The sequence below is a fragment of the Panthera onca genome, chromosome B1 (genome assembly GCF_046562875.1).
Source record: "Panthera onca isolate mPanOnc1 chromosome B1, mPanOnc1 haplotype 2, whole genome shotgun sequence".
Taxonomy (NCBI): Eukaryota; Metazoa; Chordata; class Mammalia; order Carnivora; family Felidae; genus Panthera; species Panthera onca.
The window spans coordinates 178,934,023-179,005,375 of NC_138342.1; the positions used below are offsets into that span (position 1 = coordinate 178,934,023).

General features: G+C 46.5%; 1 protein-coding gene across 4 annotated transcripts; it reads left to right on the plus strand.

Moving 5' to 3' along the window:
• The first annotated feature begins 2,389 nt into the window (after positions 1-2,389).
• On the plus strand, positions 2,390-54,505 carry PRAG1 (PEAK1 related, kinase-activating pseudokinase 1). Of its 4 annotated transcripts, XM_060653115.3 has the most exons (7): positions 2,390-2,636; positions 7,482-7,966; positions 9,958-10,110; positions 10,222-11,777; positions 32,791-32,948; positions 44,577-45,328; positions 52,720-54,505. In XM_060653115.3, exons 2-7 carry the CDS (start codon positions 7,637-7,639, stop codon positions 53,860-53,862), a joined length of 4,092 nt encoding a protein of 1,363 aa, XP_060509098.2. In that variant the 5' UTR covers positions 2,390-2,636; positions 7,482-7,636; the 3' UTR covers positions 53,863-54,505. The 4 variants fall into 4 exon arrangements, with proteins under 4 accessions (XP_060509098.2, XP_060509097.2, XP_060509099.2 ...); XM_060653114.3 differs by having other exon boundaries at positions 9,958-11,777; XM_060653116.3 differs by lacking the exon at positions 9,958-10,110 and having other exon boundaries at positions 2,391-2,636.
• The last annotated feature ends 16,848 nt before the right edge of the window (positions 54,506-71,353 follow it).

Sequence of the window (71,353 nt, forward strand, 5' to 3'; positions counted from 1 at the left end):
GTCATGAAATGGACTGATAAGTAGCCAGAAGCAGAATGCTGTGTATACACAAATGGCCCTGCATTGCAGGATGCAGTTTGGAAGTTCGAGCAAGAATTGTTTATTAAAATGCATGAGCTTACCGCAGCTTTACCGAGGAGATAACATACTTAACAGTCACTGGTAGAGCACTGCATCAGAGAATAGGAATTTTATGTGGATCTAAGTGAGTCTTTTGAAGTATTTTTTGATTCTTTTCATTAGGCAGGATGAAGCCATCTTTAAGGCCGTGTCGCTGGCATTAAAAGATGCACATTATATGTCAGCAACTACAGTGTAATGCATTCATTTTGTGTGAGCACAGCGAAAACACTTTGGAACACAGTTTATTTTGCAGAAAGACTGAATTAACCCTTCAACTGCTGTCCCATGCCACAGAACCGCCAATCCCGTCTCACGTCGTTGCGTTTGCTTATCATTATGTTCTTCCGCCTGTTTATGTACTAAGGATAAATTAAGTAAACAGAAGAAAATAAAGTGGGAAAGCAAGTGGCTTCTATGTGCACTCAAGCCTGTGAGGTGGGTGTCCCCACCCAGGCCTTACAGAGGAAGAAGGGAAATATCTAGCCTGAATCATGGGATCCAGAAGCTTCTCAAACCCCAGGGGTGTGCCATCTCCCTCTGTAACTGAATTGCTTGGACGGCCTTGTGCTATTTTTGTATTTCTCCAGTGTAGACCACTTTGTACCTGTCTGCTTATCAACACCCCGCCCACGTCTTGGTCAAGAGAGGCCTGGACCCTTCCGTTTTGTTGACTGCTGCTGGAGGCTAACCAGAGTTTTCCTTCCCTGTCTGTTCCAGTGGTTTCCCCTCACTTTGGGAAGAAAGAAAAATAGGGCTGGACTACCTGTACTTGGGGACAAGGAGGTAGCATGGCAGCATGGATTCGTCCATCAGCGGGGCCAGACAGCCTTTGCTTCGGCTCCCAGCATTACCACTTTTCAGCAAATGGGCCCCAGGCAAGTTATGTGGTACTTCGTGGGTCGGTTTTCTTCTCTATGAAATAGCAGTGATGTCCCCGTCCTGGGGTGGCATGGCGCAGGGTAGGTACTTAACCAGTGTTGGTTCCGTCCCACTACACCTTCCCCCAAATGCTATTCACACTCAGGAGAAATCCAGACATTTGAGCACGAGGAAGCGTTCCCTATATCCCTCTACCTTTCTCCTTTCCTCACCCCCGAGCCAAGCCTCACAAACGTGTCTTCTCCCTCTCTCCTTTCTGCCAACCTCCTCACCCTCTCAGGGCTAGATCTCAAGAAAGCCCAGGAATCTCCAGGGGAACCAGTCTTCCTCCTCTCAGCCGGTGGAGGCTCACAGGCTCATCCCTGTGGGCTGAGGGCAGAGGACCCAACTGGAGTTACAATACATTATTACCTCTCTGGAGAGCAGGAGGGGCAGAGAGAGGAGCCCACAGGTGTTTTTCCCGGGTCTTCTCCCTATTCCATTTCACCACATTGCCCCCACCCAGGCATTCTCAAGGTGGTGACCCGGGCGCTAACGTCTTGAGGAACCACCCAGGTCAAGGTGCAGAGCCTGTCAGAGGCAGGTGGGGGAAGGGACTGACTAGGTGTGGGCTGTGTGGTACTCTTTGTTAAAAGATATTTATTTAGCCGGAGGACTATCTCGAACTCGGTCTATCTCAGTGAGTGAGTCACTTACTGGAAACTGTAAACACAGGTGTAATATTGGCCTGCGTAAGACCTGGATGTCCGAGGGAGGTGGAAGACCAGCTCTGTCCAGTCCAACCGTTCATTCTATATCCAGAACACCGAAGTTCCTAGAGGTTAAGCCATTGGCCTGAGTGAGGCTCAGTCCAGGGACTGAGGGGATCTGGAATCCGAGGTCGGGATTCCCTGCCCGGCTCCCTCGCGCCCCACCCTCCTCCCGCCCGCTACAGCGATGGACAATCCCGGTGCCCACGCAGCTTTCGGGACCGGTGTGGGATCCCGACCTCATTATTCCCCTCCTGACCCCTGGCTTTCTCGTCTCCCCCACGCCGGCTCTCGTGCCTTCCCCGCCCCCCGACTCTCGCAGAGCCGGCTGGATGAAGGGATGCCGGACACCTATGATACCTCTACAGACATTGTAGTAAGAGCCAGGCTGCCGGCACCGAGAGTCGCCGTGGCAGAGGCGCGCACCGCGGTCTCCGGGGAGGGGGCAAGCCGGGGCCCCGCTCGCGGGTCGGACGGCGCCCAGTCCCGGGCCAGGGGCGGGGCCTCGCGGCCGGGAGCGGGCGGGCGGGTGGGCGCGGGTGGGAGGGGCGGGACGGGGAGAGTTTGGACGACTCGGGGCTGAGAGCCTCAGCCCGCCGGCGGGGAGCCGGAGGCGCTCGGGCCCGGGTAGGGGGTGGGGGCGCGGGGAGGCGGCGGGGACTGCGGAGGTGCGGCGGGAGCCTGGGCGGGCGGCGTAACCGGAGGCGGAGGGGGCGGAGCCGCGCTCGCAGCTGCCACCCGGCCTCCGGGCCCAGGCAGAGGACACCCGCCCGCGGCCGGGCACGCACTGCGCGCGCTCACTCTCCAAACAATGCTCCGAGGCGCCCGGCCGGGCGGCTGGCTTCTCGGCGACCGACGGCGAGACCGGGGGAGCGCGGCCCCGAGGTGAGCCCGCGGCGCTTTCTCCAAATCCGGCCCCTTTTTGTCTGGCAAACGTGGCCGTAGAGGGGAGCTCCGGGGGAGCGCTGCGGTCGCCGAGAGGGCGATCCCCTGTCGGCGTCCCCCGGGGTGACAGGCGGCCGCTCGGGGAGGGTGGAGCGTCCGGACCGCGTGCGCCCGGGCTTGTGCTCCAGGTGCAGGCACGGAGCCCGGAGCACACGGGAGCCGGAGGGCTGTTTTCGATTCATTCGAGCATCGCGCTTTTTAAAACGGGGAAACTTTCCTTCGAGTTCGGGGAGGGGACACCGACTGTTGTGCTGGTCTTGCTGGTCTTGCTGTTCTGTCTGGGGCAGGGGACCCGAGCGCTTTGCGAGTTGCTAGTGGGGACACTTCATTTCCGCGGCAGCCGTATTGTCAAAGGAGCAGAGGGAGAGGCCGTTCAGGGATCCCGGGGGTGATGGTTTGGGGCCGCAGGGTAGCGGCCGCTGGCGCTGCCCCGGGTTAGATGCCAGCCTCCGAGTCTCCGGAGGGAAGGAGATGATGCCTCTCTCCCGAGCCTTCTGAAAGAGGGCGTACCGTGGGCACGTTCTTAACCTTTGCGTGTGCTGCTCGTGTTCCCAGCCGGACACACACACACACACACACACACGCACACGCAAGCACACCAGGAGAAAATAGAACCTCTCCACCTCTCCGCTTTCAGGTCCTGTAAATGGGAATGGAGGCAGGGCCCGCTGTGTTTATTTTTCTCAGGTAAAGCTCAGCCAGCAAGGACATGGCTTTGCAGAACTGGATAAGAAAGCCCAAAGGTCTCGGGGCCAGGAATTTTGCAATGCCATCAGTGCAGAGTCAGGTTCCACGGACCTTACTGATCACTGGCCTGATCCGTGGTAGCAACCTTTTCCCGTTTTGAGAGGGACATTTGACAGGAAGCCCTGGGGAATTGTGCGGTGACTTTGCCATCGCGTTGTCCTGTGGAATTCGGCCATCCTCCGTACTGGTTTCGACTGTGGTAGGTCTAACCCATGAAAATCACATTCCTACTGCTGAGATGAGATTGCGTACATAGCATTGGAGACGGAAAAAATAAAATGAAAAGTTGGGCGAATATCACGACTTACCTTCTGAGGGGTGGGGGAAGGAGGTGTGTTAAGATTGTCACTTTGTTCTTTCTGCCTGGGCAACCCTTGCCAGTGGAGTATTGAAAACCAGACACTTTCCGTACCTACTTTTCTTTTCCAGTGTTGCATTAATTTAACGGTATGTATACATTTATCAGGTGAGTGTTTTTTGGAATTCTGTCACTTCGGGGTGAGGCATGAACAGCCTTTGATGCAAGCGTGAAGGGGTATTTGGAGCCAAAAGGTTTAATTTTACAGATCTGGCCGTCATTCTTCAGATTCTTTTGGAAATGGGATGGGAGTGTGTCTGACAACTTCAGTCTTGCAAATTGCAGCCACAAATCTAGTGCAGAAGTTTGCAGAGGCTAAGATGTTTTATCACGACTTGGATCAGAAAGAATGCTGGGATCTTTTTCTAATCTTGCCCTGCTACCTCCCACTGAACTGGGGGAATTTGCATAATTCTGGGGGCCGCCTCCCTTCGGAGGTAAGGAACGTGGGCAGGAAGGTACCATTCCCAGGCTGTGGAGAGTTGGCACTGGGAGGCGAAGCGACATTCCTGGTTTGTGAGCGCCACTTGAGTTTTTCACCATCTTTCACAGAAAACAAATAGGGGATAATTCCAGGCATGGAGCTCCCCAGACAGAACTGGGAAAGCATCTTTTCTGGCTTGACAGGATGGTAAATTCTGTTTGCTGTGACTGAGAAACCAGTTTTAACAGGATGCAGTGAGTCAGTGATGGTGGAAGGCTAGCACTTCATTCTGTTTTCTTCTTCAAAGACTGCCCCTAAAAACCTTTGCATCTCTGAGCAGTCGTGTCGGTGAGAGTTGTGCCCACATCAGAGAATTTCAGAGCTGGGCCTGGGAGCGAAGAGAGGGTGCATAGGCTGTGGCCAGGGTTCTGAGGGAAGCTTCCCACTCATCAGTAATCCGGAGCCTACCCGAAGTCCCAGGGCGGTGGTGGGCCATCGGCGACAAGGAGTGGGGACCTCTGGCACCAAGCAGACATGACAAGTTTGTGCTCCCAGTTGCCTGTTGGGGAGGAAATGAAATGTGACCTCCCCGGACTGCCTCTTTGTGAATCTGTGGTAGCCCCGAGGAAGTGGTTGGACACCCACCTCCACAGTTAGCTCAGCCTTATAAGGAGCTGCAGGAACGCAGAAGGGACCACAGAGAACTGGTCTTTAAGCTTTCTTCCCTACTGTCATCAGGGTGGGGGGGGGGGGGGCGGGGCTCGGGAGCCTCTGACTGCAGTAAACGGGAGACTGTTTTTCTCTGTGGCCAGGAAGCCTGTCGGCTCCCTAAGAAAGGACCAGCTCCTCACCTTGGGGCAGGGATCTGGAGACTTGCTCTCCAAACACCACTGTGCTTCCTCCCCTTTTTCCTCCTTGCAAGATTTAGCAGCTGAGCCTAAAGCTCTCGGTGGCTCAAAATTATGGGAGGGAGAAAAATCCTTGCTATCCTCCTCTGCTTGTTGAAGCTTAGTGACCTCTTCTGGGGAACTTGGTGAGGAATGAACCTGCTACTGGGGTGTATTTAGGGGAGGAGAAGAACCTAACCACAATCATCTTAAAGAGAGGGATGCATAGGACCCACCAACAGTTGCTGAAAGACAAATACTTGTGTATTTCAGAGTGTTCATTTAGCTTAGTGAGGCAGTGGCTTTGCGGGGAACTTTGGAGGGAAAGGAGGTGAATTTAGTGCCAGTGCTTGCTGAATAAGCCACCCCTGTCTGTGAGTGCGTGTGGGACAACAGAAAGAGAGCACTTTCCAAAACGATTCAGGAGTGGGCTCCTGGCTCAGTCTACCTGGTTAGTCCTGTTGGTAGTTTAAGTTTGTTTGTTTGTTTGTTTGTTTATTTATTTATTTATTTATTTATTTTTGAGAGAGAGAGAGAGAGAGAGAGAGAGGGAGCATGCGAGAGAGCGCACAAGCAGGGAAGAGGCAGAGGGAGAGGGAGACAGAATCTGAAGCCAGCTCTAGGCTCTGAGCCATCAGCCCAGAGCCTGACGCAGGGCTCAGACTCACAAAGCATGAGATCATGACCTGAGGCGAAATCAAGAGTCGGATGCTTAATCAACTGAGCCACCCAGGTGCCCCTAAAGCTTTTTTTATTAAAAAGAATTTTTTTGTTGTTTTTAATGTTTATTTATTTTTGAGTAAGAGAGACAGAGGGTGAGCAGGGGAGGGGCAGAGAGAGAGGGAGACACAGAATCCGAAGCAGGCTCCAGGCTCTGAACTGTCAGCACAGAGCCCGACGCAGGGCTTGAACCCACAAACCACGGGATCATGACCTGAGCCGAAGTCAGACACCTAACTGACTGAGCCACTCAGGCACCCCTGTCCTGGTAGTTTAGAAGGTATCAGCCTCAAAGCAAGTTCTCACTGGAGGACAGTGGAGAGCAAACCCTAGGGCAAAACTCCCTATTGGATGAGAATCTGTTCACCTTCGATTTATGAGGATTATTTTCTCATGAACACCCTCCTTATGAGGAGCTCAGTTCATTTAAGTGAGCAGAGAAGAGCAATGAGCAGCAAACAGATAATGGCCAGCAACTCTGTCTGATGAAGGACATGATGAGGTGAGGGGTTGCCCACACAGTTGGCCTCGCTTTCTGAAACCACCAAACCCCCTATGTCTATGGATGAGTCTTAGTTTATGCCATTGCCATTGTTTTTTCCATCTGTGAGGTTTTTTTTACTTATTTACTTAAGTAATCTCTACACCCAATGTGGGGCTTGAACTCACAACCCTGAGATCAGGAGTCGAATGCTCTTCCGGCTGAGCCAGCCAGGCTCCCCTCTATCCGTAAATGGGGATAACAGCTACCTGCGGGGTGTTATTCAAGCTAATTGGTTAATATCTGCAAACTTCTGAGCTCATCTTGAATGGGCGAATTTGCTAGGTGCTAGGGGCAAACTCTCTGTGCTCAGTTTGACTGTCAGAGACACCTCTCTCAACAAGCTGACTGCCTTACCTCCAGGGCTATCGTAGGCAAAAATAACTGTGATAATCTCTTCCCTCTGTTCTGTTCTATCAGCCACCCTTAGACCACAGGGCTGTGGTGGTCAGGCATTTCTTTTTCTGTTTTCCCTCCTTGACCTGCAGCCCCTGCTCTGTTGACCTCACTGAGCACTGGGTTGAATAACTTATATTTAGTAAGGAGAGGAGGGCAGATTCCCCAGATGCCAGACCTCCTGACACAGTTCCCTCGAGGGGCAGGCCGGCACCACACCTCTCCCCTTTCTCCTGCATTTAGTCTCCACCTGCCCAGAAGTACCATTAGAGCACTGGTCTCCGGGCGCAGGCCTGCCTGCCTGCTCAGTCCTTGGTTACAGATTGTGGCCTGTCCTCCGGAAGCCACTGTTTTTACTTGCAGAATTACTTTGTAGTTCTTGTCCCAAGCTCTAGACACCCCAGCAGCAGGGAATGCATGGAAGACAGGGCAGTTCCTCATCTAAAACCCTATGTGATTTCTTCCTGCCACAGTCCCCAAACCTCAGCGCTCGGGACTTCAGGGGACTGAAATGTCCACTATGCTCTGTACTCCTGTATCAGAGTTGCATTTAGTTTTTACAGCTTCCGATAAGGCTGCACCACCGCAGAGTGACTACGAGCCTTAGGACAAATAGGTGAGGGTCTCAGAAGAAATGGAATGCTAATTTTGACCTTTTCCTCTCCCTTTTTTCCTCTTCCCTCCCCTTCCTACTCCCCATTCAAATAATTAGACTCTAGGGTAATGCAGCCATCCTCTGGCCGCGTGGATCTCTGATCAGGCAGATCCCTGCCATTCCCGGGAGCCGCTCCGTGCCCCGCGTCTGCCTCCCATAAGACCACGCCAGAGAGCTGGGCACAAGATGAGCCAGCACACTGTCTGCTCAAGATGCACCAGACCGTCCGACTGAGCCCCGCGAGCCCAAAAATGTCTGCGTGCAGTGACTTTGTGGAGCACATCTGGAAGCCCGGGTCCTGCAAGAACTGCTTCTGCCTGAGGAGTGACCACCAGCTGGCACCTGGCCATCCCCAGCCGCGAGCAGGCAGCCTGCCCCCTCCACCTCGCCTGCCCCCCAGGGCGGAGACCTGCCGCCAGGAAGATGACGCTGTGAACAGCTCCCCCTACTCCAAGCCCACCATCGCCGTGAAGCCCACCATGATGAGCTCAGACGCCTCTGACGTGTGGACAGAGGCGAACCTGAGCGCCGAAGTCTCGCAGGTGAGGCTGACGAACCCGTGTGGTATTTTTACAGGGGCCACTCTTGTTGTAACGCTTGGTGACTGGCTGGCAGCCAGGGAGGGCTGTTGGAGCAAGACTTCTGCAGGACAGAATGGCTTCCCATCAGCTCACCCCATGACTGCCCCGTCCTGGCTGCTGCCCACCTTTCCAGCTGTCCCTTTAGGCCAAGAACCATCAATCCAGTCCCTCAAGTTTAAATGCAGACTGGGTTAATTATTTATCTGGGGACACACCAAAATGAAGCTTTTTTTTTTTTTTTAAGTTAAAAAATGTTTTAATTGATAATTAAAAATATATACGCAAGTAGCGGTAATTGTATAACAAACGCCCTGCATCCCACTGTCCTTCACCATGAGTGTCAACAGACCAACTCATGACCCGGTCTGGTCTTGCTTCCTCTTCACCCCCACCTCCACCCTGCCTTCCCTGTGATTTTGAAGCAAATCCCAGATATCACATCATTTCCGTACATGTCTTAAAAGATAAAGTCTTCTTAAAAAATAGAACTGCAATACCAAGATCGCCCTTAAAATATTAGCAGTAGTTCTTTCATATCCAGTTCCCAGCCGGTGTTCAAATTTCCAGCTTTGAACGTTGGATTTTAGCAACTTTGACCTGGGATAACTAAAGACGGTCACATCCTTAGAGATTAGACTGTTCTGCTCATCCCACAGGTCACCCTTACAAAGGTGTAGTTATTTAGAGGCCGTGCAGAGCCTGCTGCCTCTAGACGTGTCTAAGATGCTGTCAGTCAGTCTAGGACATTCTCAAACTGCTTGGGACTTGTTTGACCTTTCTGTCTAGTCTAGTTTTCCTAAACCATCATGGTGGGTGGATCAGGAAAGGGTGCGCGAGCCTATGTAAAATCAGAGATCAGTTTTATATCGGAGGTGGCTTAACTGAAGAGAGGCACTTCCTGTGGTTGCACGTAGCTCCATGTCCCTGCTCTATTTGTCGTAAGCCAGTCACACCCACTCGCCAGGCTACGTTCACTACCTTCAGCCTTCACAGACGTAAGCCAAGGACTCTTTCAGTTCAGAATCATCTTGGAAAGGAAGCAAATGCAAGCCCTACTTTGAGGCTGCTTCTAAAAGTTTGGGGGCAGGGGGAGACTTTTTTTTTTTAAGTTTATTTTTATTTATTTTTTTGAGAAACAGGTAGAAAGCAAGCAGGGGAGGGGCAGAGAGAGAAGGAGACAGGATCCCAAGCAGGCTCCACACTGTCAGCACAGAGTCCGATGTGGGGCTTGAACTCACGAACGTGAGATCATGACCTGAGCCTTAACCGACCGAGCCACCCAGGCACCCCAGGGCAGGGGGAGACTTTAGAAGGGAAGGACGAGGGGACCGTGACTTCAGGGATGGGAACGAGCAGTCCACATCTCTGTCTCCTAGTTCAACTAGTCCGGCCACTTACGTAGGCTTGGGCCGAGGTCACTGGCAGAGCCCAGAGAGCAGCGAGGGGGCTGGGACCCAGCTCAGAAACCACCCCTCACTCTCTTGCCCCACCGCCCAGCCAAGGTATTTTAAAAAGCCTTAAGACTTCGGTTTCTTCGGGAATGTACTGTGGCATGGTTATCAAAAAACTAACAAACACGGAGCGAAAATTAAACTCAAAACTCTCTTTTCAAAGCTCTTAGGAGAACTTACCTCATCAGGCAATTTTGAGGGAGAAGGCAGAATATTCCTTTTCAGGGTTTTTCCTTCCCCTACCTCACAGACTTAAGCCAAAAGAATGACAGCCCCCGGGGAGGGAAGCACGGCTGGGTGTCTGGGAAGGCCAGTGGCTTTGTGGGTGTGACAAGGAGGAGAGGCTGTGGGGCGATCAGAGGGGGAGGCGTGCTGGAGAGCTTCCTCGCTGCAGCACAGAAGACCGTTCACAATGTCATGGCACTTCCCTCTCACTTTTTCTCTCTTCCTTTTTTCTCTGACAAGGTCTAATGTAAGTCTTTTAACCTTGGGGCTGTGTAGGTCATCTGGAGACGAGCCCCCGGCAAGCTCCCCCTCCCGAAGCAGGACGACGTGCCGATAGTTTACCTGGGCAGCTTCCGTGGCGTCCAGAAGCCTGCCGGGCCCTCCGTCTCCGCAGATGGCCACTCTCGCTGCCCCCCTGCATATGCCATGGTTGGTCTGCACAGCCTCGAGGCCCGGGGGGAGCGGAGCACTGCCTTCCACCCAGTGAGTTTCCCCAATGAGAAGGGGGGGCGAGAAGATAAACCCATGTTTCCCTACCAGGAGCTGACCTCCACTCAGGAGAGCTTCCGCCAGAAAGTGGCTGCCTTTGCCGGGATGACATCTGGCTGTCACGAGGGCGCCGGGCCCTGCCCCTCTCCACAGCCGCCGCGGGAGTCCCTGGCCTCAGAGGATGACAGCGATCAAAGGTGCTCGCCTTCAGGGGACAGCGAGGGGGGAGAATACTGCTCCATCCTGGATTGTTGCCCCGGGAGCCCCACGGCCACGGCCACCTCACAGGCTGCGAGTTCTCGGTGTAGGCCTGGCGGAGGGGACCGCCCAGCAGTGTGCTGGGGGCAGGCAGTGTGTACGGGGTCCACTGAGGAACAGAAGCGGGTTGTGAGCTTCCCGAGGGAGTGCTGCAGCCAGGGCCCCGCGGAGAACCCTCCCCGCCTGGGTCCCAAGAAGCTGTCCCTGCCCTCAGAGGCGGCCGGTTCTTCAGACGGCCTCTCCTGTGGGAGTCCCAGCAGCGGGGCCAGCAGCCCCTTCGCCCCCCATCTTGAGAGTGATTACTGCTCCCTCATGAAGGAACCTGTGCCAGGGAAGCAGCAGGACGCTGGCTCGAACAGGTGCCTTGGACTGACTGGGGAGCCCCAGCCTCCAGCCCACCCCAGGGAGGCCGTACAGCCTGAACCCATCTATGCTGAGAGCACCAAGAGGAAGAAGGCGGTTCCAGCGCCTTCTAAGCCACAGGCCACAGCGGAACACGCAGCAGCAGCTGCTCGGGGCCAGGGCCAGGTACGGACAGCTAATGCCTGGGCTCCGAAAGCGCCATCTGGCTGGGGCCGGGACAGGGAAGGCCCAGATAAGGTTCCCCAGGTGGCAGCCACCATCACGGTCATGGCAGCCCATCCAGAAGAGGACCGCCGGACGATCTACCTGAGCAGCCCCGACTCTGCAGTGGGGGTGCAGTGGCCACGCGGGCCCCTGAGCCAGGACTCAGAGGCAGGTGAAGAGGAGACTTCAGCTGGCCAGGGGCTGAGCTCCAGAGAAAGCCACCGCTCCGACGCGAGTGAGAACACACCCAAGGGGAAGCCTGCCATTCCCCCCAAGCTGTCCAAGAGTAGCCCCGGTGGGTCCCCAGTGTCGCCATCTGCCTCCCCACTCTCTGACCTCAGCGAGGGGAGCGCCGGGGGTGGTCTTGGACCCCAGGCTTTATCCGGGGGCCCCACTGACTCTGCGTCCTCCTGCCGGGCCAATGGCGTCGCCACCAATGACTCTGTCTGGTGCCACCCACCTGCCGCCACTGCCTCAGCCTTGGACCAGCGGCGGCCCCGGTACCAGACTGGGGCCTGGAGTCGTCAGTGCCGGATAGAGGAAGAGGAGGAGGTGGAGCAGGAGTTGTTGAGTCAAAGCTGGGGACGAGAGATGGAAAACGGTGCCACAGACCCCTCAAACTCCTCTGCCTGGCACCGTCTCCGCCCCACAGACGGCTCCTCTGGGCAGAGCAGCAAAGTCGGGACCGGGATGAGCAAATCGGCCTCTTTTGCCTTTGAGTTCCCCAAGGACAGAAGTGGGATTGAAGTGTTCTCACCTCCTCCACCGCCTCCAAAATCGAGGTGAGTATGATTGTCTGTGTGTAAGTCGGGCTTGTTCCAGAGGACTGGGGGAGGGCTCTTCTAGAAACCTGTGCTGTTGCCCCCCTACCAAAAGCCCTCGGGCCCAAGCTCTGGGTCTGGCACTCTGGGCACCAAGTATCTGCCCAAAGGCCTTGTGCCTTTATGTAAATTTCTAAGTTGATGTTTGTGCTCAGCAAAAAGACCTACAGGCTGTACCCTGCCTGGGACTGGCTATTTGAAATAAACCTATGCAAGAAGCACCGCTAAGCTGTCCCTCTTTTCTGATGCTTGTAGTTTTATAAGCTGGTACTCTTTTCCTCCCCATCTCTCTGGAGTGTCTTTAGCAGACTTTTCTAGGGAAAACCCTGATATTCTCCGTTTATTTAAACATGCAGAAGAATGCCAAAGGAGGCTATGCTGCAGAATTTGGAGAGGCAAAGAGATGGGGAGGCCCATGGGCAATGCCAAATGTGTGCTCCAGAAACAGGCCTTGGGGCCAAGAGCCAAATAGTAGGAGGCTCTGCGCGCGGTTGGTAACCTTTAGATGTGGGCTTTTATGGGGGGAAAAAAGTAGTTTCATTTTAACGTGCTGAAACTCACAGCTTTGTCCACCGCTTTGCTGCTATCTCCTGCCAGTTTAAAGTACCTTTCAAAGGCCTAAGGTAAATAAATGCCTTTTTAAAGGTATTGAGTTGTGCATGGAATTTAAATTCTGGAAGAAAAAAAAAAATGTCCTTCTTCGAGCAAAACTGATTCCTATCAGGGAAAGGAGAAGCCTGCTGTTTTTTAAAAAATGACAGCTTTTCCAAACAGACTTTCTCTAGCGGTGTCATTTCCAGTGATTCTGTTTCAGCTTACGTGCCTCCGGGTTGATGTCAGAAGCGGGGAAACTGACCACAGAGAGATGCAGCTGTGAATACTTGACTTTGAACATCAAGGCGTCTCAGGCTATGATGCTCTCTAACATGGGCTTTTTCAATGACCACTACTTTGTTCTGGTATTGCGCTGGCCACCCGCCAGTGGTATAGACATCCTCAGGTGATTGCAGACTCTCTTTGGCTATAGTTTTAACTTCCCGAGTGAATAAGGGATCCAGCAGCTAAGAATAGCTCCCGTTTATATGGTACTTACTATGGACCAGGCCTGGATGTAAGGGAATTAGACATATTAACTCATTTGATCCTCAGAACAGCCCTAGGAGATAGGAATTACCATCCCCAATTTACAGATGACAAAACAGAGATAGAAGGAGCTGAAGTCACCTGCCAAGATTACACAGCTGTACCTGCTCCTAAATACATAGGGCGCTTTAGCAGGTGTAGGAAGTGAACAAGACATCTGTCTGCCTCCGGCCTGGGTTGGTTAGTGAGAAGCATGGGCTTTGAACTTGATCAGAAAATCAAGTTTATAATGCATCTGTCTTATCTATGGGCTGAGTGATCTTGAGCAAGCCACTTGCCATGACTGAGCCTCCCTAAAATTGGATAGTAATAACAATACTTTTATAACACCCTGTTGCTGAAAGACTCGAATGAGATGAACAGAATCCAGTAGAGGGTATAGTTATGTAGGCAAAAGCCACCTGGAGCTCTTGACTGTGGCAGGGACACCCACACCCTATAGGAAACTTCTGGCTCAATCCCAGGCACCCACCTGAACACCCCCTCATTCCTCAGAGAAGAAAGTAAACCTTTCTCATGTAAGAATTAAGGGCTTGGAGGCATCCAGTCACCATAGCAACATAACTCAGGGTTTGCATTAGCATCTGGGTTGAGATCTGAGGTTTTTGGCCCAGTTTATAGGATAAAACCATTGGATTATACATAGCTCAAACCAGGTGGGAATCTCAGAGGTCCTGGGTTCCAGCTCTTAAAAACAAAAAACAAACAAAAAAAGTTGTTAGTTTAAGGGCTTTTAGGAAAAAAAAAGTCTGGGAAATAAATTTGGCTTAAGGGAGCCCAGAAAAGAGAAAAGAGCATCTGGTACTATTTAAAATAAAACAAACTCGTATATATTTTCATTTGGGGAAGATTTTTTAATCATTACTGACATGTCTTGAGTCATCACGTCTCCCTCATGAGGAGATAAGAGGACAGGCTTGGGACCATAAGCTGATTTTTAATTCTGGAACTCAGTACTTCCAAATCCTTCTGAGGAGGGTGCCAGAAACCCCCAGTCTTCAAATCTAGCAGGTCAGGGTGATGGCAAATTGGACCATTAATGAGAATACAGCCCACAGTTGATGCAGGACCAATACCAGTAGCACAGTGGTAACTATGTTAGGCTGATGTCAATTTGCAAGATGGAAGATGTTAGAAGGTCTTTGAATGACCTTCAAGGTTAACTTAATTTCTTTCCATGGGCCATTTGCTAATAGGTCCTATTTCTAAGAATCAGCCTCACTTTCAAGTAAAGAGAACGAATCTCATGAGGTGTATTAAGTACACTCGACCCTCTAGAGAAAGGGGTTGTTTCATGCAGGACAGTGTTACTTTTCACTTACGTTTACTTAGTTCCTTCTGCTTTCTTGGACTATTCTGGAAGAACACAATCATTTTCTGGTTTGCCTGTGGTCCTATTTTACAAAATTGTGGCTTGGGGGGGTGGGGGGGGAAGATGTTGAGAATGACCTGACTTTCCTGTGGTCTTATTTTGGATGTTTGGCCGTAGCTTATCTGTCTGTCTGAGATATTGTCCTCCGTAAACTCCCATTAGGGTTCTGGAGAAAACTCTTGCTGTAATGTCATGTAGGACTTATTTCCCACAGGTTTGTCTCCTAACCAGAAGTACCTGTCAATCTTCACCTTTGAACTCTGCCCTAAACTGGGGCACTAAATCATTCCAGAGAGTCAGTGAGGTCTGTCAGTCTAAGTAGGTGAGCCCAGATGTGCAGGTGGTTGCCTTGGCAACAGCAGGTACCCACGGACCCAGACTGTACCTCAACTACTGGGAGGAAAACTAGGTGCACTTCAACACCTCTAAAGGGCTCCCACCATAGGACATGGGCATTGAGAACCTTTGTCCTACATGACATTACAGCTATTCTCATTAAACTTCTTAGTTTAAATGTCATGTTCAAGACTTAAGGCAGTTTAATGAGAATAGCAGTGCCTGGGGGAAATAATTAAGATGCAGAAGAATCAAATTTATTTCTGCCTTTTATTTCTTCGCAGTTGCAAACCTGGTTTTAAGTGACATATGGCTTTTGAGTGACAAGGTCAGTTGAGGGAGGATCATCTGATTAGGGCAGACGGGAATTTCACGGAGAAACCCCAAATTAGGATGAGAGGCCTGAACTGAGAGGAGGAGTTGGAGCCCAGCAAGGGAATAAGAACTCAGACAAGGTTTATATGGTTTTAGTGTCCAAAGGTCTGGCCCTAGGTGAGACTAATTGAAAGTAAAACATTTCTCCGAAAAAGTGAGAGAAGTTTACTTTTGAAGTTATCACTCATGCTGATTGTAATTTTAACCCGCTACTTGACTGCATTCTCCCCCTCCTCTGGGGGGGCGGGGTGGGTTCCGGAGAGCAGAGACGGAGTCTGTCCTCGGGACTTTGTTCACGCGTGACTCCCCCCTCTCCCTCCCACATTCTTCTCAGCAGACAGGTGATGACGGGGTCATGGATGGAGCACTTTTCTGTCCACAGAAGTGGCCACTTGGCTAACCAGAGGGAGCAAAATGACTTCATTGTGTGGTCTCTTGGTAACATGGACTCTCAGTATATGAGTACCATGGCCGGGATTGGTATTTATCTCCAGACTCCATCTACAATCTGCGTAAAGCTCCAGATGCTTTATTCCTGCAATACTTTCTGCTATAGTGGATTACGGTGGGATGGCAACTATTTACTAGGAAATCCCATAGTCCTGATGGCTTTTCTGTGTGGCATTTTGAAAATCACAGTTTGTATTAGAAAACACTGTATGTGCCTTGAGAATCTTCTCTGTGTTTAGCCTTTTTGACAAAGCTGAGATAAGTCGGCTGGAGGTCAACGTGGACCAGGAAAGAATGAATACTGGGGATACTTCAGGGAGAGAAACTGCCTGCACATATACTCACCAATTTTGGCAAACAGAACAAAACACATCCACAATGCAAGGTTAAGGTTAGATTCTGGTCCCGACCAGGGGCAAATTAATAGTCGGCTTCTTCCCGTGAGTTTGTGGACAGAACCTAAAATCACTGGATATCTAATGACGCTGTCGGGACCGGGGACCATTAACATTGATTCCTAGATTTCTCTTCTGTAATTTAAAAAAATTACTGAGTTGAGCAGTAGTCTATATCAAATATTTTGGAGGTTTTCTCCAGTTTTAAGCATACATTCATGGCTAAGGCTAGGGATTCGTGGTTCTTTAATTCATCAGATATCTGCTAACCGCCTACTTCCTATTATGTTCTAAGGTGCTAAAAGTCAGTCACTGGGGTTCTGCTCTTTAAGGCCCCTAAGGGTTGAGTTGGTATACATCGAATCAGTAGGTGTGTAACATGACCACCAAGGGTTCTCCCTCTTCTTTGGTTTCCTTTGATGAGACTGGTCATCCTAGCAACTGGATTCTCAGCACATTCTCATTCTGTTGAGTAACACAGAGGTAAGCTCAGCTTGGCGTCCAAGAGGAATGAAAGAATAGTCCTTTCTTTAAGTGTCTTTTGACTCGATCCAAGACCAAGCTTAGTACAGGTATACAGACAACCACTTATTTTTGAAAAGTCAGGGTTGGGGAAGATGCTCCTTGAAGGTCATGAGCATGCTTAGCCATCAGTAATAACACAATATCCTGTGTGGTGCCTGGCACATAATAGATGCTCAAGAAATACTGGTTAAATTGGAGGCAGAGACCGTGCCCTGTTTATTTCAGTTTCTCCAAAAGCACTGTGCTTGAGAAAGAAACAAGTAGCTTTAAACACTTGTATCAGTATCTTTCTGAAACCCAGGTTTCTGGATTGCCCCAGTACTCTGTTCATGCCTCTGTTTTGGTAATTAACACAGTATTGTCTTGCACTGCATTACATTGGATCCATATTTGTATCTCCTCAAGAAATTGTAAACTCCTAGGAGTGCAAGCACCATGTTTCATACATTTTTCTTTGACTTTCCCATAGGCTACCTTGTAGCACAGTGCCTGGGACATAGTAGGTATTCAATAAAGGATTATCGAATTGGGGGAAAAAAGCCAGAGCGAACTACAGATCTTAGCCTGATTTTTCACTGGACAGCCCACTAGAATTCTGTGCCTAGCCTTGCTCAGTAGAACATTGTAATCTTGAGTAAAAGAAGCTGAAGTTAATAATTATTAATGCTTCAAGGTGGGCAAACACCATATAGGCACAATGCATCCTTTCATGGATTAATTTCCCTCTAATGATTATACATTTCAGTTTTGCAACTGGACTCATACTCTGCTGCCCTTTTTTTTTTTTTTTTTTTTTTTAAAGCTGAACAGGTGTGTGGAACCAGCCCTCTCCTCTTTCCACAAAAATGTTCCTTTCAGGTAGTAATCACCTAAGGACTTTTTTCCCCAGCAGTGAGTCTCAAGAAATTCTAAGTGTGGCTTCACTTCTCTTGGGAAATATTTTTTATGCTTTCTGAGGTGGGTTGGAAAACACAAGTGTGGGGCACATGATCGAGCCCCCTTTGTCCATCAAGTGATCAGAGGGACTTTTTTGTAAATTTGCCTGCCTACTTTTTGGGTGTAGAACTCACCAGTTGGTGAGAAATGATCACGATTTGTGGTGCGAGTAATTTGTTGTTATTTTGAGATCGTTGGTCTGCTCACGAAAGGACTTCCTTTTATCAGGGTTGGTAAACCAACTGCAAAGAATACTCAGTGGCCCTTTCTGCAGCTGATAACTTTCAGAGTTTAAGATCAGGCTTCATCCTCTGTACTAGAATTGCTCATTCTTGCTTTATATTGACTTTGGGACACATCCCTAAAGATGCTGGCTGTTAAGGTGCTCATGCTGTTTCCATACAACTTTGTAAAGCTGCCTGCTTTGTGTAGCTGTTGTCTAATGCCTTGGATGGCTTATTCTCTGTGCTTCTCGAACAGGCTGACTCACAGACACAGCTGTTCTCCATGGGGGCAGGGGGCAGAAGGGGAACTTCCAGATTCTAGAGTGCTTTGAAAACTCCTTCCCTTTTTACTCATCTTACTCTCCAGTATCCATCACTGTCAGATGATCCGCTGACTTCCTTGTTTGCTGTTTTTCAGCCACTTCATGCCCATTTATGCATCTGCTATAAAAACTTATCTGAAGTCTACAACCTAGGAGGTTAATTGGCATTGTTACCATGTATGTTCCTGGGTTGCAGAAAGCCCTTCAGAATGGGTCTTGCTCTTCAGGGAGCTCCAAATGGCAGTCAAAATGAATACAGCTACCTTGGATAAATGCAAGAACAGTTGGGATAAATTGACATATCAGTAAGTAAAAGGACCTTGAAGATCTGGAAAAAAGGGAGGAAGTCTTTGGAATTTTAAAACGAGTCACAGTGGGGATGCACTTAAAGATAATTCTTATTAATATGTGCAGATCAAAAGGAAGGTTTTACGAAGGAATGTTTTTGAACCATGAGGGCCATTAGGTTGCATCCTCCACACCAGTTCCAATCAATTGGAGTAGCAGCCTGGGAGCTCCACGTGGAAAACAGGGTGACCTGTGGGAAGGCTCCCCTTGATCAGTTAGTACTGTCTGCAGGTGATGCCAGTGGGGGGTGTAGATGCCTGTGCTGGATATTTATCAATCCAAGTTTGGAATCTAAGATTTAGAATCTAAAATCTATAATGTAAAATCATTGGTGGTCAATAACTACTCCCTACACTAATTTAAGAGTTCCATACCTGGGAGAGGATCTGTACAACCCAAGCTGTCCTAAGCAGACGTTGGCAGACGGTGGTTGTCTCTTTGATTACAGCCTCAAAGTTCACACTGTTAGTGTCAAAATGTTTTGTAGTCTCTGGATGAGCGGTTATGAATATTCCATGAATGTTAACCTTTTTGGAGATCTGTATTTGAGTAAATAAGAGTTAGCGTTATGTCTTTTACCCATTAAATAATGTGTGTTCACTTAGCCTTACCCTCTTTTGTTTGTAGCAATGGTTTTCTTTTCTATGCCCTCAACAGGTGAGTGAGGGAGTAAGGGCAGGAAGTATGTCAAATCTTTTAGAGGGATAGTTTGAAAATGAAAATTTAGTGCTATAATATAAATTTAAATTTGGGAGATAAACAACAAAACCATCGTTTTCATACACATAGAACATATAATTTTCTGAGTCTTCTTGGCTGGTGATGAGTTAGATTATCTGTTTCATAGAGATGTTCAATGTGGAGACAGAGCATGTCTCTTGAGGAGGAAGTACAAGAAAACAAGAGAACTGGGATAAGAATATTCACTGATCTGTTACGTTTACTTGGTGACCTCCCATCAAATCTCTCAAAGTGTCTTTTGTATATTCACGTCCTCTCCAAAACCTGAAACAGAAATCGCCTCTACCGGTGAATCCTAAATCCAGCTCCTTGACCCTACTTCTTTTCTACTTTCAGTTCTGGTCCAAATTTCTTATAAAAGCAGAGAAACGTAATGAAAGAGACTCCTCACTGTTCAGAGTCTGAAGTTTTCTTGGTCTTGACAGTCATTTAGTCACTAAATATTGAGGACTTGGTATAGGTGGACCTAGTATGAATTATTGAGTCAAATTAAGTATACATTCCGCCCCTGCAATCTTCATTCCTCAGTGTTAGGCCTCAGAGAAACGCATAGGTCAATAAGGGAACGTATATGATGAAGGTCATTACAACATCCTTCACAGTGGCAGGTGGTTGGTACAAGCCCACATATTCCTTTCTAGGAAAACAGAAGAGTAAAATGTCATGATTGTGAAATGAAATACTTAACAGCAGTCAGAAGCTGTGGGCTGGATGTATAATCAGAAACATGGATGAACCTTGAACTAGTATCGAGTGAAATAACAGAGAGGCAGAACAAGATCTGTAACACAATGTAATGAATATAAATTGAAAACATGTAAAGTAACCCCATATCTTTTAAAAACATAAGTCCAAGGGTATATATCCAAGGAAACCCAGTGAGTACCTGCGAGTGGGAAATTGGGAAAGTGGAGAATTAGTGTAGAGATGGGGATGAAGGGAAAAACTAAAATAACACAGATCAATGTGAAGGTGTTTCATTAATCGAAGCATACGATGATCTCACCTCTCTACACTTGAAGTAAACAGGAACATAAGAAAGACTAAGTCATGAGAGAGAGAGAGAGAGAGAGAGGACTTATTTGCCAGAGATAAGGATGGCAACAAAGAATATAAAGAAAAATGAATGTTTGGAAGAGCTTGTCATAGCTGCTTTGGAGAATGGGAGGTCAAGTGCAAGGATTCCCAGGAAGCCCCCAGAGCTAGCTGAAGGCAGGGAACGTGAATCAATTGTGGCCCCAGGCTGCACGGTTATGCGCTTTCCTGGAGAAGCACTGGCCAACCAACCGGTGCAGGAGTGAAGATGGCAGATGATTGTCGTTACCTAGTGTGATGTCCTGATTTGTAATAAGAAATAAATCTTTGGTCTCCGTTCCTGTTTCTAGTACAGAGCTCCTAAAACTCGCCTGACTCCGCGAGTTTCCTAGGAGCCATAAAGGTGTGTTTTATTATGTTAATGAGGTGACTTTTGGACCCACCTAAGGATGGGGGCTGGTTGCCAGGAAATCAGCCAGGTGATTACAGGGTTAGAACTTTCAGTCCCGCCCCCTAGCCCCTGGGGAGGCGTGAGGGGCTGGAGGTTGACTCTGTCTTCTGTGGCCAGTGATTTGATCCACCGTGCCAATGTAACGAGGCTTCCATTAGACCCCGAAAGGATGGCGTTTGGAGAGTTACAAGGTTGGTGAACCTGTGGAGATGTGGGCAGAGCGGTGCACCGGCAGAGGTCATGGAGGCTCCGTGCCCGTTCTCGATACCTTATCCTATGCGTCTCTTTTGTCTGGCTGCTCCCGGGTTACCTTCTGTTAGTGAAATGTTCCTCTGAGTTCTGTGAGCTGCTCTAGCAAATGAATCGGACCCTCAGAAGAGATTGTTGGAACCTCCGATCTACAGCCTGTTGGTCAGGAGCACAGGTGGCGTCATGAACCTGTGATTTTCCTGGGCGGTGTAGCGGGGCTGAGCCCTTAACCTGCAGAATCTGATGCTGTCTCCGGGTTAGCTCGTGTCAGAATTGAGTTGAATGGTAGGACACCCACCTGGTGAGAATCAGTGGGATAGGGAAACCCTATCACCATGGTGGAATTGGGTGACCACAATCCTTACTTAGGTTGGGGAGGTGCCAGCCAGGACGGAGGCCTGGGTGATGGAGCTGTTGAGAAGCAGCTAACGGGGCTGAAGAAGTGACCTGGGAGTGGGAAAGGAACCTCATCCTTTTTGGGCAACAGACTGGGCCGGAGTGGGGCGTGGAGAAGCAGATCATGTAGGGGCTTTGTTGCAAATAGTCTGACTCTCCCAAGCCAGCAGGGTAGGACCAAAGTCTAATTTAAATACACACAGAGGTCTTAAGCCAATAGTTGGGCTCAGAAACTGGGTCGACCAAGTGGATCTGGAGCATTTGCTGAGTCAAGAGAAAGAGGAAAAGAGAATTCTGAAAGCGTGGTTGCCAAAACCAGTCATCTACAAACAGGAAGATTCTGGTCAGGCACAGATCATATTGGTGGCTGGATTCCAACAGGAATAGGTCAGGAGTAGAACAGTAATTCCCAAGTGGGTGAGTAAGAATTCGCTACTACTATGGTTTACTCAACCACCAGAGTCCGCCAGTGGGGGCAGAGAGGGGCTGTGAACAGGGAAGGAATCCTGGGAGGTTCTGTTTTGCAGGTGGGAGGCAGGCTAATGTAACAAAAGAGGTTCTTGCATTGCTAAATTTGTGTATAATGGAGCTCAGCAACCTGGTCAGATGTGGGCTTTGTCAGCCCTGAGCCTGGGGCTACACTACAAATTACCAAGGTCGTGAATACGAACATTCAAACTGAGGTCTGGTTGATAGAAAGAGAAGTTCTTCCTACTTATTTTAGAATAATGCATGTCTTCGGAGCCTCATCCTGATGGAACCACGACGAAAGTAGAGGTAACGAGAGTGACATCCGCCACCCATCGCTGTTTTCCTCATTTCTCCAGTTAGAACCCCCCAGTTTACTGGAGACGGCGGAGTCTCCCTGTGTGTCTGTCTCCCCATCCCATCCATTCATCTTTATGTATAAGTAACACCCTCTGTGTATCTGGTGCTGTTTTTACCACTTAGTAAGTATTAACTCATTGACACTTCCTAACAGCCCCATGAGATAAGTATTATTGTTACCCCCTTTAGGATGGATGGGATAGATGAGAGGCTGAAGCACAGAGAGATCAGGTGCCCTTTCCAAGGCACCCAGCCCGGAAGCAGTGGAGCCGGGATCCAAACCCGGCAGCAGAGCCCGTGTGTTCACGGTCTTAACCACCACATCGGAGGCCTTCCTAGGTGGCTCTGAAACCCATCGGGAAAGTTATGCAAATGCCTGCGTGGCTGCTCTTCCCAATGGTTCCTGAGGGTCCTTCCTGCGCTGGCCTGTAGGTGGGGTGGGTAGCGGGCGGTGCCCCTCTGTGGATTGCAGCTGCTTGGTGGTCCACTCATTACTCATCTTTTCATCTCTTCCTTTCTGCCCCTGTGTGAACGGATGGAAGACCGTCCTCCTTGACTTTCCAGGCCGGGACGTGAGGCCTCTGTTCTTAGATGATCATATTGGAGATGAAAGTGTAGCGCACTGGTGACGGGGTCTCTCCTAGTCTGCCCCTTAGCGGCTCCTCGTCTGCCCTTAGCCTCAGCTTCCCACGCCAGGTACCTCCAAACCTCTGCCTTCTTCACTCCCTCACCTGGCAGCCCAGAGCTTCTCTAGGAAAGTACACAAAAATTACCCCACAGACGGGGGCTGCAGATTAAGGAAATTTTTTTTTTCCTGAGACCTGAAAGGTCATCTTTTAAAAATATTTGTATCTCTCAGTGCCAAAGTATGTCTGCATATAGTCAGGACAAATGCCTGCAAATTTCCGTTTGACCAATTTAAGCATTTTTATCCTTCCCTAAAACCAACTACTGACCTAAATGTGTGTGTTCCTGTGTGTGTGTGTATACGTCCCTATCTTTAAAAATAAATATGGCTTTATTCCTATTTTTAAATGGTTTTCCACTGAACCAAAGGGTGTTTCAGCTTGTGGACTGTGGAAGTCACCAGTGCATTAACTGTAGATGCAAATGAACAGGCCTGCACCATGGGGAACATTGAGGTCACCTGACTGAAAATGAAACTGATTTCCTATCTTTATACACGCTAATAAATCTGTGGGGAAACGTGCCCCCAGAGGAGACTGGACTTATTAGCCCTTGCAGGTGGCTCATAGATACTTGGAAAATAACCCCCTTCACAGCTTCATCAAAGAGAACCAACGATAAAAACAATACAAACTTTCTGGCATAGTTATCTGCCTTTCTCATCCCATCTCTTGGAGAAAAAAATTTTTTTAACCACAAGATTTGTGAAAATTCAGGATATTTGGGGACTGTTGTATTTTGTAAATATGAGAAAGTTTCAGCTGTCGAATCCAGCTTTATGGAGGGGTGCTCGCACAGTGTTCCTGCCTTTTGCAAGTTTTGCTGGACAAGTGTCATTCTTTTGTAAAAGGAAACTTTTTTCCTCCCAGATGCTACCGAGTTACTGAAACAGAGGCAGATAAACTTAATCAAGAACTATTTAATAATTCCTCTGGGTTCCAGTATATTCTGACTATGATACAACTCCTCAAACAGTTTATAATTTGGGTGTGGTAACAAGCCCATTTCACATGAAACAATTAGAATAATCTAACCAGGATTATAACCTAATGCCCAGTGATGTGAATCAGATTCAGTTGGGTGTGAGGTCCAGCAGAAGCAGAAGAGCCAGAAAAGACTGCAGTGGTTTGGGAGGGATTTGTAGGTAAGTGATACTGATGCTGGGTCTTGAGGAATGTAAAGCTTTGAAAGGGAGAGTCGGTGGTTTCCCCAGAGCCAGGGTGGGGAGGGGACAGTTAATGTAGAGTGCTTTGGGGACAATGGGAGACTAGCCCAATCAGAGCAAAGGATTTAGGAGGGAAAGTAGTAGTATATTAATCAAAATGGTAATTTTTTTTTTCAAACAAGGAGTCCAGTCAGATGTTCTAATATATAAACAGTGTGTGTGTATGTATGTGTGTGTGGGGGGGGAGGAATATTTGAAATTGAGATTGGCAAAGAATATCTGGGGTGTGTGTTTCAGTTACCACAGAGGACCCGAGATCTAATGGGGTGTCCCGGGTTACGAATACTTACAAGAGCTCTGTGTAGGGCTCATCAGGGTCAGCCATCATTATGGGAGCAGTATTTTAGAAAGATTTTGAGTCAGGATGCTCAACCCCAAGGCTGCAGATCTATTCTGAAGGTTTGGATTGAACCCCCTACATACTGTCTTAGAGGAGCTTGGTAAATATTTATCTCCCGGTTGTAGGTTTGTTGAAGCAGGGATGGCATCACCTCTACTCACTGTTGTATCTCTAACACCTAACACAGTGCTCACCATGAGTAGGCAGTCAAAATTTATTTCTGGAAAACCTTGGGAATGGTATTCAGGATAGACAGGACAGGGGGCACACTGCGGATGATACAGGCATAAGAGAAGTAAAATACGGTGCTCTTATTTACTGAGCAAACCCAGTGTTTCAGCTTGAATCATTCAATGATTTTGACCTTAGGATGTGGCTAAATAGTAGAGAATAAGTGGGGTGAAGCTTGCCGTGTTTCAGAGTGCATTTGAATTGCCTCAAACTTGGAGCCCAACAAGACAATTGGAGATTGAAAGCCTCAGGTCAGAGGCAGCGCCGTCCCCACTTTCCTGTGCTTTAGCAGGAAGTGCATTTTATAGAAAAGTCAGAGAGGAACTGAGGGGAAAGGAGAGCTCTGAGCGGTGAATTCACAGCAGGCTGACGAGGCGATCTGCCACCCGCTGCCGAAGCTGGCCCTCCTCCTCAGGGCTGCTCCATGGGACCCCGCAGTCACTGGCCCAGCCTGTCCCCGGGCTCTGGGAGGCCATGCCGATGAGGACGGCAGCACAGGCCAGAGTCTGGGATGGTAAGAGGTTCTCATTCTTTTATCTGGGCATGACTTGACTTATTTGCATCTAAAACTCGTCTGTTTTCACTTCTTCTTGGCAATTTAAAAAAAATGTGTATCGAATCTTCTACCCTGTTCGTGCTTTCAGAGCTAGCTCACGGGTCTTCCCCGAGTCATCACCAGACTTGGCAGTGAATGTGACCCATCCGAGGACTTGGTGCTTGTGGACCAGGGTCTGAAGACCCGGTCTAAAACTGCACGCTGGTGTTACTTGGGTTTTCCCAGCTTCTGCCCCAGAGGCAGAGAACTCTTCCCCCAAATGCAGGTGAACTGAACACAAGTGAGGGCAGTGACAGTGAGCCTTTGCCGCAGTCACACTTTGAACTGTGCTGTCCTATGAGGAGCCTAGCGGCCATGCAGAGTTGGGGACGCAGTCTCTACTACGTTGTAAAGGGCCCGGCATCCGTTAAGGATTTCGGACGTTCTAAAAGCTCGGGGGTATTTTTAGATGAGACTGGTTCCTATGAATGAGGAAGTCTGGCAGATGGCTCTTCCGCCCGGATGATTTTTTTTTCCAGCTTTCTACCAATACGGTACGGAGAAAACCCTGGCAGGGCTGGATTCTCTGAGGACAATGGGGGGAAAAGCCATTCTAAAAACACCGGGCAGCAGCTGCAGGGCTCATTCTCTAAGGACACTGTGCCACCGGCCGTGTATTTCATCCGACTCTCCTGTGACTGTGTCTAATCAACGGGAGGCAGGAAAGGAAGTCTGAGCAAGAACAAATCGTTTATCACACTGCGCGAGCAAAGACATCTGTGCGGACCGCGCTCGCCCTGCAGCTGATAAGAATGTTATTTACCACCCAGAGAGGAAAGACTGGAGTGTGTGGTTTCGGCCCGTTGAAGCCACTTCCTTAAATCACATGACATCAGATTTCATCTTATAGGTGGTTTGCACCCGTTTTCTGAAAGACAAACTATCATTAACGAGGGGAAAGTGCCTTTAAAAACAATCAGTAGAGTCTTGTGCGTTGTTGACTGTGGTCATTTGGCCTTATGTCTGATAGAGCAATCCAGTAGGGCTCAGAATAGTCACCTTCAGAATATTAAGCCTTTTCCAGGGATCCTTGAGAAATCTGTTGCATACATAGGACACACAGAAACAACTTGATTGCCAGTCTCCGCTTTGATGGCAAGCCTCCCTTTCATTTTGAAATCTGATGTAGTTTTGCTTATTCCCTCACTGAAGTGGCAATTCTTTTAAGAAGGCAGGTGACACAGGCTTCCAGGATGTTTTGATGCAATTCATAGAAATGAGTCATCAGTCCCAAGATTTCGCTAGTAAGAGAAAGGGTTACCCCTTTCCTTCCCCATTTACACCAGAGCATTTCAAATGCCTGCTGAGTTTTTGTGACCTGGAGGGAGCCTGTACTTCTTAAGCCTTTTTAGTAGAGGAACAGTAGTAATATTCCCAGAAGCCATTCCCAGAAACCTGAAAATTCCACTTGTGCTTAGATATTTAGATTTACCGAGGTCTACTTTTGGAAGCTCCCCACTTCTCTACACACACACACACACACACACACGCACACACACGCACACACACGCACACACACGCACGCACGCACATGCAACACACACGTGCACACTGCAGAAGGTTTACCCTGCAACCAAAGAATAATCTTATTTTGTCTGCCTTCACTTGGTGAGTTCAAGACTGTGACTTCCCCCTCACTGTGACTAGATTTGGAAGTACTAATTTCTGAAGTCTCAGAAGAATGGTTCAGTCTGAGAAGTAACTTTTTCCACCCGTAAGGCTATTCTGGGGTACAACTAACCTTCACTGAATCTGCCTGTCCTGCTGTGGGGCCTGCTGGGTCATCCTTCCTGTTCCTTGCCTTTTCAGACAGTCAGCAGCAGGTGAACAAGAAAGCTGACCTGGGCTCATGCAGGTCCTAGGGACTTCCTTTCCTCCTAGAAATGCTCGTTTTCAATTTATCGAATATTTCAAGCACACAGTGAAGTTCAAACAATAACTTTCCTATGTGTCCTCCAAAGATTTTTCAAGCATTATTAACATTTTGCCATTTTAGAAAAATAAAACATCACAGGCACAGCGGAAGATCACTTTGTATCCAGTTTTTGTTTCAGTCTCCCGTTGTTACCCAGAGTGTTCACTTTCTTGAACTTGAGGAGTATTACTCTACATTTTACTCTCTATATATGATTAAAAAAAATTATAGCATCATTACGTACTTTTAAAATGTATTTAAATGGCATCACGTTGTACCCGAGGCCTTTTGCAAGCTACTTTTTTTTTTTGTTTTTTGCAGAAATTTCTTTCATTGAAGCATAATTGACATACAATATTACGTTAGTTTTAGGTTTATAAACATAGCGATTCAACAATTACGTACATTATGAAATGCTCACCATGTGTAGTTACCGTCTGTCACCATACAAAGTTATTACAATATGATCAACCATATTCCCTATGCTGTACTTTTCATCCCTGTGACGTATTTATTTTATAACTGGAAGTTTGAACCTCTTGATCCCCTTCACCTCTTTCAACCGTCCACCCCCCACCCCCTCACCACTTCCTTCCCTTCTGGCAATCACTTTTTTTGTTCTCTGCATTTATGAGTCTATTTCTTTTGTTTGTTTACTTTGCTTTTTAGATCCCACATATAAGTGGACTCATATGGTATTTGTCTTTCTCTAGTTTCACTTAGCATAATACCCCCCTAGGTACATCCATGTTGTTACAGAAGGCAAGTTATCATTCTTTTTTATGACAGAGTAATATTCTATGGTGTGTATATACACCTGTTCCTTATTCCTTTATCTGCTCATCTATCAGTGGACACTTGGATTGCTTCCATATGTTGGCTATTGTAAATGTGCTGCAGTAAACATAGGGGTGCTTGTATCTTTTCAAATTAGTATTCTTTTTTTAGGTAAATACCCAGAAATTGCTGGGTCATATGGTTTTCCTATTTTTAATTTTTTGAGGAACCTCCATACTGGTTTCCACAGTGGCTACACCAGTTAGCATTCCTACCAACAGTGCAAGATGGTTCCTTTCTCTACACAGCCTTGCCGACAGTTATTTCTTGTCTTTTTGATGCTAGCCATTCTGACTGGTGTCAGATGACCATCTCATTGTGGTTTTGCTTTGCAGCAAGCTACTTTTAACATTAACATTTAAGGATCACTTCAATATCAGTACCTCAAAATCAAGTTCATTTATTTTTGAATGCTTTCTCATCTTTCATTTTAAGACTATACCACAATGTATCCATTCCTTTATTGATGGACACTGGACTGTTTTATGATTCTGTTCTTGCTGTTAGTAACATCGAGGATAACCTTGTCCGTGTGTGAGTTTCTCTAGATCAGCAATGTACAGTACAGTAGCCAACAGCTTAAAAAGCAGCTAGTCTAAATTGCACTGTGCTGTAAGTGTAAAATACACACCAGATTTTGAAGACTTAGACTGAAAAAAAAAGAAGTAAAATATCTCATTAATGATTTTTATCCCCATTACATATTAAGATGACAATATTTTTTATATATCTTCTTAAATAAATATATCATTAAAATAATTTCACCTATAATTTGGCTACTGAAAAGTTTAAAATTATATATATGACTTGTGTTGTAATTTTATTGGACAAGACTGGTCTAGATCAGGAGTTAGGCATCTACCATCCACAGTGTGGTCATCTGTGTCTGTGAATAAAGTTTTATTGGAAAGCATGCCCATTTACTTACACGAAGTCTATGACTGCCTTCCTGCTTCAACAGCAGAGTTGAGTAGTTGTAACAGAGATCGTATGATCCATAAGCCTAAAATATCTACCATCTGGCCCTTTAAGGAAATGTTTGTTGACTCCTTTTCTGGAGCAACGGTTTTTAGCCTTTATCATGCTCCAACAAGCACACACCTGAAACAAAAGTTTCACAAAACATTCCAAAAATCCTTACTATAACATGTTCATATTTTCTGGTCATATAGCATATTTCGTTAAAATAAACTGCTGGTAAGGTGCCATGACTCACTAAATTGACTTAGCCATTCATTCACTACTAGTGATTTAAATAACATTGTTCAAAGATATATATCCAAAGTGTGTATGTGTGTGTGTGTGTATGTGTGTACACACCAATCTACAGTCCCACACACTGCGAGAAAGTTCTCATTTTCCCACATCCTTGACAAAACCTGATATTGCCAGACTGATCTGATAGATGTGAAATGGAATCTCATTTTATGTATTTATAATCTGATTACAGTTGATCATCTTTTCATATGTCAATTGATCTTTCATATTTTTTCTTTTGTGAATTACCTGTTCATACCCATTGCCCTTTTTTTAATAGCATCATTTGTCTGTTGATTTTTTTTTAACATTCTGAATACCAATACTTTATTAGTTATATAGATTGCAAATGTGTGTACATTTGGGTACAAATGGGTACCAGTCCCAGGTTTGGCTTTTTTCCTTTTATGGTGTCTTTATTTTATCAGAGAGGATTTTTACGTTTTAATGTTTATTTTTATTTAATTATTTCTCTTGAGAGAGGGGGAGAGGGGCCGAGAGAGGGAGAGAGAATCGCAAGCAGCCTCCATGCTCAGCACAAAGCCCTATCTGGGGCTTGATCCCACAACTATGAGATTATGACCTGAGCCAAAATCAAGATTTGGACGCTTACCCTACTGAGCCACCCAGGCTCCCCAGGAGATGTACGTTTTTTTTTTTAATCTTTAAAAAAAAATTTTTTTTTAATGTTTATTTATTTTTGAGAGAGACAGAGAGAGAGCGTGAGAGGCAGAGGGGCAGAGAGAGAAGGAGACACAGAATCTGAAGCAGGCTCCAGGCTCCGAGCTGTCACCACAGAGCCTGACGTGGGGCTTGAACTCACAAGTGCAAGATCTTGACCTGAGCCGAAGTCAGCGGCTTAACCAACTGAGCCACCCAGGAGCCCCAGGAGCTTTACATTTTAAAGAATCAAGTTGATCTATCTTTTCCTTTATGGTTTCTACTTTTTAAAAATTTTCATTTAACAGATCCTTCCTATCCCAAGGTCATAAACTTTTTCTTCTAACAGATTTTAAATCTTGGGTTTTGGCCTGTTACAAATAGCTAGTGTATAAGTACCATGAACTGACATGTTTGTTCTTCAATCACTGATACAACACTACATTTGCACACAGCAAGTTCCTGTACATGGATCTGCTTCTTGGATCTCTGTCCTCAAAACATGATTGCAAGTTTATCAGAAACACATATGTACTGACCCACTTAGAGTGCAACCAGGTCTAGATGGTTTGTTTTACAGGCAAGTTTCAGTAATCTTTCAAGGAGCACATAATCCCTATCTTCTATAAACTACGCAAGGTGATTGAGAAAAAGAAACAGTTACTCAATTCATTTTATGATTCTAAGCTAACCTTTATACTTTTGTACTAGTTAAGAACAGTATAGGAAAGAAAAATTATGAGCTAACCTCACATTTGAATGTAAGTGTAAAAATCCTAAGTGAAATACTTGTAAAAAGAATCCAGCAATGTGTACTAAAATAAGTTTATACAAAGTGTGCAAGCGTGGGTTCATTTAAGAAGAGCTGTTAATGTAAATCATCACATTAACAAAATAAAGGAGGGAAACAGTATGCCTTTTTTATACATGTAGAAAAAGCATTTGCTAAAATCTGATAACTGTAAATGATTTAGAATATAAAACTTTAGATAACTTGGAAGAGAAATACACTTCCTTAACCTCATAAAGAGCATCTTCCAGAACCTACAGCAAACGCACTTTGTTGAAGTGTCCCTTGCACTGTTCTGGTATTGAGTTCCCTCTTTGATCTGGCACCCAGCATTTTTCTTCCTCTCGGTGCTTTGCTATAAATAACTGTGTGTGTGTGTGTGTGTGTGTGTGTGTGTGTACTCACACATTTATGTATTTTTTAGTTTTATCTCTTTATATACATTTCATTCAGTGTTTTTCTAAGTTTGTAGAATGGGGAGCTTTGCCAGCTCAGCAGCTCTGGTGCTGGAATTTCTCCCTTGGCAATTCTCTGGGCCTGAGAACCGAGGGACTCCAGAGGCCATTTTGGAGGGGAGCAGGGTAGTTGTGTTGCCGCCTACTTGGCTTCACTCTTAGACCGAGGAGTTGTCATTACTCACAACTTTGTATCTAGGCATCATCTGCAAAAGTCATTATTGAGATTTGATGAGAATAGAAATAATTTACAAAACTTTTCTATGATTTTATTTTGCCAGAGGGTAAAATAAAGATAATCTACTGGCACAGCACTTCCTAAAGATCTGATATTTCCCAGATCCCTACAGTGACATTAAAATGTAAGCAATATTATTAGTTGCAACCTTTGCCATCACTGTCACAACTACACTTGACAGGGGCGCCTGGGTGGCTCAGATGGTTAAGCGTCTGACTTCGGCCCAGGTCATGAGCTCGTGGTTTGTGGGTTTGAGCCCCGCGTCAGGCTCTGTGCTGACAGCTCGGAGCCTGGGGCCTGCTTCCGATTCTGGGTCTCCCTCTCTCTCTTCTCCTCCCCAGCTCGTGCTCTGTTTCTCTGTCTCTCTGTATCTCAAAAATAAACACTGAAAAAACCCACAAAAGCAAAACAACTACACTTGACAGCTTTAAAAAGGTTTTTACTGTGGCTCTAAGAATTGGAGGTGTGGAGAAGGACATGTTCCTGGCGAGTATTTTCATGGTGGCTAACAGACTTTCTCTAAACTTTCTGGTAATAAGCAAGGGATCTCAGTGACTGTGAAGACTAATTCAGGGCCTGGCGATGTTGAGCACAAAGAACAATCGATAAATTCTTGACTGTAAGGTCATGTGCATGAAATAAGGCGGTTCTGATGCCAAATCAATACTGCATTGTATATTTCCTGCAGCAGATATCGAGATATAGATCTGCCCGAGTGGGAACAGGAATGTCATCAGGAAATACCAGTTCAGACAAATCTGGGTTACCACCTACAGGGAAAGAGCCGGATTGATTGTGGCCTGCCTCACTTTGTGACGAAAATGTCAGGTCAGAGTGAATATTCATGTAGTCCTTGGAAAAGGGGGAAGGAGAAATCAATAAGGTACACCGCTCTATCTGATAATGGCAGTGTTTTCTCCGAGGCAAGTAATTTTTTTCTTGGACTTGGTGTTCCTGTCCCTGATTTGTTGGTCACGGTGTCTTTAGAGATGCAACAAAAGATTTCGTAGAAAGCCTAAGGGCAGATTCTGCACTTCAGGAAGAAAGGTTATGTTAACATGTTTCTGAGGATCGCACTAGAGGTCTGGTTACATTGATATAAAGTTTTCCTTGATTCCAAGGAACAAACTAGACCCTTTGAAGCTATGTCAGGAGAGCACCAGGCAGAAAGAAATCCCACGTCGTTAATCCCAATTTGCAATTCGCTTATCCTGTGATTTTGCACAAACTATCCAATCTCAGTATGTCTCCAGACATTGATTTGTGTGATCGTGTTCGGTTTTTTTCTCTGTAGAGATGTTATACACCGTACAGTAGGTGACATAAATGTTTTGGTAGACGGGGTCAAGAATACGATGGCAGTTCCTCCCAAATCATGATTTTGGCATTTGTCTCAATTTCATAGACTCACTCCTCCTAACTACACTGGAGAACTCTCCTACCATTCATGTGCATAAAGTTCCAAAAGGGTCCGTGTTCTCCCTTCCCAGAATCATTTTTTCAAAGCTTGCTGGTATTATCAGGCTTCAGGAGCATAGTAGGCTCATGATCCATCGGCCTGGTTTTTGAATGGAAACCAAACTAATTGCTTTTACTGTGTGTTCTTGCCTCTTCCAGGCATCTTTTAAAGATGAACAAGAGTAGCTCTGATTTGGAAAAAGTGAGCCAGGGCTCCGCAGAGAGCCTCAGCCCTCCCTGCAGAGGCGTCCACGTCGGCTTCACCACGGGTTCCACTGACAGCCTGGCCTCGGACTCCAGGACCTGCAGCGATGGAGGTAACAGACTCGACCTTGCTGGGGAGGCTTAGATTCTCCCAAGTCTGGAAGGCTAGCCCTCAGCTTGCTGCCAGGATTTGGAATGGCTGAACTAGACCCACTGTCTCGGTCCTGTTTTCCCCACGAGGTGGACTCCACCAAGGAGCAGTGGACATTAATTCCCTCTTGAATACAGGACAAGGTGCCTCGTCCCGTGCTGCCCTTTCTACTTACATACATTGCGTCCCTGTGGAACGAGGCGGAGGAAGCTCAAGGTGAAAGCATATTGAAAGACTCCTGATTCCTTGGGTGATAAGCCATTTATATATAGGTCTGCTCTCCATTTCTGTCCTCGGGATTGCTTCTCAGGGGATTAGGTACATGCCAACCACAAGTTTTCACCCTCTGTGCTTCTCTTTCTCTCTGTCCTTTCTCCCCCTCCTGCAGCTCGTTTGCCCTCTTATGTGCATGATTGCACACACACATGCACACGCTTACTTGGACACAGCAGGTGCTTGCATAAATGTTTGTTGTATTAAAGCACGGAGGCTTCATTAGTCTACTGTCCATCCCACTCCCTGGATAAAGCTCTCAGGCGTAGTAATGTGGGTATGTCCCGATTGGGCATATTCCTCAGAAGGAAGTCTTGTGTTTCTGTAGTTGGGACAGGTAATAGTAAAACCTCTCATTATTTCGACATTGTGTGTGTGTGTGTGTGTGTGTGTGTGTGTGTGTGTGTGTGTCTCCTCTGCTGCATTTCTCTTAAACTCCCTTTAGCGTGTGATGTTTCGACATGTGCTAACACGACGGCCTTTCTCGCTCCTGTGGACACATTTCTTCCCAGTAGGCAATTTTGGAGTCGAGGTTTCCGTCATGAATTCACGATCACTAACAATTTTCCGTCTGAGAGATGAGTACTGCTAACACTGAAGCATGTGTCATAAGTCAGCCTGTGGTGTGTTCTTATGGGAAACTTCTGAAAGCTCAGACTTAAAAACAGGAAATATCTTAATCTCGATTAGGTGGGACATAGCAAAAGAGGCTTTCCTTTTTCTGCAGATTTTCCTGGGATTTCATCTTTTCCCTTTTCCCATCCCATTGTGCAAAAATGCTACGAGCTGGATTATTCCACAGAGGGCTGGGCGGGGCACGTGAACCATTGGACCCTGTGCCCTGACGTGCTTTCTGGGGGACGATGGGTGATTCTGAGGGAGCAGTGTATGTTGGAGCCCCCCGCTGGCCACCAGCCAGCTCGCCTTGATGTGAACTCTCCCGAACTACCTGGGTACGTGGCTTCTCAGAACCAGCAAATCATGACTCTTGCTCTCAGGACTCTGAAGGTCTAGCTAGGGAGACAAGACTAAAACACATGACACATGGGTGGCTTGTCTAAGCTAGGAGATTGGGCTTTCCAGAACATGAATGCTATCAAGGCTTCCAGAAGAGAAAGGAGTCAGTGAGGGTTGAGGAAGCGTTCAGGGAAGTTGCTTGGAGAAGATGGCACTTGAGCTCATGTCTCAAGTGCGATTAGAACTGACGAGGGAGAGGGAGGAAAGAGCTTTGTAGGTTAAGGAAGAAGTGGGAAATACGGAGCCATTGGGGATTAGGAATACAGTGGCGACACCTAACTCGGGCATTTTCTAATCCAAATGAATGTATTTTCATGGTTCTTCTTTTATCATGAACCAGTTCTGCAATGGAAATGCACTTCAAAACTTGGATTCCTAGATCAACGAAAAGTATATACCTTGTTAACAGACTCTGGGTCCTTAGAGTGAACCATTTCTATTTGCTGCTCCTGTGGATGGCTCTGTACCCCAGACCATGCTTTGCAGCTGGCAAGAGACCAACACCTTCTCTCTCTATTCTTTCTCTCTCTCTCTTCTTTCTGTGTCTCTCTGTCTCTCTGGTCATGAAATGTAAGAAGCTCTCAGTCTGCTTCTCCTCATTAACCAAGGCAGCTTGCTGTAGATCTGTTCCTGGACAGTCATCTTTCAGTCCCATGAATTCTTACTCACTTTTACCTTATAAAACTAATATTGAAATATTTACCCATCACGCCTTTTGTGACTAATATTGCAGCTGAAAGAGGGGAGCTGAATAAGAGAGGTAGAGTTCATTCAAGCTGAAGTTCCTGGAGACCAGAATGTAGTGTCTACTTCTCTAATATTATATATGAAGTCAAAAGATATCTTTAGACTATTTGGTTTGTCAGGAAGAATTCGCTAATGAAAAAGATGCATTCTGCAGGCTATTTATATCTGCAGTAAAGTGAGTTGAGGACAAAGTCATTCCAGAGCGTATCCTAACAGTTTATGTAAATTTCTCAGAAGCTTATCAGAGTTAGTGGTTAAAGTTAGTTTTCAACTATTTGGGTTTTGTGGCAAATAATAATAATAGATTTTATAAGAAGAGCAAACATAGCTGGAATCTATAACTTTGTTGCATTTTGGAAACCAGTTTGTCTAAATTGTATATTTTTATATCAAAATTCATTTTACCTCTTTATGCTTCTGAGGCATCTCATACTCCTCAAAGCACATCTGTTATCCCATTTGTCTATATGGGCAATTCAGTTGAACAGTGAGTCAACTCAGTGGCAGGAAAAATCCATCTAAGCAGTTGTTTGGTTTATGCTCAGTTTGGGAGGGACAAACTGCATGTGTCAGGACAGATCCATGGATGTTGCCAAGAGGTCATCTGTAGTGAATAGATGGGAGGCAAAATGCTCAGCTAGATAGTCATCACAAATGGTCATCAGAAAGTGAAAGAAAGAAAGAAAGAAAGAAAGAAAGAAAGAAAGAAAGAAAGAAAAAGATAAAGGAAGAGAGAGAAAGAAAGTCATCGGAAGACTCTTGGGCTTTAAATGATTCCTGTTAATTTTTTTTAATGTTTATTTAGTTTTGAGAGAGACAAACAGAGCACAAATGAGGCGGGGGGGGGGGGGGGCAAGGGGCAGAGAGAGAGGGAGACACAGAATCTGAAGCAGGCTCCAGGCTCCGAGCTGTCAGCACAGAGCTCAACGCAGGGCTCGAACCCCTGAACCGTGAGATCATGACCTGAGCTGAAGTCGGACGCTTAACCGACTGAGCCACCCAGGTGCCCCCAAATGCTTCCTTTTAAATAGACAAACCCAATGGCACATTAAGATTATTTAACTTTTTGATTTAGGATAACATTAAAATTCAGTTGCACAGTTTAACAGGCATCATGGAGGCCAGGTCCCCACAGTACGGGAGATTAGAGAGTGCTCTCTTGGATTGAAACTGTTGGCACAAGCAATAGATAAGAGGTCTACAGCGAATATAGGTGTAAATTCACATGAAGATATGTGCCAGGTCAGTGTTGGTATTTTTATAACTGGCAAACCAGAGATACAGCCAAGTTAACGAAATACAGGAAAGCCTTGGATTGTGGGTAACTTGTTCTGTGAGTGTTCTGCAAGACGAGCAAACATTTCGAAAAATTTTTAACTTGATAGACAAATGATGTCTTGCAATACAAGTAGTACGGGATGCCGAACGTCACATGATCACAAGGGAGCCAGTGGTTCTTGAGATCCGCTTTGATATACTAGTGCTTTAGATTGTAAGCACGTTTTCCGAACAAATTACGCTTGCAAACCAAGGTTTTACTATAATCTTGACAGTAGTCAGCTTGTTTTTCTTAGTAATGATGCCAAGAGGATTTTTTAAATATACCCATTAATCGCATCCTTGATTTGGTAGATATTTGTCAAATCCAAGGCTTGTGCTGCTGGGCACAGCTTTAGATGTTGAACATACCTCAGTCACCAAACCTGCCCAGTTCTTTCTGTCACATTCCAGTGGGGAGAGATGGACAATGAGGAAGATAAAGGGCTACAGTAGCTGGCGTGTCAGATGGCAGGAAGTGCTGTGGGGAAAAATCAAGCCGGGGAGGTGGGCGGGGAGGGGAGGGCGGATCTGTCAGGAGGAGAGGCAGTAAGTCCACAAAGATCAGACATCAGTCAGAAGGAGTGACAGCCTGACCTTCACTGAGCATTTGCTCTCCTACTCAGGCTGTTACCTGAGTCTCTGTAAGAAAAAAAAAGCAGCCCTGAAAAGGCATCTAAAACTCCCCAGCTGAAAATAGTGTCTTCTGGCTATTATTGTTTCTGGCTGCCAGAACACTGGATCCTAAACTGGTGGGTTTGGTCTAATATATTACATTTGGTGTTTTGCCCTCACACGGTTAGGCCCTCCTCATCCCCCACGCCCCTGGAGACAGACTGAGTCCCGGGTTCTGTTCAGGGAGATTTATTAGTAAAGGACGAAGAAGCTATCCCAAAGGAAAAGATCCTCCGTTTTTAAGATTGTCTGTGGCCTGAGCCCATACAATATCACGAAAGTGAAGCTTTGTTTTAGTTTAAACTATTTCTTGTAAACGGAATTAAAAAAAAATTTTTTTTAGTGCTTATTTATTTATTTTGAGAGAGAGCTAGAGAGTCAGTAGAGGAGGGGCTGAGAGAGAGGGAGCGAGAGGGAGAGAGAGAACCCCAAGCAGGCTCTGCGATGTCAGCTCAGAGCCAGACATGGGGCTTGATCCCGTGAATCATGAGATCATGACCTGAGCCAAAATTAAGAGTCGGACTCTTAACCGACTGAGCCACCCAGGTGCCCCACACTGAATTTTAAAATATATATTATTATGTCACTAAAGTCAGTATGTGTCTATGATAAAAATTCACACGCCAGGGAAAGATATGACAGGCAAAGTCAAAGTCATCAGACACCTCCTGTCCCAGCTCCCACCTTTGACATGCTTTGAGCATATTTTTCTATGTCCTCTCAGAAATTTTTATCCGTATTTTTAAAATATCATAAACTTCAATTTGACACATTGTTATACTTAATGTATCTTGAAGTCTTTCCAATCAGAACCTCTAAATTTACCTCTTTTTTTTTTTAAATGCTGTATATTTTGTCCTTGTGTGAATTCATTAAACCCCTCTCTTAACAATGCATATTTAGGTGATTTTCATTACCAGTCTCCAATAAGATCCCGTGACATACTTTGAGATAATTTGGTGAACATATCTGAAAGATAAATTCTTAGAAGAAGAAGGGGCATCTGGGTGGCTCAGTTGGTGAAGGGTCAGACTCTTGATTTCAGCTCAGGTCCTGATCTCAGGGTCATGGGATCGATCGAGTCCCACACTGGATTCGGTGCTGAGTGTGGAGTCTCCTTGGGATTCTCTCTCTCCCCGTCTTTATGCCCCTCCCCCACTTGCACATGCATGCACACGCGCACTCTCACACACAAAATAAATAAATAAGCTTTAAAAAAAAAATAGAAGTGGAACTGATAAGTCAAAACCTATATGCATTTTAAATAGATGTTCCCAAATTATCCCATAAAATGTCAATTTACGCTTCCATCAACAGCATGTGAAAGTGGTTTGAACTAACTTCTAATTTTACTGTTAATTTGGAAAACAACCCCAAATGATTGTGTTCTCACAGGAGACCGGAAGGCAGGGTTCTGGAGCCACGCTTGGGCTGTTGGCACAGAACGTTTTCCATGGGCCCATTTTCCAAGCTGAGAGACAGTGCTTCTCCTGTTTTACATATAAATCGCATTCACATCTTGATTATTGTTTCTCAGGATGATCAAGTGTTCCGGAGAGGCTCCTCACCAATGCCACGTTTTCCTTCCAGTTGTGGAATGTTGAGAATCTGTTTCCATTTTCAGGCCACGTTTACCTTCTTGAGAGAGCCAGGGTTCCTTCTGAAGGAATACTTCGCTGCCTTTTTTTTTTTTTTTAACAATTAATGTTGACCCTGTCTGATTGTGTGATCAAACAAGAGTTTGCACAGTTTTTCTTTGGAGGAAAAAGCTACATGTGAGGCTAGAACATCCCCTCCGCCACCCACCTCATGTCTCCTGGGGTGAGAAGAGGGGGTTTGGCAGAAACCTGAAAGGGTGCCACTTCCTGGGCACCAGTGGCAAGGTGTCCACATAGATGGCTTTCTTTGAACAAGGCCACGGGCTGTAGGAGAGGTTTTTTCCATCTGCTTTGTTCCCTATGCCTTGCAGTTAGTAGGTGCTCAGGAAATATTGACTGACTGAATGGATAACTCTGTATAGCCATTTCCAGCCAATAATCTATATCCTCATTTAAAAAAAAAAAAAGATCCATAGAACACTCCATGTTTTTCAAACAAAAGAAAATTCCATTTGCTGTACCTTACCCGCGGTGGGAGAAGAGCCAGACCCAAAAGCTAAGAATTTGGAGCTCGGTGGGGTATTCCCCTCGCCGTGACTCTGCCCTCTGCGCCACATTTGCTCTGGCCGGCTGCTGTCAGAAGGCAGAGCTGTGCACTAAGGGAGCCAAACAGCCTCATTCACACAGCTCAAAACTGGACTGACCACTTCCTCCATAAGCTTACCTCTCATTTTGGCCCTGGAGAACAGTGAAAGTGCCTATTAAAAGCCAGCAAAAAGAGAGGACTCTATAATAAAGAAAACGTCACAGTGCTACATTTGAACTTCTGGCCTGCGTTTCTGCCTGGACTGTTTATCCTGACCATTGAAATCCTGATTTCTTCTCTGCTTTCTAAATATAATGGCAGCAAACTAGTATACTTTCTCCTCGGTCTTTTTAAGATCCCACCCAGTGTACCATATGCGATGTGTAGTTTCCCCACCAGAAACGCTTTCTCTTCTCTGAAACACACACTGAAGAGAGACAGAGGTGTTCTGCTCTATGATGGGCTCCGGGCTTTATATGCAGAATTGGCAATTGGAAGAAAAACTTAGGAACTGGGGTTTGGAGCTCTCTGGCCCTATTAGCACAAAAAGTCATTTAAAAACCTACCAATGATGTAACTACGATGGAGGCAAACTTCCCAGAAAAGTATTTTCCATTCTCACCCTTTTTGACACTCTTAATTGTAAGCCAGAATTTGGAAACAGGGTGATCTAACACCAGCATAAAACCAGGATATATTTGAATTCTTCTCACTGCTGTTGAATCTAAGTCCTGAGAATATGGGCTGTTGGCCAGAGTTTTTCAGCATTTTCTTTAGGCACATTTTTCTGAACCAGTGGTTTGCCTGTGGATTTTGCAACTATTTTAGGTGTCAAGACATATTTTTTCCCTCTTCTTTCTCGCTCTTCTTCTAAATGCAGAGTGTAGTGGTCAAATACAGTTGACCCTGGGAAAAACAGAGGGGTTGGGTCACCAGACCCCTCCGCACAGTCAACAATCCACGGCTTTAGTAGCTTCTATTAGAAACGTAACTGATGGGGCGCCTGGGTGGCTCAGTCAGTTAAGCGTCCGACTTCGGCTCAGGTGGTGATCTCGCGGTCTGTGAGTTTGAGCCCCGCGTTGGGCTCTGTGCTGACAGCTCAGAACCTGGAGCCTGTTTCAGATTCTGTGTCTCCCTCTCTCTGACCCTCCCCCATTCGTGCTCTGTCTCTCTCTGTCTCAAAAATAAATAAAGGTTAAAAAAAAAAGTTAAAGAAACGTAACTGCTAATAGTTGACCAGAAGCCTGATAACATAAGCTGATTTTGTACTCTGTATTATATACTGCGTTCTTACCACAAGGTGAACTAGAGAAAAGAAAATCATAAGGAAGAGAAAATACACTTACAGTACTGTATTTACCAGAAAAAAAAACAAAACACAAAAACCACCTATAAGCGGACCTACACATTCTGAGCCCATGTTCAAGGGTCAACTGTAGTGAGAATCTAGCTACTGTGTTACCTCCAGCCATGTTTCGGAGGAAGTGCTCCATGTAAGAGTAAAGAAAATGGTAGAATCAGAGTGGGGCTTTAGGGGTGCCCTCTGGTCCCATAGAAAGGAGGTACCTCTTGTCCCATGGTGGAGAAATCAGTTTCATTGACAAGGGCCACATGTTGACCCCTTTCAGAGTAGCCCTAAGAATATGACGGGCTGAGCTGTTATGTGATCCTGAGGTGCCCAGAGGCTATCAGAGTGAAGTATGGTCTCCTCACCAGCTGTGGTTCCGAATTAAAAGAAACATTTTAAGAAACTAAGTTAAAAAGGACGCCTCAGGTCGGAAGGAGGTGTGCCCGTTACAGAACTAGGCATTTTTTTTTTTTTTACCTCATAATCACAATATGTGTACATAAGGCCCAATTATATGCGTAAAGTGCACATTTGAGGTGAGCCTCACTTCCCTGGGTGAGGTTTGGGTAACTGTAGCCCTTCCTGCTGGGGACGGGTCGGGTGGGGGAGCCCTCTCAGGCCCTGCTGTCCACTAATTAGGACGGGCTTTGTGCAGTGATTGTTGGGTGACCAAACACACAGCAGCTAAGAAATAAAGGAGAAGGAACCACACTCCACCTAATACCCAGAACTCCTTGCCAGATTTACCTATAGATCTGATCAAAGCCACTGACTAATGCAGTTCCCACAGGAAAGCAAGAGAACATCCATTGGATAAAGGAGAAAATCACTTCCTTCCAACTGCCTGAACACACACACAAGTTATTTTTGGTGTGAGAGCAGAACCTCCTGATTCCCTCTGGTGATCTAGGGAATAAGAAGTGTTACAGATTTTTTTTTTTTTTTTTTTAATTCCTGCTACCCTTATAGGTTGGAAAGTTAACCAGGGGCAGCTGAGGGAGCTAGAGCGAGAGAAGCAGGAGAGCTATCTGCCTAGAGGTATTTTTATTTGAGGGGCAGCTTTGAGACAAAATGCCTGCTGGAAGAAGTTGAAAATGGAGAGAGTAGCTGAAATTGTAGACTATTCATGCTGGAAGGGACCTTCACTGTGGTGCGATCTGGTCAATTTTTAAATGAGGAAACTCAGCCCGGTGAGGGCAACAGCTAGTTAGGGGTTCATCCCGCTGTCTACCCCCAGGTCACAGGTAGAGGCAGAAAAGGACATGTTGCAGGCGTCATGGAGAGCCATACAGGGAAGGCAAACCAATAAGAATGGGGAAGTAAGTGCAAGGCTTAAAGAGGCGACTAGCCAAAAAACTGATTTGTCAGAAACTACCCGGGGACTGGGGACTGGAAGGAGTCCTCACTGTAGGCAGGCTGTCCCTGTCACTGGAGGCACTGATTAAAGCACTGACCAGAATGGTGCCTGGGTGGCTCAGTCAGCTGAGTGTCCAACTCTTGTTTCGGCTCAGCTCATGATCTCACGTTTTATGAGTTCAAGCCCTGCATCGGGCTCTGTGCTGACAGGAGCCTTCTCTCTCTCTCTGCCCCTCCCCTGCGTGTTCTCTCTCTCTCTTTCTCTCATTCTCTCTCATGCAATAAATAAATAAAGTTAGAAATAGAAGGAGCATTGACCAGAGACTCTGATCACACTCCCCTGCCTCCCCTCGTCTTCCATCTTCTGCCTGTTGATAACAAATGGAGAATCAGATTGATGGTCACAGACTTCTGCCGTCCAAAATGCAGAAAGGTCGGGAAATGGACCTGTTTCCACTCAGTCACCCTCTTGCTCATCCCCTGGGTACTTGGTGGCTGAGGCTTAGTGTCCTTTGAGAGCCCCGTATACAAGGGGTCTTATTCCTCCGTTTTGCAGTCCAGCAGCTGGTCACCGGTGCTCCCCTTTCTCTCAGCCTCTGCTAAAGGGAGGATGGAGACGAAGTGACTGTGCAGCCCTAGCCTTCATCCGCCTCCACTGCTGACTGCACCCTTGGAAGCAGAAAAGCCTCTTGGGGAGAGTGGGGAGGAACCCATAGACCCCAGGGATCCAGAACCTGCTGCGATCAGGGTCTCCCGTCCTCCAGCTGGCTGGCTCTCACCAGTCCCCTTTCAGACCGTGAGGGGAAAATACACGGGTGTGTAAAGTTGCCTGGCCTGACTGTGCCGCTGCTGCTTGGTTTATAATCAGTCTGGCCTGGAAGGGTATAAATCCCTCATTCAGCCTTGCTGGAAGGTGCCCCGCCCGTCATTAGCAATGCAGGGGTGAGGTGGGAGGGAAAACTTAACTGCGCTCTTGGAAAACCACTGGGAAGCAAGAGAGCTTGCCTCCTGCAGATGTGGGAGCGTGAGCAGCATTGTGCTTTCTCCCGGGTCCCGTGAGAGTGATAGCGGAGCCAGGGGAGGAAGGTGTCGGTGTGGGGGACACCGCCTTGCCGTGTACTAGACGGGAGGCCCCTGCGGTCACTCACGGACACTGCTCTGGTCAGTGAGGCTGGGCCTGGATGTCAGTGGGCAAGGTGAGCCTGATGACGTGGTCTGTCACCTTGCGAGAGGGAGCCTCCTCCCTAGGGGATACCCCAAAGTAAGGAGACCCCGTGTTGATCTGTGGGGCTTGGTGCCCGTGTTTGTTCCTTGGGGGTCCATTCTAGAAGTCCGCACTTTGGTTGGAGAAAGCAGAGGGCAACTCTGTGTGGGCAAAGAAAATCGTTAACTATTCAGGAGCCGCGCCAGAAAGATCGTGTGCATCAACACAAAACTAACACTTTGCTTCCCTTTGGGGCCTTTTGCTCTTTGCCTGGGACCTATGTGTTTGTTGTAGCTCTTGCGTTCCAGTCATGCTGCTGAGGTGGGGAGAGGCACAGAGGGACACTGCATGCCCTGCTCTTAGGATGACATGGCTCGATGAACTCAGCGGCAGGTGTCATTAGTGCCTAGGTCCTTGAACGTCAGACCCGTAGTTTTCTCACATTTTAACCCTTGGGATACTAGGATGCATTTTAGGACCTGTGAAGACAGTTAACGCTCCTGTTATTTCCCTAGAAGCTTTTATCAAAATAGTGGGGACATCCTCCAGTCAGTTCTCAGAATGAAAGAAATGAGTTCTGTTTCAGTTTGCTGTTTTCTGTCCCCAGTTGCCATGCCTTCTTCCCTGAATATTTTTACCCAAACTCTTGTTTCATTGGTTTGAAACCTCCATTTCATACGTTGATACAAAGAGTGAAGTCCAGTCATTGCCCTGTCTAGACTGGCCCTCAGCTCACTGTCTATGACATTTCTGAATGTCCCCATGTTCTGTGCAGTTTGGGGTGGGGGGCTGAGGCCATCCCCGTCCCTCACCCCCGTCAGGTTCAGCATTCACGTGCCCCACTCTGGGAACTGGCATCTAGGAAAGACTTGCTTTCCCTTAAGATCTGTTTCTTCATTTATAAAATCACATACCAGCCCCCCAAGGCAACCAGGGTGTTTTTATTGTTTTTATTGTGGGTCAATTGTACGCTCTATAAACCTGACTTTTAAAAAATCCATTCAAAATACGTGTTCAAGTTTGTTGTTGCAGGCATTGTTTGCAAAATATTGGAAACAAGCTAAGTGTCCATCAGGAGGGGACTGGTTAAATAAATCCTGATACTTGCACATGATGGTATATGATGGGATTGCTATTAAAAAGAATTAGATAGATCTGCACATCTGATGTAAAATATCTCCTTTGTGTAAACGTGTGCATGTGCATTTGTCTGGGTTGTTTGGCAAATCTTCAGAAGGATCCCTGGAAATTGCCAGCGTGGCTTCCTCTGATGAGGGGGACTGGGTGCTAAGGTAGGAGGCTGACTTCAAAGGCACCGGATACCTTTTTTGCATTTTGAATTGTGTTCATTGTGCATATGTTATCTCTTAGAAATAAATAACAAGTAAAATCAATTTCTGTGACCGCAGGGCCCTGGAACTGAGTGGCATAGGCCTCTTAGCCTGATTGTTGCTGTTTCTCAATTTCAGGCCCTTCCTCTGAGCCAGCGCACTCCCCCACCAGCAGCGGGAAGAAACTCTTTGCTCCTGTTCCATTTCCTTCGGGCTCCACTGAGGATGTGTCCCCCAGCGGCCCCCTGCAGCCCCCGCCTCTCCCCCAGAAGAAGTTAGTGAGCCGAGCGGCCTCTTCGCCTGATGGCTTCTTCTGGACCCAAGGCTCCCCCAAGCCAAGAACAGCAAGTCCCAAGCTGAACCTCAGCCACTCCGAAACCAACGTCTGTGCCCACGAAGAGTCCCACTTCAGCTACTCCTCGAGCCCCGGGAGCCGCCACCATCATATCTTCTCCTCTTCTGAGCCCCTGGAGAAAACTTTCAAAGGCAACGGCCACTGGGTGCCGGCACCAGGGCTGGCGGGCGGCCAGAGCGGCTTCGGGAGCCCCAGCCTCCAGTGCAAAGGGGTCCCCTCGGCCTCCCAGCTGAGCGTGTCCAGCCAGGCCTCCACCGGCAGCACCCAGCTGCAGCTCCACAGCCTCCTGGGCAGCATCAGCAGCAAGGAGGGCACCTATGCCAAGTTGGGGGGCCTCTATGCCCAGTCCCTGGTGCGCCTCGCAGCCAAGTGTGAGGACCTCTTCATGGGCGGCCAGAAAAAGGAGCTGCACTTCAACGAGAATAACTGGTCACTCTTCAAACTGACCTGTAACAGGCCCTGTTGTGACTCGGGGGACGCCATCTATTATTGCGCCACCTGCTCCGAGGACCCTGGCAGCACCTACGCGGTGAAAGTAGGTACCGCCCCGCCCAGTAGGTACTGCCCCGCCCCCTGCTGTGAAAGTAGGTATCGCCCCGCCTCCTACTGTGAACGTAGGTATTGCCCCGCCCCCTGCTGTGAAAGTAGGAACCGCCCCGCCCCCTGCTGTGAAGGTAGGTATTGCCCCGTCTCCTGCTGTGAACGCAGGTGTCGCCCCACCCCCTGCTCCTATTCTGCAGTGCAACCAGCTGGTCCTGGTTGTGGCAGGACAGCCTTTGGAGCAAGTCCTTTCACCTGTCCCGGCTTCAGGCGCAGGCTTGATGCCTGCGTTTACTGTGAGCACCCGTGCTCACCGATTTCACCCTCAGCCTGGCCCGGGACATAAGGTTCCTTATGGAGCTTATGATCCAGTCAGAGGGACGGACAATGAAGATACTGTTCTTCAAATGCTAGATAGCTGGAGAGGGAGGTGGACCTAGGCGTGATCTTGAACACAGAGTAACCGCATCGATGAAGCATTCAGTATGCAACAAGACTCTCGGGTGCATTAACTACATGACCTCACATCCTCACAGGGCAGATAGGTTTTACAGATGGGGAATCTGAGGCGCAAAACGGTTTAGCTGCCCACAGCTGGCGGTGGCGGGTGGCTGCGATGGATCAGAACGCTGCTTTGGCTTGCCTGCTACACCTCTACTACCATCCTGTCCCTTAAGGGAAATGGAGTTCAGAGAAGTGAAGTGACTAGTTCAAGTAACACGGCTCTTTAATTTTTGCCACCAGCTCAGGGCCGTTGCTACCATCCCCCACCGCTCTCTCAAGGTGCAGCTCCCTGCAAGCTGGTCGAGCCGTCTGCACCCACATTCTGTTCCTTCCACGTGGCCTTTTTTCTCATCTTTTGGTGTCCCCTGAATACCTGGCGGTCCTGTAGCTCTCCTATAAATGCAAGCTTTTGCGGGTAGTGAGGAGGGGAACAATGAGGTTTTTTTTGTTTGTTTGTTTTTGTTGTTGTTGTTGTTGTTGTTGTTGTTTTTGCCATCACCTGTCCCAAGATCTTTTATTTCCAGTCAGAAAAAAATGCAAATACTGATCTAACATGAAATGGCCTGGGGAGGCAGGGTGGTTTCCTGCTTACCAGTGGAGTTTTTAAAAATATTATGATAATTAGGGATGCCTGGGTGACTCAGTCGGTTAAGCATCGAACTTCAGCTCAGGTCATGATCTCATGGTTTGTGAGTTCGGGCCCCACATCCGGCTCTGCGCTGACGGCTCAGAGCCTGGAGCCTGCTTCGGGTTCTGTGTCTCCCTCTCTCTCTTTCTGCCCCTCCCCCACTCACACTCTGTCTCTCAAAAATAAATAAAAATTTTAAAAAAAGTTTTTAATATTATGACTATTAACCAAGGAAAATTGCAATGAATTTTGTACTTTGAGATTTTTCTTTTAAGAACTTGGTGATAGCACCATAAAAAATAGATTAGTATGGGGTGCCTGGGTGGCTCTGTCGGTTAAGCGTCCGACTTCGGCTCAGGTCACGATCTCGCGGTCTGTGAGTTCGAGCCCCGCGTCGGGCTCTGTGCTGACAGCTCAGAGCCTGGAGCCTGTTTCCGATTCTGTGTCTCCCTCTCTCTCTGACCCTCCCCCGTTCATGCTCTCTCTCTCTGTCTCAAAAAATTAATAAAACGTTAAAAAAAAAGTTTAAAAAAAATAGATTAGTAACCCCTGATTTATAGGTTCAGGGGGCCATATATAATTATTTGCTGCCTTACGATGAAAAAACTGGGGGTGAAGAGGCCAGTACGGCTATAAGAATACAATCAATTATCCAGAATCAAGGTCCCAAAAGACTAGGGGGGGGGATTGTGGCTAAGATGGCAAGCACCAGATGGAAGAAAACACAAACATGCTGAACACAAACATGCTGAACTGAGAGTCTGTCGATTTCTTGAACTTCACTGTCTCTTTCTATCAAAACCCATCTTAGTAAGTGATCCTGCTCTGCCACTCCCCAAGCACAGTGAAAAACAAAAAAGAAACAATCCCAGTGTTCCCCTTCCTGTTCCGATGGTGCTGTATCCATCCAGTAGAGGGAAAGTGAGTACACTCTCCAGTGAGCTGAACTTGAGAAGCCAGGCTTCTGGTCGTCTTTGTTGGCCCAGATCCAGGGTGTGGACCCAACCAATGAAAGGAATGGAAATGTGAGCTCCTTGAAGCCTGAGGGCTGGAGGTGTCTTACAGGAGGTTCTTTGCTTTTGCTAGCCCCAGGGAACCTGAGGAGGTAATCAGTGAGCCAGCCTTCCCTTGCCCTCCCTGAGGTCAAGGGCATCAGCCACTGTCACCTGGCTCCTGGGGCTGGAACTGGGTTCATTCAGTGCCTCTCCATTTTGAGGAAGGAAGGACCTGGTGGAAGCAGCTTGCTCCCTCCTGCCTTGGGGTGGAAAGTGATGTCATCCTGCTCTGGGAACTAAGGAGCTAGGTGGCCACTGATCAGAACCTCGGGGTAAAGGGTTCTGGTTTTCACATATATTTTTTAGTTTATTTATTTATTTTGAGAGAGAGAGAGTAACAGAGCACACATGAGAGAGAGCAGGGGAGGGGCACAGGGAGAGAGAGTTCTCTGCTGTCAGTGCAGAGCCCAATGCGGGGATCAAACTCTCAAACCGTGAGACCATGACCTGAGCCCAAACCAAGAGTGGATACCTAACTGACTGAGCCACCCAGGCGCCCGTGGTTTTTATATTTTTAAGTGATTGTCATGTGCCGCTTGGATCTAGGACCTCCTGGAACAATGAAGAATTAGCCACACTCTCTGAAGAACAATGCAGAAAATCTGGCTTTCCTGGAGGAGGTTAAAAACAAGCATTGTTCCTCATTTCATTAGAAATGTAAGCTATAAGGAAGTGGGGACACAAGGCCCCAGCCCTCTAAGGAAGAGAGTCCCGGGTGTCCTATTTGACTCTGCCGGAGACATGGCAGCCCAAGGACCATCTCTGTAACATGAAAAGGAAATCTGGAGAAGAGCATCCAGTGTTCAGAATCTGGGGAACAACAATACCGATTCGCAAGTGTGCCTGGCCCGGGTAATTGTGGGGCAGAGGCTCTCGGAACATCGTTTCCCACGTGCAGCTGTTGTACTTCATTAGCGCTGCAGTCTAGACGGAATACAGTCATCTGTAATCTGAGGGACAGAGCGGTCTCCCCGCCCACGCCACCACTCCGGCGCTGAGCTCATGTCATCTGTGCCTGGTAAGCGCGAGCCTTGCTCGCGAGTCCCCATTAACAAAAGCAGGCTCGCACCTGCTCGCACTAAATGCCAGGCCCTCCGTTTATGGGCTCAGCGCCCTGCAGCAGCCAGGAGATTAAAGCCAGCTCTTGTAGCCCTGCTCCGTGACTATGTGGTGGGGGGGAAAAATCATCAGCTGTGTGTGAGTTTTAGAATCTGCTTTATTCCTCGGTCAACTAGGACTCCAGTTCGGTAATTAGGGACTTGTGTTAAGCCAGCTGGGCCTTCTTTATTTAAAGAACGTGACTTAGCCCAGATTTTTAACCACGAACGAGGCTGTGGCTCCAAAGTTGAAAGTGAGACTTGGCCCAGCAAAACGTTTGAAATTTGAGCTGAACCAAAGGTTTGTGTGGTCTTGCACCAGATCCCAAGCTCAGACTCCCTGAAAATGAAATGGAGGGGGTGAGGGTGGAGAAGCCTCCCTGTCCTCCCCCCTTCCTCTACCCGCACCCACCATCCCGCACTGTGAAACGACCGCAGGGGGCACCCCCACCTTTGCGCTGTACTGACTCTCAGATCGGGGGCAGGGGGGTCCTGACAGAGGACTAGCTCGCTGAATTTAAAATGCATCCAGCCCTGTCCCCATTTATTCTGCTCCTTCATTTACATCTCTGTGCAAACTGTCAGCGGTATTTGCTGGGCCTAGGCCTTTGACACCCTTGAGAAAAGGAATCCTTGGAAACCCTTCCCAGGCCCTGGACAGCTGCAGCCCCCAGGTTTGTACAGTAACTGGCAAGCCAGCTCTGGATTGCCTCACCACATGGCTACAGCCAGACCAGCAGAGCAGTCACCATAGCAACCTTCTCTGGCTCACTGTGGGCCAGTCACTGTGTTGAGAGCCACACCTGTGTTGTGTCCCTGGCTGCTCACAGTGGCCCTGGGAGAAAGGACCTATCGCTGCCCGGACTGCAGAGGAGAAATTAGACTGAGATAAATAAGGTGGATCCTCGCTATTTGTGGATTCCGTATTTTTGAATTCACTTGTTAAAATTCGTTTGTAACCCCAAATCATAATTTGTGGCCCTTTTGTGGTCCCTGAAAATGCACAGAGTAGGGGGAAACTTGGGTCACCAGACATGCGAATTCCCAGCCAAGGTAGAACAAGGCAAGGCTCTGGCTTCTTGTTTCGGTTCTCCCCTGTCAACAGGTGTCCTTTTTGTGGTCTCTTCGTTGTCTCGTTCTTCACATTTTTGTGCCTTGTGTTGATGATTTCACAGTTGGAAATGACCAAGCTGAGCGCTGAAGTCCTGCCTAGTGGTCGTGAGCACAAGAAGGCTGTCATGTGCCTTTGGGGGAGTGTTGGGTGAGCTTCGTTTAGGCGTGAGTTCCAGTGCCGTCTGCGGGAGTTCTGTGTTCATGAATCCACAGTATCTGCTAATAAGGCATCTTTAAACAGAAACACACACAAAGCAAGGTTAGGTGTTGGCCGGTTGGTAAAAAATGTTACGAACAGACGCTTGCAAGAACTTCGCCCTATATTTCCCCTAGGAGCAGTGGTTCAGTATTCGCTCATTCCGTGTTTGTGGCTACTTAACAGAACGACTGCAAAATAACAAGAATCGATTGTAACTTGCCAGGGTTTGCCGAGTTCGAGTTCGTATCTAAGCCAGGGTCTTTTTCACTTCCAAGCCCATACTTTTGACTCCTGGAGACTTCTCCCTTGTACAATCTTGGGCAAATAATTTAACCCCTCGAAGCCTCTGTTTCAACTCTTCTGTAGAAGCGTCTACCTCATCCTGTCTCATCGGGTTGTCTGAGATTTAATGAGACACTGTGTGAAAAATGCTTAGTAGGCAGTGTCTCACGTACAAGAGTTTGGTAGGTGTGTGTTGTGGTGGAGAAGCTCTCACGGGGAAGGGAGTGACCCCGACCTCAGCAATGCGTGGCCCACATAGCCACAGAGGGCACAGCAGACAGTGCCATAAACAGTGGCTGGCATCTATACACGAGACTACATTTTGAAGGCTACACATTCCCTTTCGTTTAATAGTGTTTCAGAAGACTGCCATGTAAAAACCAAATACAGTTGGGTGGGCTACAGTGGGGAGTCCACAACAATGCCCTTTAGATGTGTGTTCCAGAATCATTTTTGTTAGTGTATTAGGAAGCAATGTCTGGGGGAAAATGCACTTGCGTTTTACTTCTGTTTTACCTCTGTAATAGATTACTAATGTGTTGCCTTCCTTCACCTCCTAATTATCATTTTAAAAGTTTCCTCAGAGGCTGGACTCTCTTATTTCAGGTTTCAGGCTGAGAAGAAGGTTTGTATAGCTGCAATCTAAATAAATGCCTGTGAAAAGATGCTTGCAGCAGAACTCCTGAAAACGTCACCTGTTAGCAATGTGGCGCTTTGTAAACGCTGCTGTAATCAATCACTCGCGTGTGGCACCGCGGCAGCCTGAAGGGTTATTTTGGATTGCTCGTGGGATGATATGTTCTAGGCAGATGCGAGGTGCCTTTCTTTGCAGGATTACACAACGATCCTCACCTTCCTATAACGCATGGCTGAGGATGCACTGTATCCTTTTGAGAGGGGAGACCACAGACCATCTTCTGTCCCTTTCCTTGTAATTACGGGGAAAATGAGGCCTGACAGAGGGCCATTACAAGTCTGGCTTGAGCAGCTGCGTGGCAGCCAGAAGAGGATTACCACGGCTAAAGATCCTCGGTGGCTGGTGCTGTCTTAATACAAGATGTTGAAGAGGCCGGAGAGCGATGGTCGTGGGGATTCCCCAGAGGAGCTCCAACTCACCTGCTTGTTTATTCCTACAATAATAGGGTGTTCAGAGGGTGCCGTGGGTTGGCATCCCTCACCCTGGAGAGCCCTCTGTTTTCTCTCTGACTCATCCTCGGAAAGAGGTGCGTGGCTTCCATGTAGCAGCTCCAATAAAACGTCTGGCTCGCCAAGCCGTGCCAGCAACCAACATTGCACCTTTACCTGGATCTGGAAACTAGGGCAGTCTCAGGGAGTTTGGCCACAGCCTAGAAGGACCCGCTTCTGTCCCTGAGATTCCCCAAGAAGGGAGCAAAGCGCCCCAGTGGCCAAACACGTCCGTGGTCAGGTGGCCGCTGTAGGGCTCAAGGAATGCGAATTAAGGTTGACTGCCTGTGTAAACGCTTGTCTGGTTTCCTGAGAATTTCTCTAGCACACACTAGGGGCAGACAGATGTGTTCCTACTGATAGGGTGCCACGTTGTCCTGTGGGAACCCCACTCCTGCTGGATCACGTCGTCATGTTATGTTTAACTCTTAAAGAAATTGCCAAACTGTGTTCCAAAGTGATGGCACCATTTTATACGCCACCAGCAATGTAGGAGGGCTCCCATTTCTCTGCATCCTCATGGACACTTGTTACTGTCTGTCATTCTTGTTATAGACATTTGAGTGGGCATCAAGCGATACCTCACTGTGGCTTTGATTTGCATCTCCCCAGTGACTACTTTAAAAAAAAAAAAAAAAATTTAGTTTTGAGAGAGAGAAAACACAAGCAGGGGAGGGGCAGAGAATGGGGGGGTACAGAGGATCTGAGGCGGGCTCTGTGCTGACAGCAGCGAACCCGACTCGGGGCTCGAACTCACAAACTGATGGATCATGACCAGAGCCGAAGTCGGACACTCAACCGAATGAGCCACCCAGGCGCCCCTCCCCAGTGACTATTGTGCTGGTGGCCATTTACGTATTTCTTTGGTAAAATTCCTATTAATATAGTTTGTCCACTTTTGATTGGGTAGTTTATCATTCTCTTATTGCATTAAGAGTTTTTGTTAAATTTTACTTAAAAATTATTCATCAGATAGGTGTTTTGTAAATATTTTCTCCAGCCTATGACTTGTCTTTTCCTTTTCTTAATGGTATCTTAGGAATTTTGATAATTACCGACTTTTTTTTCCCCTTATGGACCATGCTTTTGGTGTGGCATCTGGGAAATCTTTGCCCAGCCCAAGTCTCAAACAGTCTGTCCTGGGTTTTCTTCTAAAACGTATATTTGGGGCTCTTACACCTAAGTGTGATCCACGTTGAGGCAATTTGTGTGTCCGGTGTAAGGGTTTACTTCTTTTTGCAAGCGGCTATCCGAAATGTCCCAACACCGTTTGTTGAGGATGATGGATTCCACCGTTGACCTGACTTTGCCTTTCGCCCGCAGATCTGCAAGACCCCCGAGCCCAAAGCAGCCCCTTACTGCAGCCCTTCCGTGCCCGTGCACTTCAACATCCAGCAGGACTGCGGCCACTTTGTTGCCTCGGTGCCCTCCAGCATGCTCACCTCTCCTGACGCACCCAAGGACCCTCTGCCTGCACCCCCGTCACACCCGCCTGCCCAGGAGCAGGACTGCGTGGTGGTCATCACCCCCGAGGTGCCCCACCAGACGGCCTCTGACTTTGTGCGGGACTCCGCCTCCAGCCATCAGTCCGCGCCTGAGGTTTACGAGCGGCGCGTGTGCTTCCTGCTCCTGCAGCTTTGCAACGGGCTGGAGCATCTGAAGGAGCACGGCATCATCCACCGGGACCTGTGCCTGGAGAACCTGCTGCTGGTGCACTGCTCCCCCCAGGCCTCCCCCGGCGCCTCCCCCGCCGCCCCATCCCCTTCCCCGGCTGGGGCTCCCGCAGCGTGCCCCTCTGCCTCTCTCGCGGCCGCCGCCCCCGCCCCCGCCCCCTCCCCCGCCTGCCAGGGGGTGCCCAGTGAGAAGTACCTGCCGCGGCTCATCATCAGCAACTTCCTGAAGGCCAAGCAGAAGCCAGGCGGCACCACCAACCTGCAGCAGAAGAAGAGCCAGGCCCGGCTGGCCCCCGAGATCGTGTCTGCCTCGCAGTACCGCAAGTTCGATGAGTTCCAGACGGGCATCCTCATTTATGAGCTGCTCCACCAGCCCAACCCGTTCGAGGTGCGGGCGCGGCTGCGGGAACAGGACTACCGGCAGGAGGACCTGCCCCCGCTGCCCGCGCTGTCCCTCTACTCGCCCGGCCTGCAGCAGCTCGCGCACCTGCTGCTGGAGGCCGACCCCATCAAGCGCATCCGCATCGGCGAGGCCAAGCGGGTGCTGCAGTGCCTGCTGTGGGGGCCGCGGCGGGAGCTGGTGGAGCAGCCGGGCACGTCGGAGGAGGTGCTGTGCGGCACGCTGCACAACTGGATCGACATGAAGCGCGCCCTGATGATGATGAAGTTTGCCGAGCGGGCGGCGGACCGCAGGCGCGGGGTGGAGCTGGAGGACTGGCTGTGCTGCCAGTATCTGGCGGCGGCCGAGCCGGGGGCGCTCCTCCAGTCCCTGAAGCTCCTGCAGCTTCTGTGAGCGCGGGCCCCCCAGCCCCGCCCTTCAGCCGCCCGCTCCCCTGCCCGCGCCTCCCACCCATCCCCCCCACCCCTTGCACCCTGCCTGGCCTTGGGAACATCTGTCTCCCCTGGGAAATGGTACAAACGACTGTCATACTTGGATGTAATATATACATAAAATATCTAAATAAGAAAGACTGTGGCTGTCATTGCCCACTCCGTCCCCCCGCTCTCCGTCCTCCTCAAGTCCTCTAGGTTTCTTCCTGCAGTCAGTACACTCCTTGCCCCGCGCCCCGGCCTGGGGACAGTTCCGCGGATGCAGTGAAGTCTGGACTCCGACTTCACTACGTCACCATGGGATCACTTTACCCCTTTGTCAAATGGCTGTTAAAAAAAAAAAAAAAAAAAAATCCAGCAGACCTTCACTCACTATTTTTTGGTTTTAAAGTTTATTTATTTTGAAAGAGAGAGTATGAGCGGGGGAGGGGCAGAGAGGAAGAGAGAGAGAGAGAGAGAGACAGAGAGAGAGAATCTCAAGCAGGCTCCACTCTGTGAACACAGAGCAGATGTGGGGCTTGAACTCAGGAACTGTGAGACCATGACCTGAGGGGAAACCAAGAGTCGAGGCTTTGCTGACCTAGCCACCCAGGTGCCCCCAACAGACCTTCATTTACTTATTTATTTATTTATTTATTTTTATTTTTTAACGTTTTATTTATTTTTGAGACAGAGACAGAGCATGAACGGGGGAGGGGCAGAGAGAGAGGGAGACACAGAATCGGAAACAGGCTCCAGGCTCTGAGCCATCAGCCCAGAGCCCGACGCGGGGCTCGAACTCCTGGACCGCGAGATTGTGACCTGAGCTGAAGTCGGCCGCTTAACCGACTGAGCCACCCAGGCGCCCTTCATTTAAAAAAAAAAGACCTTCATTTAAAAAAAAAAAAAAATGGGGGTTGAGCTCTTTTATCCCCAAGTGTTCACATGTGTTAATATGTTTGGTGGTTAAATTGAATATAAGCCTCTGAGCAGTAGCTCCAAGACCACTTGAGGTGTCCTTGACCTGCTGGTGAGCTAGAGCAGCGGGCCACTAGGCCCCGGGGCCTGTGGGCATCACTTAACCTCCCCACGCAACAGTGTCTTAGAATCCAGACTCGACTCCGAGGCCAGCAGAGGTTCAGAATTCAACCCCACTGCTCCAAATCCATTTCCAGGTGGCTAAAGCTGGCTGCCATTTGTATCCGTCAGAGGCCTGGCTGAAATGGAATCCACCCCAGATGGTTCAGACGAAGAAACTGTAAGGGTCCCACTTAGGGGTGGAAAGGGTCAAGAGAAAACAGGAGGGACAATGAGGCAAAAGCAGGAGCTGAGGTGCGTGAACTAACCATCCACCTTCCATTTCCCACCTGCCATCCCCAGGCTGAGCCCACGGGGGGGGCGGGGGGGGGGGGGCTTGGGTGATGCAGTTAACGGGTTCAGCCTCCTGGGGCAGGGAATGGGGAAGGGTGGAGGTGGCGGCCGGTGGCCTGCTGTCACCTGTCTCCACTGTGCTAGGGATCGGCAGGAGGAAACAGGGGTGTTCCTGCTCCCAGACCGGCAATCTCCCTGCTGTCCTAAGCTCCTCCCAGTTTCTGTTTGTAAAACTCATTCATTTAACATGTTTGCTGTCACCTGGTATCCAGTGCGGTCGATATTTGTCACCATACCTTTCAAGTGCACAGAATTAGGTAGCACCAGACCTTTCCTCCTCAAACTAGACACACCAAATGTTACTAATTACTCATGCGAAAGGAGACAGCCCCCAAGACCCTTGTATTTCTACCTAAAGCGTGATCTCCCAACTTGTGACCTAACTTCTGTAACCTTGTTAATAGTTCTGGACATCGTAAAACAAATGCAGAGATCTTCATGGATGTTCTAGAAATCTGGGAATGTGCTTTGTGACCAGGACGGGGAAATCTCTCAGGTCCCCTTCTGCATTTTAATTTCACTGCTTTTGGACTACAGGGGAACACATCCCCGTCTCCTTGCGTCGGCTGTGAAGACAGTGCCTGAGCAGTGCGTTTGTCCTGTTAACTGTGACTTGAGCACCGAGGAAGGGACACAATAAACCAGCTTCCAACTTTGTGCAAGAAAAAGAGTCTTTGAACATGGAAATCATTGTCTTCCCTAGGACCTATCTGTTTTGGGGGGCAACAGCTCGTCAGTTGTTTATTCCTGGGAATTTTCCAGGCACACCCTCCGCCCTCCATTTGCTATCTTTTGCTTTCTTTCTCACTTAAGTAAATAAGCAATGGGGAGGGAGGAAGCAGACATTCTGCCAAGGGAATGCAGTGCCACTTGGAAACACGTCTCTGGAGGCACATTTTAAATCTGTGTATTAGTGACACCTTTTGTATATGGCACCCACTTTCAGGAAAAAAAAATTGAGATTGTAGAAAAGGTTTTAAAACCAAAATGAACCCCAAAGTAAAGGTGAGAAGAAATTACAGCAGTAAATTCCAATGGAGAGGAATGATAAACATGAAACTTCCTTCTCAGCGGTCCAGCAACCTAGAAAAAGTAGAAAACAGTGGGTTGCAGAAATCTTTGTGTGTAATCTTAGGGTATGGCTCAGTTCATCATGAGGAACAAACCTTTTCCTAGTGCATGGTTCTGAAGGGAATTTGTCAAGGATTTCCTTGTTTAAAAATATTGGATAATGGCCCATAGTGGTGTTATTGATTTTTTTTTTTTTTTAAGACATTTTCCTAGACAGGCCAGTTTCTTACATTCACCATGGGTGAAATCCAATTGGTAACATTCAAACCTATTTTCATCAGGGTGGTTTTACAGGGTATTCGCTACCCATTCATCTCGATGGGTTGTTGGCCTTTTCCGTTAATGGTAAGTGACTACATACCATTCCATAAATGCCCATGACTACATATAGTAGGTTGGGCAAACAGCTTTAGCCTGTCTAAATTCAAGGGCTCAATATAACTAGTTGTTTATTTGTTTGTTGCCTCAAAATACATCTGCAATGCACAGCTTTATCTCACAGAAAGCTCAAGCACTAAAAAGATGAAGTCCAGAAACAATAGTTTGGACTGAGGTTCAGAAACAAACCGGGGCTTTTGTAGGATGCCAGGCTCCTAACATTTGTTTATTCAATACTCCTGACATCCGTGGATTCATCTTTTTGCTTGGCTTTAGACCCAATTACTGGTATTTACATCTCCAGATCTTTTTTCTCTCCAGCTCTGAGTCAGGTCGCCCCCGTATACTTTTTGCATTGGTAATCTTGGTTATTAATGGGACCTTTCCCTTTTTCATCCCAAGACGTGGAATCTTTTCTTCTCCTAAACTCTTTCCTGTAGGCGTTATGGAGCCGTACATCTAAATTGTCATATCCTTGCCAGAAGCAAGATAACATACTTCAGGGGATTATTTATTTATCATAACACATGGCTCAGATCTCAAAAGACAGGGCCCTGGGGAGCTGTGGTTACCACTCTGTGTAACACTTCCTGGTTTTCAAGAGCTTGGGGCTGGAGAAAGCTCTTTTGTGATGTATACATGCACACAAACAATTATAAAGATTCTGAAGAGGGAAGACACATGTCACTTTAATGACTTCTCTGAAATCCATTCTTTAAATATATACAGCCAATAAATGAGGCAGGCCTTTCCCACTTTGCTGAATAGCTATAAATCTTTGAAGATCTAAGGATAAGCTTATTAATCTCATTAAAAGTAGGAGATTTGTAACATAAAATCTGCTTGGCATTTAATAGAGGGTGGTGTGAATGGAATGATTCATTAGAAACCAAAATGTAGCCCAACTGATGTCATTGCTAAAAATAGAAGACAAGTATAAAATGTCTGGGGCAAATTCCATGGGGTGAATATCTTAACAAAATACGCTTCTCTTTTCTGATGCTAATTAATGCAGAGTTAAGGGACGGCCAAGGAGACCTTCTCCAGACTTAAAGATGTCCTGAGAGGACTTATGCCCTGGGAGGTTAGTTAGAAGGTAGCCAGAGGGGTTGTAGGGCTCCAAGAAAGGAGTCTAAGTTAGCCCAGAAATGGTATCATTTATTTGGAAAGTATTGGGGCTGAACCAGAATTTCCATGATGAATTATAACCTTACTGAGCCCTGGATATTCAGTCTTCTCTGATCCACATCTTTCCTCCTTGACTACATCCATTCCTGGAGTGGGGGAAGCAAAGTCAAGTTTACCTTAGGAGTCTTCTGCATGCCAACAAGCTAGCTTAGTATTGAACTATACCAGCGAGAATTTGAACATATACTTTTATCCTGTGTTATAAATGCTGGGTTCGAATCTTTATAGATCTTTTACCAGAAGTGAGTACAGCTATTTCAAAAACAAACAACAACAGAAACAATAAAAACCATTGTCCTGAACACTGGATGTGCTCAGACCATGAAAAGTTTGTGTTCTGTATTAGGACTTCTTAAAGGTTATTCTTCAGACTTCTGACTTACTGCCTCATCGGGGATAATCGGGCATGGAGATAGATTGAGAGAACCAAGCATGGAGACCTAAGGAGGGCAGAGAAGAGAGGAAATGAGAAAGCAAGATTCAGAGACAAACTACTTGCTTTACTACCTGTCTGGAACCAGCCCCAATAACTTCCCACAACCCTAGAAGGGCATTCATGAATCTTAGTCTGCTCAGGCTGCTACAAAAAAAAAAAAAAGGCATAGACTGGGTGGCTTGTAAATAATGGAAATTTATTTCTCATAGTTCTGGAAGCTAGGAAGAACGAGGTCAAGGTGCCAATGGATTTGATTCTGATGAGGATCCACTTCCTAGTCATAGATGGCCATGTTCTTGTGTCCTCACATGGTGGAAAGGGCAAAGGAGCTTCTTGGGATCCCTTTATTAAGGGCACTAGTCCAACTGTGTGAAGTTTCCATACTAATGACCTAAGCACCTCCCAAAGACCCCACCACCTAATCCATCACCTTGAGAATTAGACATCAATGTATGAATTTGGGGGGAACAAACATTCAGTCTATGGTATCCCTCTTCCCAGCCCTTTCCTGGAATCATACAGACATTTGTATGTCTATTCTATTCTTAAAGATCTCCAGGGATGTGGAACTTTTATAGAATTCTAGGTGGTATAGAGTTCAATTTCAGAGTTTGTAACAGATTCCTTAACAAGTCAGAAAGACTTTAATAATTGTGCCTTTTATATATGCCCTTTCTTTACTGACCATTCCCATAACCATGATGATGGAGACAATTTTCCATTTTCCTAAGGGAGTAACCGATTCCCTCTCCCCCTACCCCTCAATGTAACTGGCTTTATTTATTTTGAGTATGCAAAACTTGACATGGCACTGAAAGCTAAAACTATTCGACAAGATCTGTTCAGAGAAGTGTCCTTCCCCCAACCCTGTCCCCGTCTTTCCATTCTCTCCACCAATACACCGTAGTAACCAAGCTCACTAATTTCTTATCTTCTTTGTGGGTTTTTTGCCCAAATGAGCAGATATAAGACTCTTCTCTTTTACATGCGTGTTAGTATATCAGAACTGCCAGAGCACTTTGCTTTTCTCTCTTAGCAGTGTGTCAGCAAAAACTTTTCTAAGGCAAGGAGGCGACTGGACCTCTCCCTTGATCCAGAGAATTAACCCAGTCCATCACCCTCCACCGAGGTGGTGAAAGAGTCATTTGCACTGCTTGGGGAGCATTAATTCACCAAACTTTGAATGATCCCTCTCTGGTATTGCCCCTTGGTTCTTAGGACAACCCATATTATTTTCTCTGGGGACTATGGACTGCTTTTCCTCCTACACAGAAACTGTGAGACTCACCCCCAACTGCAGTCAGCGTCGACAGCAGATGCCCGAGTTAAATGGTGAGATTTGTTCTCAGGTGCTTCCTCCTCTCTGGAGTGACTCTGCTCGTCCTTGCCCTTGGAACCTAACACTTCTTTGATAAACTTCTCATTGATCCCTTGCAGCAAACCCCACCTAGAGACTATGACCAGGTCTTCGAGGAAAACCCTTCCCAGAAAGAGTGTCTAGGGAAGAAAGAGATGGTGCGACTCTCTGTGGCTCAGCTTTTCTGTGGCTCCAGTGTGGTGCTCACCTCTTTCCCTGAGTCCTGAGCGCTGCAATGGAAGCAACGAGGTTCCGCTCATTGAAGTCCTTTGTGGAACTGAGACTTAACTCTTACACAAAAGAGGCCTGATGATGTTGGTCTTAGCAGAGCCCAACATGAGTCATGCGCTGTTTCAAGTACCTGATTAACGATGGATAGAATGAAGGAACTTGCTGGGCATTTTGTCCCATGGACCGGTTTCTTGGGAAGGCAGGGGTTGGGGGAGGGGCGTTTTGGGGGGGCTGGGTAGGAGCTGTGCTCCTGGTGCAGAAGGCACCCAGGGGCGCAGGGCAGGGAGCGCCTTCTTGGCCAGTGCTCGCTGTACCCCTGCTGCTGGGCTTGGCAGCTTCCTCCGGCCATGAATCACACATTTGATAGCTGCCCTCCTCCTGCAGACAGCCCTGGCCTGTGTCAGCTGCCCGGCCCTGGCTCATCGCTGGACAGCCCCCTTCATTGCAATTCTGAAAGGCAACGGCCCACTGGAGAAAGCACCGGAACGAAGAAAACCAAGGGCATTGGGGATTGCCGTTCTGGTAGGATAACCATTTCTAAGCAGCGCCCAGCCCCACGAAGGCTCCTGAAAAGGATTTTCACGAGGGTGCACGCGGGTGTCTGGGAGCTGCTCTCCTGGAGCAGTCAGTTTGCCAGAGGGCTGGGATTATCACCTTCCAGGGGGCAGGCCCTGTAAAAAAGTCTGGAGTTTCTCCTTTGTGGCACCTCTAAAGTTACCTTGAAGGGAAAGAAAGGAGGTAGGAGAGAGACACTTAATATTCCTGGGGTGATGTTGTTAAGAGCACACCACAGGCCCCGAGAATGACCACAGCTTGGCTTTGCTGTGTGTCTGTAAATGGACACCACGATGTTTAGCGGACAGAAACTGGCCACGTGATCCACGTCCTTTGTCTAGTTGGACTCCCATACCCCTGAGCTCTGAGCACCAAGAAAGGAATGCCTTAATGGGAAACTTTCTTTCTTTCTTTCTTTCTTTCTTTCTTTCTTTCTTTCTTTCTTTTTTAGTTTCAGGAGTAGAATTTAGTGATTCATCACTTACCTATGACACCCGGGGCTCATCACAGCAAGTTCCCTCCTTGATGTCCATCAGCCATCTAGCCCATCCCCATGCCTACCTCCCTTCCGGTAACCCTCAGTTTGTTCTCTATAGGTAAGAGTCTGTTTTCTGGCTTGCCTCTTTTTTCCCTGTGTTCACCTGTTTTGTTTCTTAAATTCTACGTATGAGTGAAATCAAATGGTATTTGTCTTTCTCTGACTGACTGATTTCGCTTAGCATAATACTGTGTAGCTCCATCCACGTCATTGCACATGGCAAGACTTCATTCTTTTTTATGGCTGAGTAACAGTCCAGTGTATAAATATATAAACCACATCTTTGCTATCCATTCATCAGTTGAGGGACACTTGGGCTCTTTCCATAATTTGCCTCTTGTTGATAAAGCTGCTATAAACATTGGGGTGCATGTGCCCCTTTGAATCAGCACTCCTGTATCCTTTGGGTAAATACCTAGTAGTGCATTTGCTGGATCATAGGGTAGTTCTATTTTCAGGTTTTTGAGGAACGTCCATACCGTTTTCCAGAGTGGCTGCACTGGTTTGTGTTCCCACCAGCAGCGCAAAAGAAATCCTTTTTCTCTGCATCATTGCCAACATCCGTTGTTGCCTGAGTTGTTCATGTTAGCCATTCTGACAGGGTTAAGGTGATATCTCATGGTGGTTTTGATTTGTATTTCCCTGATGATGAGTGATGTTGAGCATCTTTTTGTGTATCTGTTAGGCATCGGGATGTTTTCTTTGGAAAAATGTCTATTCATGTCTTCCGCCCATTTCTTCACTGGATTATTTGTTTTTTGGGTGTTGAGTTTGATAAGTTCTTTATAGATTTTGGATACTAACCCTTTATCAGATGTGTCATTTGCAAATATCTTCTCCCAGTCTGAAGGTAGCCTTTTAGTTTTGTTGATTGTTTCCTTTGCCGTGCAGAAGCTTTTTATCTTAATGAAATCCCAGTACTTCATTTTTGCTTTTGTTTCCCTTGCCTCGGGAGACATACCTAGAAAGAAGTTGCTATGGCTGATGTCAGAGGTTAGCGCCTGTGTTCTCCTCTAAGATTTTGATGGTTTCCTTTCTCACATTTAGGTCTTTCATCCATTTTGAATTTATTTTTGTGTATGGTATAAGAAAGGTGGTCCAGTTTCATTCTTTTGCAAGTAGTTGTCCAATGTTTCCAACACCATTTGTTGAAAAGACTTTTTTTTTTTTCCCATTGGAAATATATTCTTTCCTTCTTTGTTGAAGATTAGTTGACCATATAGTTCTGGATTCATTTCTGGATTTTCTATTCTGTTCCATTGATCAGGAAATTGACACATAGGTGTCTGTTTTTCTGCCAGTACCATACTGTCTGGATCACTATAGCTTTGTAATATAACTTGAAGTCCAGAATTGTGATGCCTCCAGCTTTGCTTCCCACCCCTGCCCCCAGATTGCTTTGGCTATTTGGAGCCCTTTGTGGTTCCATACAAATTTTAGAACTGTTTATTCTAGTTCTGTGAAAAATACTGGTGGTATTTTGATAGGGATTGCATTAAATGTGTAGATTGCTTCGGGTAGTATCGACATTCTAACAATATTTGTTCTTCCAGTCCATGGACATGGAATGTTTTTCCATTTCTTTGTGTCATCTTTGATTTCTTTCATTAATGTTTTATAGTTTTCAGCATACAGCTCTTTTACCTCTTTGGTTTATTCCTAGCTATCTTATAGTTTTTGGTGTAGTTGTAAATAGGATCAATTGCTTGGTTTCTCTTTCTGCTGCTTCGTTCTTGATTTATAGAAATGCAAGAGATTTCTGTGTGTTGATTTTGTATCCTGTGACTTTATTTGGTGTATCAGTTCTAGCAATTTTTTGGTGGAGTCTTTTGGGTTTTCTATATAGACTATCATGTCATCTGCAAATAGTGAAAGTTTGTCTTTTTTCTTGCTGATTTGGATTCCATTTGTTTCTTCTTATTGTCTGATTGCTGAGGCTAGGACTTCCCATGGTGAGAGTGGACATCCCTGTCTTGTTCCTGACCACAGAGGAAAAGCTCTCAGTATTTCCCTGTTGAAGATTATATTAGCTGTTGGTCTTTTGTATATGGCCTTTACGATGTTGAGTTATGTTCCCTCTATCCCTACTTTGTTTAGGGTTTTTGTCATGAATGGATATTGTACTTTGTTGAATGATTTTTATGCATCTAGAAGATGCATAAAAGAAGATCATATGGTTATTATCCTTTCTCTTATTAATATAGTGTATCATGCTGATTTATTTGTGAATATTGAACCACCCTTGCAGCCCAGGAATAATCCCACTTGATCGTGATGAATGATTATTTTAATGTTGTGTTAGATTCAGTTTGCTAGTACTTTGTTGAGAATTCTTGCATCTATGTTCATCAGGGATATTGGTCTGTAGTTCTTTTTTTTTAGTGGAGTCTTTATCTGGTTTTGGAATCAGGGTAATGCTGGCCTCATAGAATGAGTTTGGAAGTTTTCCTTCCATTTTTATTTTTTGGAACAGTTTGAGAAGAATACATATTAACATTTCTTTAAATGTTTGGTAGAATATGCCTGGGAAGCCATCTGGCTTTTGTTTATTGGAGATTTTTGATTACTGATTCAATTTCTTTGCTGGTTATCAGTCTGTTCAAATTTTCTATTTCTTCCTGTTTTAGTTTTGGTAGCTTATATGTTTCTAGGAAGAAATTTATCCCTTTCTTCCAGAATGTCAGATTTGTTGGCATATAATTTTTCATAATATTCTAATTGTTTGTATTTCTGTGGTGTTCACTATTATTTCTCCTCTCTCATTTGTGATTTTATTTATTTGGATCCTTCCTCTTTTCTTTTTGATAAGTCTGGTAAAAGGTTTATCAATTTCATTAATTTTTTCAAAGAACCAGCTCCTGGTTACATTGATCTGCTCTACTGTTTTGTTTTTGTTTTTTTAGTTTCTATATCATTTACTTGTGCTCTAATCTTTAATATTTCCCTTCTTCTGCTGCCTTTAGGCTTCATGTGTTCTTTTTCTAGCTCCTTTAGGTGTAAGGTTAGGCGGCTTATTTGAGATTTTTCTGGCTTCATGAGGTAGACCTGTATTGCTATAAACTTCCCTCTTAGGACTGCTTTTGCTGCATCCCAAAGGTTTTAGATCGCCGTATTTTAGTTTTCATTTGTTTCCGTGTATTTTTTTAAATTTCTTCTTTAATTTCCCAGTTGACTCATTCATTCTTTAGTATCATGCATGTTCTCTAGCCACCATTTATTTGTGGTCTTTCCAAATTTTTTCTTGTGGTTGACTTCAAGTTTTATAGCATGTGGTCAGAAAAGATGCATGGTATGATCTCAGTCTTTTTGTACTTGTTGAGGCCTGATTTGTGACCTAGTGTGTGATCTTATGTGCACTTGAAAAAAAATGTGTACTCTGCTGCTTTAGGAAGGAATGTTTCAAATATATCAGTTAAGTCCATCTGGTCCAACTTGTCATTCAAAGTCATTGTTTCCTTGTTGATTTTCTTCTTAGATGATCTGTCCATTGTTGCAAGTGGGTTGCTAAAATCCCCTACTATTATTGTTTTATTATTAATGTGTTCTTTTTTGTTTGTTGTTAATTGTTTTATATAGTCGGGTGTCTCAAGTTGGGGGCGTAAATGTTTACAATTGTTAGATCTTGTTGCATTGTTCCCCTTATTGTGATATAGCGCCCTTCTTCATCTCTTGTCACATCTTTGGTTTCAAAGTTAGCTTGTCTGATATAAGTATTGCTACCCTGGATTTCTTTTGACATAATGGGCAACCTCTCATTCATGGACCCCTCGGATTGCACAAACAGAAGTTATTGGTTTGGCATCTAATGAAAACATTAGAAAACTATGAATGGCATAATAATAGTCTTTTTGTTTGCCTGACTTCTCTGTTCCAAAAGACGTAAAGTCCTGTTATTTGAAATATTACTTTACCTTCTTACGATATTTCTCTGATATATGTGGGAATCCAGATAGATGACGTACATTTAAAGAGACAATTGAGGTCTGGAAAGATGAATTAATAAATGAAGTGTTCACCCAGAACTAGTGTCTAGGTTGCATGCCTTCCATTCTCCTCCAAGTACCATGTATCATGTCTGCAGTCCGGTGTCCGCTGGGCAGCCATCAACATCCTGGCTGTCCATCAGTGTTGAGCCCAAGTCTTACCCTGCCCATGAAAGCCAGTGTCCCTTTCTCCTCTGCATTCACTCACTCCTGGGTCGTTCATGACCCAGTACTCTTGACCCACTACTGATCACTTTTCAGGAGACGGGTAACTGTTGTTGTTGTTGTTGTTGTTTTATTATTAAAATGAGAGTGGCGATGTAGTATATTCTTTCTCACTAAGTAGACTATGAGCTCCTTGAGGGCAGTCACCGTATCTGAAACCACTCTGTTGCACCATTCCCTGTCTCTTTCTGTTGTACATTAGATGCTTAATAATGTGTCAGTGACATTTATGATTAGACATGGTTTACACTTGATGACTATGCCCGCTTCTTAGGAAAGATGACGCCTCACAAATCACATGGGGCTTTATGGTTGAAAAAGCACTTTCACACAGCTTACCTCACACCACCTCTCCAGAGTCATACAATGTCCCCAAGCACAGAGCATGACAAAGAGCCTCAGAGAGACTAAAGTGACTCGCCGGAGAGTCCTGATGACTGGCGAGTAATGGGACTCAGGCTGGAACCAGATCATCTGTTTTCAAATTCAGCATTCTTTCCCCCACAACACAGCCACCCCATTGTTTCTGAAGTATGGTGCCCTTGCCTTCACACTGGGACCCCCATGGTCTCCGTCTTTTACACCAAAGCTGCTCTGTTTTTGCTACATCGAGCAGCTTCCACTGCAACAGTGACTGCATAGTTCTCCATTATTAATTTCAAAAGTTAAATGCAAAGGAACATTTTATGGTGTTTTTTTTTTTTTTTTTTTTAGGCATGTCATGCAAACACTATCCATCTCTCTGAAATGTGTAGTGTTGAGGTGGGTAGTAATAATGTGCACAAGTTTTATTAGAACCATTTTCAATTGAATCACCCTAGAATGCACTCCCAAAGTATCAGTGCTCCCTGCAGTACCCCCTGAGGGAGCACATTCTCTCTTCGGTCATCCGCTCTTACCCAGGCCATTAGCTCTGCCATATTTCCAGCCACCACCTCACTGAGGCTTCCTGGGCAGAAAAGGAGCAAGAATCTTCAAATTTCCCAACCTGCTGATTTTTCACTCTGTACTGTGAGATTTTTTTTCTTAAGGCTGAGTGTTGGTAAGACACCAAGCTGGGTGGGACATCTCCGGTTTATAATGAGGCTATCCCAGCATTCCCAGCAACTGAACCTCTTCAGTGGGGCTCCGGATAGCAGGACGCCGTGCTGAACGGCATGGTGAACACAGTGTGATCTTAGCTCTACAGGCAGCACATTTACTAAGTTGCTTGCAGTAGGAACTCGCTCTCCAGGAAGTCCCTATGCATGGGACTCCCTCTACAGGAAGCACATTTGTCTTCAATGCTTTGGCAAAACTTAGGATGAAGTTTTATGAGAACCACTTAAATCCATAAGCACACGCAAGTTTACAAATCATTTGAAACGTTTGTCAGCGATTTTAAAGGAATGTTGTGGAACGAAAAATTCCATGATGCAGGGTTCTGCACTCTGGGTTTCCCCAAATTTGGATGAGCTTTAAGAGACACTCTTATTTCTTGACAATGGCCCACGGGTGCCTTGTTTTTGAGCTGCTTCTCAGCATTATGTTTTCACAGCAGGAATTCAATTTTCCAAAGTAATGTCCTTTACCCTGGGATAAAGGGACCCACAAACCTCATGAACCTATGCCAGTGTCCCTGACAGCTGCACCGGGTGGAGTTCAGACCTCTGTCTGGTTTCTCTCCATTTCTGGTCAGGAAGGTTCTGTGAAAGTGAGCTAAATCCTCAGCAGATTATTTCATCAGCCCCAATAAAGGCATGTCAGGACGCTGCCAAGAAGAATCTGGTTTTAGAAGCAACTTCCCTTTTAAAGTGCCAGGGTAATCGCTTTTACCCAAACTCATGAGGATTGCATTGCAGGAAGCAAACACACGATAGCAGGACATCTTAGCAGACAGGCGTCTTCCTTCTCCCGCCCCAGCCTCCCAACAAATAGCTCTCTGGGGGAGTGATGTCTACATCAAAGCTGCTTGTCACTCAGTGGGCCTCCCAGATGGGGAAGTGTTTACTTTGGCTGAGAACAACTATATTCTCTGCATCTGGAGCCAGGGGCTGACTGCAGTGGGCGCTTTCTGGCTGCAGCCGGGTGGATTTGCAGGTGCCTTGCCTTTCTCCCAGTTCCCATCATCCAGAAAGGTCAGAGGAAGTTAAGACAATACGAGGGTCCTGACAAGGACTGAAGATTTTCACAGTGTGCAGAGGCTGCTGGGGGTGCCACAGAGGCCATAAATCCTCTTTTAAAGCTCTGAGTTGGTAATATTCAGTTCTTGGTAAAATCTGGGATCTTGAGATGCTAAAATTAGATTTTTAAAAAATACGTAAGAGGTAGAAATATGTAAATCTTCCTATTGAACTCCTTCTTGCACCCATAGACATCCTCAAGAAATTTGTTTGTACTCAAAAGCCAATGAAACATGTGACATGCCACGATCCCGGGGTGAGAAGTTTCTCTCTGTCAATCACTGAGCTGTAATGTGATCACTGTTTGATGTCCTGGGCCCTAAGCAATTCCCTCAGTCATTGACTGGTTGATTGATAGAAATGTATAGCAATGTTACTTACTAAGAGCTATGATAAAAGTTTCCCTAAGTCATTTTTACACGCAGCATGAACTGCCTGTCCAGCGTCCTTAGTAAGGAACAGGATGGCCCTATGGGAAAACCTGGAGATCAAAGGCATGACCATGTCCTGTGACTTTTATTTTTTATTATGTTTCTTTATTTTTTAGAGGCAGAGAGAGACAGAGTGTGAGTGGGGAAGGGGCAGAGAGAGAGGGAGACACAGAATCTGAAGCAGGTTCTGGGCTCCGAGCTGTCAGCACAAAGCCCAATGCGGGGCCCAAACTCTTGAACTGTGAGATCATGACCTGAACCAAAGTCAGATGCTCAGCTGACTGAGCCACCCAGGTGCCCCTACTGTGACTTTTATACATGAGATTGATAGAAGCAAGGAAAAGATTATTGGCTTAAGATAGGGATAGTCAGGAAACAATGACCAAAATTAGTCAATACTAAGTCAGGGCTTGAAAAAAGTGATGTTCATTTTCTTAGAGAGTTCTAACCACCGGAACTTGGTCAAGTCTCGCAAAATTGTACAGCATTTAAAGTTTGCACACAAACACCTTTCAAACGCCTCTTTGTTAATCAATATTTGCTGTGTGCCTTGTTTCACCGATTGTTGTTCAAAGTCTTTAAAAAAAACCAACAACCATTCTCCACTCTTTTACGTCATTTAAAACGTGATCCATGAGGCAGTGGCCTCTGCTTCCCTGGGAACTTGCTAAAAATGCAAAATCTCAGGCCCCACCATGGACCTACTGTATCAGAATCTGCATTTTAACAAGATCCCCAGGTGATGTGTGTGCACATTAAATATGGGAAGTACTACTGTGCCTTTTATATCTCTAGATTGCTAATCTTCAAACCTGATAAATATCATATAAATGCTTTCCTTTAAAAAAATATTTTTTTAACATTTATTTATTTTTGAGAGAGAGCTAGCAAGCACAACTTGGGGAGGGGCAGAGAGAGGGAGACAGAGGATCCCAAGCAGGCTCTGCACTGTCAGCACAGGGTCTGACTCAGGGCTCGAACTCACGAACCATGAGATCATGTCCTGAGCTGAAATTAAGAGTCAGCTGCCTAACCGACTGAACCACCCAGGTGCCCTAAATGCTTTCCTTTTCAAAAACTTTACTGAGATATGATTCATATGCCAAACAATCACCCATTGAGAGTTTACAATTCAATGGCTTTTAGCAAATTCAGAGTAAAATCACCCTGATTTTAAAACATTTCTGTTACTCTCCAAAATATCCCCCACATGCTAGCCACTGCCTCCCAAGCTCCCATCTCCCCCAGGCCTGGCCAACTCCTAATCTACTTTCTGTCTTGATAGTTTTGCCTATTCTGGATTTCCCACAAACGAAGCCATGCAATATGAGCTCTTTTGTGACTGTCTTCTTGCACTCAGCATATTTTCGGGGTTCATCAATGTCATAACACGTATCAGCACTTCATTTCTTTTTATTTGTAAATAATATTCCGTGGTGTGGCTATACCACATTGGATTTGTCCATGGACATTATGCATGGACGTTTGGATTGTTTCTACTCTTTGGCCATCACGAAGAAACTTCCGTGAACATCACGTACAAGTGTTTGTGTGGAGTATATACCTAGGGGTAGAATCGCTGGGTCATACCTCATGTTATTAAAGTGTCTTCGTGTTGTGATTCAGAGAGTGCACGCGCTGCTGTTCTCATTTAAAAGATGAGGAAACAAGTCCAAGAGGTTGACTTGCTTGTGGAGGGGGAAGGTTGTCTAGTTCTGTCTTGTGACTTTGAGGTCAGAAGGTTGGTAAACGGTATAATTAAAAAAGAGTAGGTTAATTGGTTTTTCCAAGTTCACCCAAAAGATTTAGTTTTTTGTTTGTTTTATGTAATTTTTTTTTAAGTTTATTTAATTTGAGAGAGAGGGGGCAGCAAGAGAGCAGGGGAGGAGCCGAGAGAGAAGGAGAGAGAGAGAATCCTAAGCAGGCTCTGCAATGTCGGCACAGAGACTGACATGGGGCTCGAGTTCAAGACCTGCAAGATGTGACCTGAGCCGAAACCAAGAGTCAGATGCCTAACCGACTGAGCTACCCAGGCGCCCTCAAAAGATTTAGTTTAATAAAGAAAACTGTGATCTTGAATTTACAATTTTACTCCTCCCAGTCCTAAGGAGCGACTAGGAGCCTAGCTAAAAGCTTGTGTCTCTAGCTTTTAGACTGTACTCAAATTTAAAAAATAAGGTGTTTTCATAACTTTTAATTTCTAATCAATGAATGAAAACGTTGAATTAGCAATTAAAGGCAGTCTGAGGGGAGCCATTTTTAAAGTTAATTATGCAAAAGGCATGCCCAAGACAAGCTCTCTGTCCCCAGACTTTCCTTTCCTTTACATTAAGTACATTGCACTGTGCCCTCTGCTTCTGACAGGCATTATGAATTTGTGTCAATGAGGTGTTGCTTGTCTTTAGTTAAACAACAGCTTGATGCGTTTATTTATGATTTATTTGTTAGGTTTCTGTAGTACCTTTCCACTTAAGAGCTCATGACACTGGTCATGTAATCTTCAGGATGTTATTTTTATCATAAACACGTCTAAGCATCCTTATGTTGACTAGACAGCCAACAGGGATGGTTCCCAGTATAGCTAAAGAGAAGACGCAACAAAGAAACTGTTAGAGCGACATACATGTGAACTACAAACACAAATATGAACTATCACGGAAATGTGAGCCAAGGTACAAGCAGAGTACAGGGGAGGAAAAGCTAATTTTGCCTTCTGGAGTGGGGGAGGGGAGGAACTGGGAAAGATCCCAGAGGAAGACATACGGAGGTGAGCTTTGAAGGAGAATTAAAACAATGTGAGACAGAGGGTGAAAAGGACATCTGATTTTTTTAACAGCTATTTGGTGTATTTATTTGATATAAATTAAACTACACATATTTATATTGCAGATTTGGTACGTTTTGACATGTATATGCACCCATGAAATCCTGCCACAGTCAAGATATTGAACATAATCATCTCTCCCAAAAGGTTCCTTGTGACCCATGTAATCCCTCCCTCCTGCCTGGCTCCACTCATCTCACATCCATCCCATCCCCAGGTAGCCACTGATAGGCTTTCTCTCCCTCTAGAAGAATTAACTGACGTTTTTCTAGAATTGTATGTTTGTGCAATCATAGAACATGTACCCTTTTCATTCAGGGGTCGTCGTTTTGAGATTCACCTATGTTGTCTCGTATATCCATAGTTTCTTCCTCTTCATTGTTGAGCAGCTTTCCATTGTAAGGATTTACCGCATGGTATTCATCAACTTTTGGTGGATATTTGAGTTTGTTTCTTTTATTACATTGCTGCTGAGAACACACATGTACAAGTGTTCCTTTCTTTTCTCTTGGGTAAATACCTGGTTGTGGAACGACTGGGTCATAGGGTCGATGTTAGTTTAACATTTGAGACCCTGCCAGATAGTTTTCCAAAGTAGGTACACCGTCCTACATACTCACCTGCAGCGTATGAGAGCTCTGGTTCCTCCACATGATGTGGGCTG

Bases quoted from the DNA above. Each gene is read 5' to 3' on its own strand.
- PRAG1 (XM_060653114.3), top strand. From the start codon at position 7,637: ATGCACCAGACCGTCCGACTGAGCCCCGCGAGCCCAAAAATGTCTGCG. The intron at 11,778-32,790 runs GTGAGTATGATT...TGCCTCTTCCAG, and splicing joins CCACCGCCTCCAAAATCGAG to GCATCTTTTAAAGATGAACA. The intron at 32,949-44,576 runs GTAACAGACTCG...TCTCAATTTCAG, and splicing joins CAGGACCTGCAGCGATGGAG to GCCCTTCCTCTGAGCCAGCG.